This window comes from Drosophila yakuba, chromosome X (genome assembly GCF_016746365.2).
Source record: "Drosophila yakuba strain Tai18E2 chromosome X, Prin_Dyak_Tai18E2_2.1, whole genome shotgun sequence".
Taxonomy (NCBI): Eukaryota; Metazoa; Arthropoda; class Insecta; order Diptera; family Drosophilidae; genus Drosophila; species Drosophila yakuba.
Genome location: NC_052526.2, coordinates 13,058,547 through 13,130,635, shown reverse-complemented (window position 1 = coordinate 13,130,635; position 72,089 = coordinate 13,058,547). Strand labels below are relative to the sequence as shown.

Here is a 72,089-nt window from a genome sequence, read left to right as displayed (position 1 = left end):
TATGCCATTCCACATTCGGACAAATATTTTGAAAGTTCTGATCAAAATACTGATATTTATAGTCGCAAAATGACAGAAAAGCGATTTTCGCCCAAAAATCATCACCAAAAATTGGAGGAAAAGTGAAAATAATATAATTTTTTTTCTGAAAACACAGTTCGATGGGAAATTTAATTACGAGCTCAACGAGGTGTGCCATTCCATATTCGGACAAATATTTCGAAAGTTCTGATCAAAATACTGATTTTTATAGTCGCAAAATGACAGAAAAGCGATTTTCGCCAAAAAATCATCACCAAAAATTGGAAGAAAAGTGAAAATAATATAATTTTTTTCTGAAAACACAGTTCGATGGGAAATTTAATTACGAGCTCAACGAGGTATGCCATTCCATATTCGGACAAATATTTTGAAAGTTCTGATCAAAATACTGATATTTATAGTCGCAAAATGACAGAAAACCGATTTTCGCCCAAAAATTGGAAGAAAAGTGAAAATAAAATAATTTTTTTTCTGAAAACACAGTTCGATGGGAAATTTAATTACGAGCTCAACGAGGTATGCCATTCCATATTCGGACAAATATTTTGAAAGTTCTGATCAAAATACTGATATTTATAGTCGCAAAATGACAGAAAGCCGATTTTCGCCCAAAAATCATCACCAAAAATTGGAAGAAAAGTGAAAATAAAATAATTTTTTTTCTGAAAACACAGTTCGATGGGAAATTTAATTACGAGCTCAACGAGGTATGCCATTCCATATTCGGACAAATATTTTGAAAGTTCTGATCAAAATACTGATATTTATAGTCGCAAAATGACAGAAAACCGATTTTCGCCCAAAAATCATCACCAAAAATTGGAAGAAAAGTGAAAATAAAATAATTTTTTTTCTGAAAACACAGTTCGATGGGAAATTTAATTACGAGCTCAACGAGGTATGCCATTCCATATTCGGACAAATATTTCGAAAGTTCTGATCAAAATACTGATATTTATAGTCGCAAAATGACAGAAAACCGATTTTCGCCCAAAAATCATCACCAAAAATTGGAAGAAAAGTGAAAATAAAATAATTTTTTTTCTGAAAACACAGTTCGATGGGAAATTTAATTACGAGCTCAACGAGGTATGCCATTCCATATTCGGACAAATATTTCGAAAGTTCTGATCAAAATACTGATTTTTATAGTCGCAAAATGACAGAAAAGCGATTTTCGCCAAAAAATCATCACCAAAAATTGGAAGAAAAGTGAAAAAAGGAAATAATTTTTTTTGAAAACACAGTTCGATAGGAAATTTAATTACGAGCTCAACGAGGTATGCCATTCCATATTCGGACAAATATTTCGAAAGTTCTGATCAAAATACTGATATTTATAGTCGCAAAATGACAGAAAACCGATTTTCGCCCAAAAATCATCACCAAAAATTGGAAGAAAAGTGAAAATAAAATAATTTTTTTTCTGAAAACACAGTTCGATGGGAAATTTAATTACGAGCTCAACGAGGTATGCCATTCCATATTCGGACAAATATTTCGAAAGTTCTGATCAAAATACTGATTTTTATAGTCGCAAAATGACAGAAAAGCGATTTTCGCCAAAAAATCATCACCAAAAATTGGAAGAAAAGTGAAAAAAGGAAATAATTTTTTTTGAAAACACAGTTCGATAGGAAATTTAATTACGAGCTCAACGAGGTATGCCATTCCATATTCGGACAAATATTTCGAAAGTTCTGATCAAAATACTGATATTTATAGTCGCAAAATGACAGAAAACCGATTTTCGCCCAAAAATCATCACCAAAAATTGGAAGAAAAGTGAAAATAATATAATTTTTTTTCTGAAACCACAGTTCGATGGGAAATTTAATTACGAGCTCAACGAGGTATGCCATTCCATATTCGGACAAATATTTCGCAAGTTCTGATCAAAATACTGATATTTATAGTCGCAAAATGACAGAAAACCGATTTTCGCCCAAAAATCATCACCTAAAATTGGAAGAAAAGTGAAAATAATATAATTTTTTTTCTGAAAACACAGTTCGATGGGAAATTTAATTACGAGCTCAACGAGGTATGCCATTCCATATTCGGACAAATATTTCGCAAGTTCTGATCAAAATACTGATATTTATAGTCGCAAAATGACAAAAAACCGATTTTCGCCCAAAAATCATCACCAAAAATTGGAAGAAAAGTGAAAATAATATAATTTTTTTTCTGAAAACACAGTTCGATGGGAAATTTAATTACGAGCTCAACGAGGTATGCCATTCCATATTCGGGCAAATATTTCGAAAGTTCTGATCAAAATACTGATATTCATAGTCGCAGAAACACGATTTTAGGCAAACATTCAAAAATCATGGTCAAAAATTGGAAAACAAATTTTTTTTAATTAAGCTTTCATTTTGGAGCAAATTGGTGCATTATTAATTATTATTAATAATTTCTTACTATCAACGAGCAACTGAATCGTATTGGCCTATTAGCCATGCTGATGAGCACGATGTCTTCAGACACTTTAAACCACTTCGGGGAGATCATAAAAACTTTGCCATGTTTGATGGAAAATAACAAGCTCTGTCTCTGTCTCTGTCTTTTTCCCTCAACTTGTTCTGCTTTTTGTTCGCAGTCAAAAATCCACTTGAGTGAAAGTTAAACAAGTCGGCAAGGGAAGCACTTTTCCAGCGGAGAACCGAAAACTGGGAACCGGAATGGCACATTTTCTGCTATAGTATTTCCGTTTTCTCAGTTTTTAACAAAACACAGCCACAGGCGATTTTCCAAAAATGATTTCGGAATGAGTTTTTCCCTGCCTCGAACTCCAGCCATCTTAAGCCATCTTCTTCATCAACCCCGCCCAACCGCCCAACAACAACTCCTGCACTTTACAGCCCCATTTTCTCCCCTTTTTTGCTTGAGTGTGTGCAAAAGTTGCAAAAGTGATTCGGGCATAAAACAGATAGAGAGGCAAGTCGCAAAAGTTGGGGAAAAATTTCGAGTGGAAAACGCGGGCAGGGGGAAATGGGGGAAAGCAGTCAGTCAAGATGGCTGCCAACCAAGTTGTTGTTGTTTTCCCCAATGAAGTGGAAGACGGAAAAGCCGGAAAAGTGTGTACAACGACGTTTGCTACCTGGGCCAAAAGCTTAATTCTAGAGAAACCACATAGAGCGATTCTATATCCATATCCTTACCTATAAATATATCCTAAGATTTACTTATTTACTATATCTTTACTATATCTTTACTATATCAAATAGTGAATGAATGTATCAGAGGCTTTTCTAAGTCTTGAGACTCTAAACTTCGACTGGAAGTAGCACACAAAGTTACCAAAAATAGCAGATAGCAGATCCTTAAAGGCGAGTGTTCAAGCGGCTCATGTTACACGAGTGAATCCTTAATGTGTGTGCCAGTGTGTATATATCACCCGGCGGCGACAGGTAATTGTGTTTCAGTTGCTCCTCCTTATTTTTTTTCCTTGGCAACAATAAAAACGATGACAATGCCAGTTTGTGTTGTTCTCGTTGTTTGTTTGTTTGTTTGTTTGTTTACCAGGTGGGCTTTTGGGTGGCCAACAGCCACCAACCAGCAGTCAGTAGTCAGTAGTCGGTAGTCAGTAGCCTTGAGAGCCACTGCGTCCTTCAATCTCCATTGCTTGAGTGGATGCTGGCGATGGCGATGGCGATGGCGATGGTGCTGGTGTGCTGCTGCTGGAAAACTCATTCAAAGTTGAACGCAATTTTTCTTGCGTCCTCTATTCACACGCACATGTGTGCTTGTGTGTGTGTGCCTGTGTGTTGGTGTGTTGGTGTGTTGGTGATAGTGGGGGGTATTCATTTCCTCAGCTTTACCGCTTTACCTTGACGCTCCTTATGCCAAAGCGAAATGTGTATGAAAATAAAAAATGATAAAAGTTGGCAGATAAAAATTACACACGCACACACTTACGCAGCTGTGCTGTTGTGTTGCCAATTCACCTGCCTGCATACAAAATGGCGAAAGACCAACCAGCCCCGCCCCCTCCGCCCATTCGCTCCTGTAGAACGTTTATCCTTCGTCCTGGCACCAAAACTCAATTCGAACGCCGCCAGCTTTCCCCATCTTGAGGCCCCTTGTCGCCGCCCCAAGAACATCCATGTCGGGAATTGTAATTTTTCTTGCTTCATTTCCTTTGCCGTTTTCGCTTCGTTTTCCCTTTATATGTTGTTTTCCCCTCCCCCTTCCACGCTTTTCCTGTTCCGCCGCTTTTATTGAGAAAAGCCATCGAGAGCCGGGGTACAGCATAAAGTACTGTTTAAAGTATGCTATTTGTTGCAGAATAACAAGGTTGCTCAGCAATTAAATCAATCGAAGCTTTAAGAGCTTAATATTTTATTTAAACCATAAAAATATAGTAAATAATATGGGAAATAAACTAGTTGTTAATCATAAGTTGGAAATCATAGGTAGGTATTCCTAGTCAGAATCTTGTTTCCGATTTCTTGCTGCATATTAAGCTTCTTTGCTTTCGGTGCCATTTAATATTCCACAGACATTTTCCACAATCTTCCTATTTTTCCCTTTCGAGATGTCTTTGTGCTCAATTTTCTTGGAAAATGCTTCATGATTTTCTTTTTTCCTTTTCCACTCTGCAATCTTTCTTTGCCCATTTTGAATGGCTTCTTATTTTTGCACTGGCTGCTGGTTGCCATTTCTTTAACTTAGTTTCCACTAAGTTGTCTGCTTTCCACACGGCAACTTTCTATTGATCAGCGAAATAAGAAGAAAGATGCAACAATTTCGAGAAATCAAAAATATTGACTATTTTGAGGTTGTGCTTAAATGTTATCTTAACAATTTAAAAATAAAAAATAAAATACTGTTCCTTAGTTTTTGGCACATTCTCTCGAGCAATTTTCGCGCACTTTTCCTGGGTATTTTCTTGTGGAACATAAAACATAAATTATCTGTTTGCAGAACGAATGATTTAAGGTGCATGTTGTTCGAGCGAAAGGAGCAAAGGGAGCGAAAGGAGCAAAGGACGAGGCGTGGGCGACAGTCGCGAATGCAATTTAAATATTTGCATTTCGCTGTTTTTGTTTTATTCCAACGGAGTTTTCCCCTGTGACGCTGGAAAATCGAGCGAAATTCACATGGCACGGTGGAAAACGCATTGTTGTTGTGGGGCTGATCTTTGCGCAAAAAAAAAAATTGAGAAATGAAGAAATGGGAAATGGAAAAGGGAAAAGGGAAAACGGAAAATGGAAGGTGCAACAGCAGATTGAGTTGCATTGCAAGGCGAACGGTTGCGTCTTAAAGCTTTAAGGACTTGCCAGCTGCGAAATTGCATTACTGAGTAATTTTTCCCTCTCAGCTGCTGCTGCTGCTACTGCTGCTACTGCTACCATTTTCCCCGCATTTTCCCTGCACTTTCCCCCGCAATTTTTCCGACCATCTCCGCTGTCTGTTGCTGCCTTCATTTTATTTTGCGCGCAATGAAATTGAAGTGAGGCAGCAGCAAAACAGCAAAAACAGAAACGGGTCCTGGGATATACGAGCAGGGACATTTACAGTTAACTTCATAAAGAAAATTTAACGAGCAACATCCTGCGCATACAGTGGGGAAATGCGGGGGGAGGAGGGTTGGGGGGTAGCGCAGCAAGGATGACGACAACAAGATAAAATGCATGCTCGGGAAAGGAGAATGCTGAAAGGAGCAAGCGAGACACGACGAAATACATTATACGACAAGGACAACTCGGCCGAGATGCACACAGAAAAAAGAAGCCCAACAAGTTAATTGGGCCGAAGAATATGGCCAACTAACTATGGAAGAGCTACTAAGTTAAATGGACTGCACCGAGAATATGGCCAACACAACTATTGTAGAGCTTTACTCATTGCAACGATTCTTTTCGATTCTTTAAGTTGTTTAGTTTTTAGGATTTAAAGATCTAGTTGCAGCACTTCAAAATTCACATTCGGAATTTGAGAACTTTTTCAGTGTATAACGGGGATATGGACAGGCCATGAAACGGTGGCAAATAGAAGGCCGCCATCTGCCCATCAGACGCTCATCAGGTCGCGCACCCCTCACTTCTTCACCTCCTGTCCTTGCCCTCTGCCCCTAGCCACCTCCCCCTTTCTCTTCCCCTTTCTCCTCCCCTTTCTCCACCCCTTTCTCCTCCCGCTTCCTTCTTCCTCATCGCTTCTGTCCTTCAGACGAGGCAGCTGCAAATCCTGGACGGACACATAAGCGGGAGACAGAGACGGCGGGCAGTGGAATGCCAGTTAACGAGTTTTCTCCATTCTACGTTCCGTTGGCGCCCGAACAGGGTCCTCGCAACTAGGGGATGGCTTTTGAAATGCATATTATAGAGTATTCTTGAGTGCCAGCAAATACTATATTGTTACTTAGCAATTGTTGCTTTCTTTATCAGTTTTCAAAATAATCTAAAATATGCTAGAAATAGAGTTAAGCTAGTAACTGCTACTAAATGTAGTGTATGTCCTGGTGCGTCTTGTTTTCGGCTAGCAGGACGACTACCTCCTGATTTCATATTTGTTGCTGCCACAGTAGTCGCTGTGTTGTTGCTGCTTCGCCTGCTACGCTTTAAAAACACGATTCGAGGCCTTCGCAACACGATTCCAAGGGGCCCATGCCCATCAACGGCGTCATCATCAACATGACATCCTGGCAGTCAGCTTTTCCACTCCTCCCTTGCTGTTTTTTTTTCTCCTCTCCTCTCTTCTCTTCTCTTCAGTTTTGTTTCTTTTTTTTTTCTGTGTCCTTTTTTGTGCCAGACCAACCTGTGTCTATCAGTTTGTGTTGCTTTTTTGGGGTTAGCCAGTGACATTCCCGTGTCGGCTGAGTGGTTCGAGTGGGAAGTTAGAAGGTGATGGGTGGTCGTTGGACGATGGGTTTGCCAAGTTTTGGGGAGTGCGGGTGGAAAATGCGAAAATTCAGTTATGAATTCATTTCGAATTGAGGTAACATGATTACCGCTATGATGATGCTCTTCCGCTTCAACATCGTCAATATATTTCGCTTGAGCTGTGTTTATTTACGTGCCCTGCTTGCCGAGAGGGGGGGGGGGCCTTTGTGGGGGGAGGAGGGTTTCCTGCCTTTCAAGGGGAGCCAGGGGGGAGGGGAGCGTTGGTGGTGGACAGCCCGAAATGAGCTTTTGCCACGCCAAGGTGGCGCTGCTCAAATAAACGAACGCCTCGTCGAATTTGTGGCTCAGAGAGACAACGACCACAAATCGAAGCATCGCAACTTGCAACAAAACTGGTTCTTTTAGTTATTAATCAGTTATATTTATTCTACATTCTTAATATACAATTTACTATTTCCAGACAATAAGTTACCTATTAAACTTATTAACTTAAATTCAAGTAATTGACATAGAAACACAGTGATGAGAGAAAATAATTGAGTTTTCAGCGTTCGCACGCTTTTTCTGCCAGTGTAACGGCTGCAGATTGCTGAGGGAAAGTCGAGGCGTTTGGGGAGGTGCCTGCTTCCACCCGGGGGGAGTTGTTTTCTCGCTTTCCCAGCTTTTCCCTGCTGTTAAGTGGGGGCGCGCGCGCATCATCTACAAAATGGCTGTCAACAACAACATGGCGTATACGCGTTATGAATACGCATTGCTTGTTTAAGTCTCTCTGTGTTTGTGTGCGCCTGCGAGGGTGTGTGTGTGTGTGTGTGTGTGTGTGTGTGCGTAGGGGGAAGGGGGGGAAGCTGACTTCGCCCCAACGGCACTTCAAGTACTTAAAATTTCACACTTTTTTTCCCCCAACTCTCGCCCATTTTGTTTGTTTGCCTTGTTTAAAGCGAAAAAGTTGTCGCAATTTAACTTGAGCAACATTTTTCCAGGCTTTTCACTGGTTTTTCTCCTGCCATCGAAATAGGTAAAGTTTAGATTGGGCATTTCCCAGCCATATAATACCAGTGGGACACCTTTTGCCAAATAGAGAAATAGTAGCTGAAATGCTGAAAGTCTGGCAAAATATCAACATATTTGAGCTTATCATTATACTAAGTCCGTTTTACGCTTAAAATATGAACTATAATTCACAATCGATGGCTTGTCAGCTGGCATGGCAATAAAATAAATCAAAGTCTCATGAAAAACCATAATTCCTGAGTTGTTATTGAAATGTACCCATCTCACTTTTCAATTTAATTGCTAGCAATTTAAGGCTCACCTTGAATGAGCAGCGTATATATACATACATATGTATTTGTACGATTATAAATACTGAAAATGAAAATTCCTTAAGCGCTTTAAGCCGTTTGAAGTCTGTCCAAACCCACGTGCGACCACGTCTGTCTGCACTCATCCGATTTCGTAATCATTTAGCCAATGCAAATGCTGCAACTTATCACATGCAGAACAGCACAGTGGCCCAAAAATTGCGTAATGCCAAAAATAACCAAAACATAAGCCCCAACGCACACGAAAAGTAAATAAATATGCTAATAAATTTTTCAAAATAAATCTGTAATAGATAGCAGATATGCGAGGCAACCAAATAACCAACGACAACTAAATGCAATCCTCCACCTGCCACGCCCCTCGTCCACCTGTAACAGCCGCCCAAAACCCAAAACCCACAGCCCCCCCCTGCTATCTCCGTCTCGCTCGCACTATAACCAAGCAACATGGTAAAAGTTTTTAATCCACGTTTGGAAAAATTTTTCACACAAATATTTACACAACTCTTCGCTCTAACGATTTGCGCAAACACGAGACACACTCACACACACACACACACACAGATACACTCGCACACACGTGCTCAATTTTTGATGCCGTAAACGCACACATACACACACACTAACACACACAGAGAAAAACTATCCCTAATTCCGTGTTTTGAATGGAGAAGAACTTTCTTAAAAAGTTCTAAAAACTTTAAACGTTGTAACAAGCTTAAGGAGCTGAAACATTCTAAATTTTAACTACTTTTTTTTTTACAATTACTTAAATTACAATTAATTAAACACAAAAAAGTAGGAAATAAGATATCCCATATATTTTGAATATATTTTGGTTAGTTTTGGCCACTATACTTTGAGTTTTTTGTGCTGCAGAATATAGTTTAATGCCTATTATCCATAGAACATAGTACATAGTTTTTTCCAGTGCAGAGACAGTCAAACAGACACACCCGCTCACTGTTAGACAGACATTTTAATGTTTGTAAAGCTTTTAAATGCTCCACACACATAGATTTTTGCTCTTCCGTTTTCCGTTTCCCCTCCCTCCGCTCCCCCCTCCCCACCAGCCACAACTTTTCCCTGTCGATTTGTGTGTGTGTGTGGAACAAATGGCAAAACAAATAATAAAGCAAAGCAAAAATAAATAAATGAAAAATTTTTAATAAGAATTTTATTTTGTGATATTTTTAGAGACAAAAGAGGATTGAATGGTAGGCCAGCCAACGAGAAAAATGACTCGAGGGCGGTGGAAATCTCTTGTTGATTTTCATTTTTGCTGTTTGTCTGCTAAACACAAAACAAACATAAAGCTGTGTAAGTGAAGTGGTAAATGGGGGAAAATCTGGAGCATGGCAATTGGGGAAAATGCCACCCAACTTCTATCAACATGCGGCAAAAGTCAAATAATCGAGGAGTTCATGTGAAAAATTGCGAAATTTTTATTAGGGCATTACGCTCTTCGCATGGCAAATATTAACCATTAATAAAGCATTCAAATTGAAGAGCTCAATCACTTATTCTTCTTCTGGTTTCTATTCATTACTTATTTAGCTAGAAAATGTTTAAAAATCACTTCATTCACCTTAAGTGAACTAAAGCTGTTTTTATGCGGCAAATAAAATTAAAGTTGCGCGCAAACTAAACTAAATATGCCGCAAATGCGCAGGAAACATAGAAATCGATGTCTATTCGTAAATATCCGTATATAGACATTATATTTATGGTCTTGTGTGTGCGTAAATAAATGATGAAATTTTTATTGGTCGTTTGGAAATGTCTTTGGCCGGATTTTGATTGTTTTTTCTGTCGATCTAAGCGCATTTTGTGTTTGCGGTTTTCTGATTTTTGCTGAATTTCATGTGGACCCCACACACAGCAACAACACACAGCAATGCCAAAACAGCCATACAATGAATATTCATATTCGCATTCGCATTCGGGAGTATTCAGCATTGGATTGTAATAAAAGCAAAATCAACACAAAAATCGTAATAAAATCAAAGCAAACAATGCCCTGAATTGTGAATGTAAATGTGAATGTGAATGTGGGTATGGGTGTGAGTATGAGTGTTGTGCAAAATCGTATCTGGTTGTATGTACTCGCAGCCATATTCATAAATACACATGCATGTGTGTGGGTTCATGTGTGTCATCCTGTGGGCTCCATGTCCCTTTTTCGTCCTCTGTTTGCACAGCCGACGCCATATTTAATAACATATCAATGACTATTTTATTTCGACCAGAAAGGGTCGCTGCATCCATAAAAATATCGCCCCAAAACGATGGAATTGCATTCGTAAAATATTGCAATGGCCAATTTTATTTAAAATACATAGTATAAGTATTCATTTGATTTCCCACTGCTTTTCAAACGAATGCAATCATGGAGTGAATTGCTAAGCCATCAACATTCAGTTTGCCTGCATCTCGGGATAAAATCCATCAAATCGAGCGCAACGGTGCCAAACGGCACCACTTGCTGTTTTTATTTCTGTTTTGCGTACCTCGGATGACGTTAACCCGCTGTTACCCGGGCTTAACCCCTTGGCAACCACTAATTGCCATTGCCCAGGCGCCACGCTTAATTACACGATAATTTCGCATGATCTTAGTGGAGCATTCAGGCCAAAACACACGCTATATACATATATGCGATATATGCGATATATGCGATATCTGCATATATAGTTTGTATAGTTTCTATACCAAAATGGGATGTGGTGGTGTTGGTGCACTTGTTCCTGGGAAATCTTGGATTGACCGCCGAGCATAAAGCGTTTAAATGGAGCGTGCCGCTGCTGAATTTCAGCTTATTTAATGCAAATGAAGCGACCCAATCCGACTTCCAACCGAAGGCCATTTCACTGTCAAGTCTGCACAGTATCCATATGTGTATGTGTGTGTGTGTGTGTGTGTGTGTGTGTGTGTGACTGTGTGCTGTTGTGTGCGTGGCAGTGTGTGTGACAGGCATGTTGACGGCGCCTGATAGTCATTCCCATTCCCATTCCCCAAGTCCAATATTCGTGCCCCATCTACGCTCCATTCTATTCTGCTCTGATTCCTGTTCTTCGCTTGGTTTATACCCTGTAATTTGAAAAGTTAGGGTATCCAGAGCTGTGTGTTTCCGAATTTTATAATTTAGTTAATTCATTGCACTAACGAATAGCTAAAAGGTAAATAGAAAACATACTTGTTGTGGTATATCCCATTCTACTATCTAAATATTTAAATTCATTATTTTCACAGGTTTTTGTTGGCTAATTTTTGTACTTTCAAACTTTTGCATTTTTGTTTAAGCATATATTATAATGGCAGGGGGTATTTTTGGGGTCTGTAGCTCCAAAGCAGCGAATTCTTACTTGTTTCAGCTGCAATCTAGTCCAATCTATCTGCGTAGACATCTGAAAAGGTGGGGCTACGTGGGCTGATGCTATTCTGCTTTTCTGCTTTCCTGCTCTTGTGCTTTCCTGCTTTGCTGCTTTGCTTTTCTGCTTTTCTGCTCTTTTGCCCTGATGCTTTGGTGACGACGACACGTGTTCGCCTTTTTGGGAAAACAGACAGCCGACATCGGACATCGGACATCGGACATCGGACGGTGGACATGATGAAAGATATAGACAGGCGGACAGCTTTATTACACGAGCAATGAGGGATTCGCTGCCCAAGATACGCGTGTGTATCTGAATCTGAAGGATGCGTTGCACATTTACATGCATCGATATCTGCATCTGCATCTGTAGCTGTAGCTGTATCTGTATCTGCAAGTGGGTGGGCACGACTGCGGTCAGAATGCTAGCATTTCGCGGATTTCCAAGTAAATGCATCTTGTTTAAATGGGAATATCAGTTGTTTATTAGCTCGCAAGCCATTTGAAAGTAACTAAGTGGAATGAATCCATAACATTATTTTTATATCATATTTTTTTATTAACATTTGCCTTTGGCTGAACATCTTTGACCATAAAGTATATTGCATTACATATTAATGATGGTTAGCGTCCCTTATATGTATTTTCCATGCACATGAACTTGCAGTTGCAGTTGCAGTTGCAGTTGCAGTGTTGATGTGTGTGTGTGTGGTTGTGTGTGTGTGGTTGTGTGGGTGTGCGGGTGTGTGGGCTGAGATTAATGTTTGGGTCTGCTCGATTCGATCAATATTGAAATGAATGCAAATTGCGAAAACATCTTATTGAGGCCGGAGCAAAAACAGATGCCTCGCTACATCAATGCATCGATGCATCGATGCATATGCCCAGATACTGTAATGCACGCCAGTATCTAAAGCCCTTTCTAAAGCTCATTATGGAAATTACTGAAAGGTGGGCAGCGTTTGAATTTACGACCGAGATGACCACATTGCAGGACACTGCCACAAATGGCAGAGTTAAGATTCACACATTGTTGCCCAAGCAGCTTACATTCAAAAGCCTTTCGGTATTTGGCTCGCCATTGTTCTGCCTAAATAGACACTTAATGGGATTTATTTATCAATAAATTATGGAAATTTAAAGTGCTGCCTTCGACATTCTTAAATTACACTTAATTGTTACCGACTGCTTCTGCTGCTGTCGCATTGAAAATCCAAAGGCTGTGCAATTTGTCCAGCTCACTTCGGGATATTCGATATTACTATATATTGTGGCCTAATTGTCGCGATTTTGTATTTGTATCGCCAGGAATAAAAGACACATGACCATTGCATGTTACGTACTACTCTTTTTTGGTTGCCCATCGACCATGTCGAATGCAAAGTGACAGTCGAGCAAGTTGGCAGCATTTTGTTTCGGTTCTCTGTCAGTGGTGTCCCTGCCACAATCCCCTGCCACGCCTCCGTTCGCGTTTCACCGCCCCCTTTTCGGGGCGAAAGGTGTCAAAGTGACAAGGCCTTAATACTTTGCTGTAACAATTTTCCAACGATACGGTTTTGGGTGTCATTTCGTGTTGGTAAGAGGGGTTTCTCGAGGGGTTTTCGAAAGGGGTTTTTTTCGGTAAGCTTGCGTGCCGCATGCACTGACCCCCACCCTCCACCGCCACCACCACTGCCACTGCCCCAACTCCCTCCATTCGGCGGCGATCGCATTTCGGACCACATATTGAGCTTATCAAATATTAACACATTTCCAAGCGCTGACATCTGCGGCTCCCACTTCTTGAGACCCCAAAGCCCCCTTAAGAGCCACGTAAGCCCCCCTCCCCCCTTCCAAAGCGACCTACCCCCACCCCCCGCTGCCACGCATGCGCCGGCTTCCGCTGTTACGTGGCATGTCCCGAGCAGCCCCCCCTCAATGCCCCTGGCGCCCCACCTCTGACATATAGACATGCACATGGATATGGACATGGACGTGGACATGGACATGTCCCTGTTTCTGTTTCTGTTTATGTTTTTGTCCCGGGGTCCGCTAGATTTTGTATGCTCCGAAAGTGTGTATTATTTAACTATATAGAAGTATAGCTTTTAGTTTATAAACAATTATTATGGATTTATTACTATTATCTCTTGCAAAGCAAACAAGTAAATGATTAGGGTACTTCGTTGTCGGATATCGATTGCGAACGGTTCCCATTGCGTCGCGCAGTTAGCGTGAAATGACATTGCGTGCTCCAAGTCAAAGGAATGGCCAAGGAAAGAGGGTTTCCTCGCCCGGGGGAAGTGGAAAAGCTGAACTCTGACAGCCCAGAACAGTAGCATTGCATGTGTGGACGCGACTGTGCTCGTGGATCGCTACTTGGATGCGAAAGGTGAACGGAATGGGTCCGGGACATGCGCCCATACGTCACACCAGCTCTATCGTTTCGAGGTTTGCGAGGGCGGCTACAAAACATATGTAATGATGTACGATAGATACAATTGTATTTCCTATCGTTGCGGTAATCGTTGGCATTGGTAAATGTCTGTTGAAAGCCAAGTTGGAACTGAAAATCCCTGCCAAAAGATAGCATTTCTGTGAAAAGTTGGTTCCTAGATTTTTGTCTAAACAATAAGCAGTATTTTGATCAGGAAATTCGATGTACTGGTTCAATTATGGAATCCCAATCGATTTGCATTTAAATCTGGGCTAGTTATGGTTAGTATTGGTAATTCTTTTGGTAGATGAATATTAATAGAGCCAAGCACTTAACTGAACTAATAAGCTGCCTTTGTTTGGCATTTGCAGTTGCATCGTTTTAATGACAAAACAGGGGGACATCCACAACCAGTTTCCCCGTGGCCCCTGTTTTTTCGATACCCTGCCTGAAATCCTTTTCCAAAAGTAGTGGAGGGTATAGGGTATAGGAGTATAGGAGTAGACAGACCCTGGAAATTGGAGTAGGTTTGCGTGTCAGCAGCAGTGGCACTACCGCAGTAGCGAACTCACCTCGGCAGAACCCTGAAGGGACCCCCACCTGGCCATCTGGACAGACACTGGTGGATGTTCCATTCTGCCTTTGGTTCCGGCTGCTTTTGGGCCCTTTTCGCTCTTTTTTCCCCCCCCCCCATCCTTGGGTCCTGTGCTTTGGCGTCCTGTCTGCCATCAGAACTTGAACTTTTCACTTTGGCCCCAGCTGTGTGCTCGTTTTATTTCAGCACTCGCGAGTACCCTGTACAAATAGTTGTGGTAATTACAATACACTATGTGCTATATAGAGTACTTATAAAGTTATTGCGCTGTGATTGATTATCGTGGTAAACTTAAATACCATTTGCTCGACTTGCCAATCCGCTTAAATTGAATTCAATTTCAGGCTCGTTTTAATTCGCTTAACTCTAAGCCACTTATTCAACCCATTTAGGGTATTCCCCGATCGATTCCACTTTCCACCCTTTCTCAAACCCTTATTCTCTCCTTTTTTTTCTTTTTTGTTTCCAATTTCGAGCGCTTTGTTCGAGGTTGCTGAGCTGCTTTTCGACAGCTTCAAATCAAACATCGTCGCTCCGGCTGTCATTGCGTTGCACGCACATGCCGCTCGTACCGCTCGTGCCCCGCTCCCTCCCCCTCCCCGCATCGAAGTACCTCGCCACTGTGTGACTCACATGCCGATAATTGTGGGGCAGTAATTGTCTCGGATTTTGATCGAAAATTGAGTCATTAGACGGCGCTCATGGAGGCAATCAGGCAAACATCAACAAACGCCGGCAAACAACAACAAACAGCGATGTGAACCACAACTGCAACAAAAGCAACAAGAAAACAGTAGCTGCCCAGAAACATACGATGCATTTTATTATAAAACAAGATCTAGAGTAAGAACTATAAGTTCCATATGATCTTGTGCGCTTTAAGGGCTATTTTGCGGTTGTTTTTTTATTTTTGCCTTATAAGCCTTTTGAAAAATTCACCCCGATGATGATGGGCACGCGTGTCTAAGCCAAAAGTCCGAAAGCATTTATCACAACTGCAACGACAGTTACAGTCGCAGTCCGAAACTACAATTACAGTTTGTTGCTCAAATGCTGCTGGACATGCCAACATGAGTGATGATGAATGAATGCCTGATGAAGGACCTCTGGAAGTGGAAACTGCCAGGGAACTGCAAGGACAGGGGATGGGGGGGAGGGGGAATGGATGGGCCTGGCCACGCCCACACACACACCTCTGCCGCCCCTCTGGCACACCGGTCTAAATGCCATTTAATGTTAACAAATTCATTTTTGGCGACAAACGGAAACGGAAACGGAAACAACGCAAACAGCAAATTCTCACACACGGCCACGCACAGTGGGCTGAATAGGCAAAAAACTGTTTAAAACTGCAAAGTGTAATTACAATTAATTCAAAATTAATTAATTAATTAATTAATTAATTCAAAATATAACATTTTAATAATCATTTTCTTTGGTTAGTGGTTTCAGAAGCCTTTGTTATTTTTATTAGTTATTTAGCATAAAAAACATTTGTATTTTAAAACGAGTTTGAGTAATATTTGTTTAATAGTTAAATAGTATATGGAATAAATAATATTATACTATTTAACTTTGCTCACTGTGCGGATGCTGCTGGCAGCAGTTTACGTCCATCATTCACGTCCGCCCCCTGACCTCCGCCTGACCTGCGCCCACTGCTCGCCCCTGCAACGACCATGCCCCCTTTTTTGGCCGTCGGGCGGCTGCCAACTGATAAACGAACGTCACACGTCAGGACTTTGGGCGGTTGGCAGGACGAAAAGGACAGGACCAGAGGAGAAACTCGTCCTGGCTCGACGCTTTTGTGGATTGATGGCCCAGGACAGATTGAACGCCTCACCCACACCCACACTCACTCGCCCATACACACAGCTTCACACACACACTGACACACACACACACAGAGAGCAGCTACTGATGGACATTTAATATGCGTTTTAGACAAGCCACAAGCACACGAGTGCAGCAGTGTGCGTGCGGCCGCATCCGTGTGTGAAGTGCAACACATCACAGGGCAACGCTCAGCTGAACGCCATGGGTACAGTGGAGCCTGGCTAATGGGGAGATGGCATAGGTTGGATGGATAATGGGTAATAGCATTGGGTTACAAAATTTAAGAACTTTTTACTATTTATTGAACTCAATGAATATTATTTAAATTCTTAATGAAAATTATTACTTTGTGATCGCTGAAGGCGAGGCTCCACTGTTGCGTGTGTGCCAGTCCATGTCCATGTCCATGTCCATTTCCATGTCCAAGTGCGTGCCCCGTTTTGCAACGCCTGCAGATGTGGATATATGTGGCCATATATGTTTGTGGCCATCTGTGGATATATGTGGCTATATGGCGAGTACGAAATTCGTCATGGTTGTTGTTGTTGTTGTTGTTGCTGTGTTGCTGCTGTTGCTGCTGTTGCATGCCTTATCCTGCGGCAACAACAGTGTGGCATTGTTTTGCATTAAATGCTATCTACGTTGCCGTGTCCACCACCCCTCAAGTGCCCCCCTTTTGGACGCCCGCCCCCCTTCCCCTTCTCCCAGACGCCCCTTTTCATTGTTCGTGGCCGTGTTTTCGGTCGTAGGTGTGAATGCGCGCACATGTGTCGATCAAAAGGCACTGCTGACTGGCCAGCCATTCTCCCTCCACACTCACATCCCCACCCATGGCCATCATGTCCATGTCCGTGTTCCTGGGATGTGCATGTCCTGGGCATCAATACTGTGTTGTCCCGATATTAGCCACGCATATTAACTTGGCCGACGAGACGAGAGAGTGCGATTAAAGACACAGCTGAGCTTCCTGCTAATGTTCACTGACTCACAGCCTCACTTCAAAGATATATATTTACAAATTGAACAATATACATATATAGCCTTTTCCACCTTGGGGTTATAGCCAATTGAGGGATGTTATCTTAGGACTAATAAAGTTAGTCAAGTTCCCAGACTTATAAGTGTGCTATCTCCTTTCTGGACCAAATCAACTTGCAATATCCTGTAAATGGGAAAAAACCAAGAAAACACACAGTTTTGTTTAATTTTTTATTTTATATATATTTTTTTCTCATCAAATGTTTCTTTCATTTCCGTTTTTTGTTTGTTGCTCTTCATCGTCATGCTTTTTATTTAGGTTTTGTTAACAATTTGTGTTTATTTATTATTGATTTTCCCGCTTTTTGCCGCGCTCATTCCTATGCGAATTTCTCTGGCGCTTTTCCTTGCAATTTCCACACTCCTATTTAGCCTTTATTATAATTTTTTTTTTCATTTCTTTTCTTTTCCTTTGCTTCCATTTCGTTTGCACAATTTATTTTTGATCGCTTGATGAATATAAGGATTTAGTTGTCTGTTTTGTGGTTTCATTTTGTTGTTGTTGTTGTTTCGGTTCTTTAATAAACTTACTCATTATGCTAACACTAAATACTTTTTACAATAATAATAATAATTCGCATCGTCATAATAATAATCAAAATTGTTAGCTGGGGGATTTTTGTCTCGTTTTTTCGCTGCTATATTATTATAATTGGAAATTCATATATTTATGCTCATATACCTTTTATATATACGTGTAATTTTGTTTAGGTGTCATCCTTTTCTAGGTTTACATTTAGTTTTAGCATTTCTGCTGTCTCCTCCTCCTCCTCCTTCTTCTCCTCCCATTCGTCTCATTTTTTATCCATTTGTTTATAATAAATTACGTTCGCTTAACTTCTAAGACCACAAAAAAAAAAAAAAGTTTAGTTTAGTTTGCTATGTGTTTTGTTTTTTCTTTTTTTTTTGCCGTGTACGTGTGTGCTGCCGTATATAGCTCTTGTATATATAATATCTGGTTTATGTAGACTTAGGATCTAGTACATGCCTAGTTACGTTTATGTTGTTAGACAACGATTATAATATATATCCATATGTTACGTGTAATAATATAAAAAAAAAACGTTTTTCGTCAAAAAATGCAGGCAAAAATAAACAAATTTTAGAGATACGAATAAAATGTGCTAATTTACAGAAAAAAAAATCTCTTTATGCGGATCCTTTTTTTTAAAGACTACAATTTTTTCATTTTGTTTTTATACACTGATACACATAAATAGTATTTTTGTTTTAATTACAGACAAGACGTTTAGTGTTTGCGTTTAATTTAATTTTTTTAGAGCTTTTCTTTCTTTTTTTATAGTTTTCGTTTGTTAAAAAAAATTGTTTACTATGTGCAGCGCCCATTATTTGATTTTTATACATTTAAGAGAGATTTTCTTTGTCTATTTTGTGTTTTTGTGTTTTTTTTTTTGTTTTTTGTTTTATAATTTACAAATATTTTGGCGCCGAATTGAAATACAAAAAAAATAGCACAGTTTTAATAATAATAATAATAATAAAAGTATAACAAAAACAAAACGTAGCAGAGGGGGTGGGGCTTAGCCTTTGGCCAGAACGAGACGGCACTACATCTGACTCTCCTTCCCTCTCATTTACTCATTCGCTCGCGCCGCTCTCTTTCTCTCTCGCTCTCGCTCGCGCTCTCTGCCGAAGAGCAGCAGCCGCGTTGCCAACTGTTTCGTATATTACCAAACGAGCCCTTCATTTTGCATATTCTGCGGTTCGCTGAAATTCGCCGAGCTCATGAACTCCGGCGAATTGGTGCGGGGGCCATTTTGTTGCTGCTGCTGCTGCGTCTGATTCGCCGCTTGTTGCGCATTCTGTTGTTGCTGTTGTTGCTGCTGCTGCTGTTGCGCCGCCTGTTGCTGCGCCGCTGCCGCTGCGGCGGCCATCAAATGCTCGGCGCTCGGCGGCGGCGGCGGTGGCGGCGGTCCGACGGCCGACTGCAGTTGCATCGGCGGACCGCCCGCCTGCCCAAGGAACGTCGCCTCCGGCGTCAGTCCGAACTCGTTCACCATCGGAATGGGTCCGCTGTGGTCCATGGGGCCACCTAGAATTTGCAAGAGAGTCGCTGGTTAGTGGCGTTCTTTTATTCTTCATCGTTTTGGATGGAAATGGGATGCAATGTTCATTCTAAGTTCAATCTAAGTTCAATCTAAATTCATTCTAAGTTAATTCTAAGTTCATTCTAAGTTCATTCTAAGTTCATTCTAAGTACAGTTGAAGAGTTCAACTTAAGTACATTCTAAGTTCATTCTAAGCTTATTCTAGGTTCATTCTAGTTCTTAGTTCATTCTAAGTTCAATCTAAGTTCATTCTAAGTTCATTCTAAGTTCATTCTAAGTTCAATCTAAGTACATTCTAAGTTCATTCTAAGTTTATTCTAGGTTTATTCTAAGTTCTTTCTAAGTTCATTCATAGTTCTTTTTAGTTCATAGTTCATTCTAAGTTCATTCTAAGTTAATTCTAGTTCTTAGTTCATTCTAAGTTCAATCTAAGTTCATTCTAGGTTCATTCTAAGTTCATTCTCACCTGGCGCATTGAAGGGCATCGGTCCGCCGGGGTGTCCGGGAAAGTAGGGTCCGTCGTGCGGGTGGAAGGGTCCGCCGTAGCCGAACTCGAACTTGGCGTCCGCCGCAAAGTAGGGAAAGCCGGGTCCGTCGTCCAGTCCGCCGGGCGAGAGGTTCATGGGAAAGCCCCTCATTTTCCGGGCGCCACCGAAGAAGGGCGGTCGGCCCATGCTGGTGATCTGCTTCATGCGTCGCTCCTTCGACCGTTTATTCTGGAACCACACCTGCAAATGAATTGTGGCATTGCAACGTTAGTTTAAGGCTTTAAAAATTCATAAATTCAATAAAATGAAGATAGAGCATTTGTACTTGATCTAAATATGTACATATGTAAGTAAGTAAATTTAAGGGGCTAGCTATTTGGTTTCTTTGGTGCATCGCTTAATGGAGGCGCATGTCTAATTGTTGCTGCCCCGCGATTCTTCTGGCTGTGTAGATTCTGATTCTGATTCTGCTGGTGGCTGCGGCTGTGGCTCTTGCGCATTGATGCTACCGCCGCACCGGGCGGCCGTCGCAAAATTAGCCCCATTCCCCACTCCACTACACATCAGCTCGCCACTCCACAACAGGGAACAGAATCGCAAAGACTGAAGACGGAAGGCAGAAGACAGCAGACAGCAGACAGAAGACGGAAGACAGAAGACGCGTCTTCGCAGACTTCGATGCCATTTTTACGACGTTCTGGCTGTGGGTTTTCGGTTCATGGGTTCTGCAGTTTTGCAGTTCTGCGGTTCTTGGTTCTTGGTTCGAATCTTGGTTCTCTTTTTGGTTCTTGGGCTTATGTACGTTATGTACGTTCCGGGTGCTCCAGAAGCACCGTGCCCAGCATGCAAAGTTATAAAATAAAAACATATTTCAAAAGTTTTAGTGGCACCTTTCTGTTGCCGCTCTCCGCCGATCCTTTGTCCCTCGTTTGTTATTCCCATCCTTTTTATATCCTCTACTCTCCTTTTTTGTTTTTTTTTTTTTTGTGTTGTTGTGTTTCTTCGCCTGGCTCTTTTAATATTCATATCTGGGACGCGCTTTTAATGATCTGCTGCAACTTTTTTGATTTTTCCCCTGGTTTTATATATTTTTCTCAATGAAACTTTTTGATTTATGTCTTTGCGCGCCGCGCTCTTCAGTTTTTTTTTTTTGGTTATTTTATTATCCCGCGTTTTTTTTTTTCTGTTTTTTGGCAAATAGTTTCCAATGAATTGGGCTTAGAATCTGGTGTTTTTGTTCGTTTTATTTTGGTTTTCGTATTTTCGACCCAGTGCAGCTGTTGGCCAAAAGACTTAGAAGAGGCAAAGGCAATTTGAGCGTGAATTTTAATGATGAGCGCCGTTCTGCAGTTCATTTGAATTTATGAACTCGCCCGGGCTGACTAGACATGCATATAAGTCGGGGGGCCCTTCACATTTCACATTTATAAACTGACACATTCGGCGGCGCAGCGAATTTCGCTAGAAAAGCCTTTTTTTCGGGGCCTGAGAACGCCGAACTCCAAACTCCAAACTCCAAACGCCAAACGCCAAAAGGAAACCAGCATGGCAAAATGAAGAGGAGGCGAAGCTTCTTCCTTTACTTTTTTTTAAATAATTCTTTTTTGTCGGCAAACAGGATGCACACAAAAGGAAGTAACATGCTGTGCATAGTTGGGTCTCAGTCTCGCAGACTTATACCGCATATACACCACACACCACACAGCATACACCATATAGCACATAGCATACAGCATACCGAATGCCAATCCCGAACCACGTTACCATCTCGAGTTCTCGGTGGAGCGTGTGACTTTATGACAGCCAGGAAGATAATCCGCTGCGAGGAGCTGGAGTTCCACAAATAGGAACACGGCAATCTAATGGGAACTCCTCGGCAGCTGTGTGGCTTGTATTTCATTTAGCTAGTTGATTTCCCACACTGCCAGTTCTATCACATTTAGCATATTATGTTTAGTTAATAGATTTGCTTCTTCACTTAATAAATAAAACGAAAAAAAATAGATTTGCTACTTTCGTCATTTAAATTTCGATTTGTATGTGCAAGCGCGGCTATTGAAAATTGGCTGAAAGTAAAGCACTGCCCATGGCGTAATCACTTCATAAACGTGGCAAAACTCAATCCGGCAGTAAACTGAAGCCGGCGGAAAAAAAAGGAGAAAATAAAGGAAAAACACATCTAGCACATGCACACACAAAGGGAAACCAACAAAGAGTGCAGAATACGCAGAACACGCGGCTAAGCTGCCACCGCATTTCAATTACACGTAGCACTGCAGCGAAATAAATAAAAGGTGAGACCCCCTCGAGCCACCCAAAACCCACCAGAAGAATCCCCAGCACCACCAGAGCCAACAGAGCCACCAGAGCCACCAGAAGCATCAGAACCACCCGCGAACAACCCACAAAAACCACATCGAATCCACTGTAAGCGGAGTGTTTGCCATTTTTTGCACATACTATATATGCGATATATATGCGATATTTGCCTCTGTGGGCCCTGCGGTCACATAATTTTTCATTTTCATATGCACACCGAACAAAAGAAACAACAATAAAAAAAAGAAGAAAAAAAACAACAGAGTAAACTAAAATATGCATTTACAATAGTTTTGAATTTGTTTGCCTGCTGTTTTTGCTCCTTTCCATTCCTTTCAGCACAGCTTAGTTTTCCCAATTCTTTGAGTTTTTTACTCTGCGGCACATTTCGCCATTTCCATTGTTTTGTTGCGACCACAAAGAAAAACAGCAACAAATGGCAAATGGTATATGGTAAATGGCAAATGGCGAATGGAGTGCGGCAAAAAGTGCAACAAAATGAAAATAGCAGTGCACAAATAAAACGCAGAAATAAACCAAAACAAAAAAAAAACAAAGAAAAATGCGAATTGGATGTGGGCGGCACACTGCGCGAAAAGGGGGCTGGGCATGCATTATGAATCGAAATGGGAAAGCAGGCGAATAGAATGCCAATAAATAAAGTGTTTCGGTTCTTTGAAGTAAGCACATTTATTTTGCACATAATCAAAGCATACGTTTTGATTTGCAAAACTAAACAACTAAAAAATATCATTTAACTGCGGTGCACTGCAAAATGTGGCAATCAAAATTCCAGTTTACTCAGCGCAGCAATTTTGTTAGCTCACAGCAAATGGGCGTGAAAAGCGCTTTTCCGCAATAAATTTGAGAAAAATATTTTCCTCTGCCTTTGATTTTGATTTGCTTTCCATATATATATTTTTTTTTATTTTACTCTCTTGCAAAAACACACACGTACATTGTATGTATGTATATATATTTTCCTTTTTTCGCTCGCTGTGTGTGTATTTTAATTTTAGTTGAGCAACTCGATTCGCGTTTTTCGCGTTCTGCCCTCTGGCTTATTATGTGGATATCGGATATTATGATATATCAAAATCGCATCATTTGCGGTTATCAACGGAACATACACATTTTTCCACTCCAAATTGTTGGCAATTTTGAAAAATGTGCGGCTAATATTTTATTTCCGCACTTGGGCAGCCGAAATTTGTTTCCAATTTGGGAGCTTTCAACAAATTTCCGACTCGAATGGTAAAAGAGGGGAAGGGGAAGGGGGGACTTAAACTGAACTAAGTTGAACACGCGGCCAGCAACATTTGAACATTTAGTTAAATTATAGGTTAGGCTCTGACATAAAAGGGCAAACAACGTAGCATAATGGCCCATGGTAGCAATCACAAGGGGTCGGCCTCCGAGAACCGAATCCCTCACATAACAAAATGATTATTGCACTGAGTGGAGCCACACACTGCGAGAAATCGATGCTTAGATTCGCTGCAAGACTATAAGTTTCAAATCAGTGGGTATCTTTGGGTATCTTAAAGATTTCCCATGTTGTTTACTGCTCTGTTTGGATTCATTGGTAACAACTTCTATTCTTGGGCTTCGTTTTTTCTCGCAGTGTGGAACAGGGAGCTCTCGGCCTCAGAGGGTTAAGTTGGCCGAGGTGTGCTCTCCTACCTTCCGCGACGTCCATCTGCATTGTGTTGGAAATTATAGCAAATTATGTTAAACGGCAGCGCGTTTGGCCTCCCACCTGCCCCTCCCCCTTTTTTTTTTTTTCTTCGTTGCTCATTTCGCCGATTGAGCGATGAGGGGGTGGGCCAGGGGTCACATACAATACCCATACATATACATACATACATATATATATAATCCCATAGCATCTTAATGCCCCGAAAAAAAGGGGCAGCCAAATGTGTGTCACGTTTCTGGTTGCCTTTGATTGATATGATTGGTTGTGGTGTGATTTGCGATTTGCGATTTGGGATTTGAGATTTGCGATTTGCGATTTGCGATTTGAGATACGAGATGTGCGGTGCGTTTCGGCACTCGATACATCCGAGTTTGATACCGAATCTCATTCGGTATTAGCCCATTGTTTGGCGGCTACCATTTTCTAGCCGCACATTTTTTTTTTTCATTTTTCTCGTTGGCTATTTTGTTAAATTAGTTTGCTATGATGCGGCAAGATTTGTTTGTTATTTTGTTTGGATTGCCTTTTCATGTTGTTGCTGGTTGTTGTTGCTACTTGCCGCTTAATTGCCAAAAACAATGGGGCAACTTCGGTTGGCTTTTTATGCCACAATGGTAGCAAACGAAGTCGGCAATAAGCATTTTTAAAGCTAATCAACGCCGGCATTCAAGACGTGAAATGTTTTTGGGGGCTCAAGCCGAAAACCGAAAACAATCTAAGATCGCGAGGCTTTCCTGGAATTCTGCGGTGGATTGTAAACTTCAGCCAAAAAGGCTGGCAGAACTAAGGCGCTATTAGTTCCATTTCAAAATACTAGATCCATCTTATTTTAAGTATGAATATGAATATGAATCTGATTTGGAAACGATTCATTGCTCTCATGATAGATGATATATGGTTATGGGCCAGGCAAGTGCCGTGTAATGGATACACGAGATGTGGGTTCGATATGAGAAGCGCCGACAATCCTTTGCGCACAGACCTCCGATGGCGATTAGGATGATTACGATGATGACCTCAAGCACTCGTCGATGATTTGCATTTATGAAAAGTGGACAGGGGAGGGAGGGGTAGTATCTTATGTCTGTCGTCACGCCCTCGAGTCAACATATCGATGACTACCGCTCGTTTGCCCCCTTGTTTTTCAGTGTGTTTCTGCTGCCCCTTTCTACCGTTTCTACCGTTTGTATGCGTTTCTACCCATTTTACCGATTTTACCCATTTGCTGAGGCGTGAATTGGCCTCGAGTAAGAGTTAACAGATAATTAACTTCTTCTGTGTTTTTTTTTTTTTTTTTCCATCCATCTGTATCTCAGGTGGATCGTTCGCTTCGGGCCTTTGTTTCTTCCCATAGTTTAGTAGGTGTTACTGAAAGAGGAGAGCTCCTTGCATGACCCAGCAGTTTTAGTTTTGTGCGTTTCGATTTCGGTTTATATTTCTCTTTCGGTCACTATTTTTGTTGTATTTTTTTTTTTTTGGTTTTTTGGTAGCTCCGGCGCCTCAATCGAAATTAATAGCAACTTGATGAGTTGTTGAAATTATAATTTCAACTCCCCCCCAAAAAAAAAAACCCATCGAAGTGATTTGCCGAGTCATGGGCAAGAGGGCGCCTCGAGTTGAACTACCAATTCATGTTGGAATAAATGCGTTAAATTAGCTCCTTGTGAATGGTTCAATCTTCAAAACTGTTTCGTTTCTTTTTCTTTTTTTACATTTCTTTTCAAGTTCTGCGGTTGCCGAAGCCCTTGCATTTGTTGGCCCATCGAAATCAAAACAATTTCCGCTCAATTAATAAAAGCACAGCTCAGATCTTTGACTAATTAGTTGGCCATAAAGCACGAGAAGCCGAAGCCGAAACCGAAAACAAAAACGAAAATGAAAACTCTATACGGAGCCACCTAAATTTGTCAACTTCCGACGGCCCCAAAGAGATACGAGATACCAAATAAAATATATAAAAAGTATAAATCTTAAGAAAAAAAAACGGGTAAATGCAAATCACGACTGGAAATGCTCTCGAATATGTTTTCTGTTGACAAATAAACGCCTCTGCACGGCGGCGCGACATCACTTGACAAATGTCCGGCTCCTCGCATCCGCATCTGCGTATCTGAGTATCTGTGTATCTGAGTATCTGAGTATCTGAGTATCTGCGTATCTGAGTATCTGTGTATCTGAGTATCTGTGTATCTGTGTATCTGTTTATCTGAGTATCTGCGTATCTGCGTATCTGGGCATGTATCTGAGCTCCAAGTCACTGGCGCCAAGCTCAGCGCATGCCACATTAAAATTTTTGTTTAGCTGCCGCTCGCGCTCCGTCGACTGTGTGATTTTGCCCCCCCCCGGTCTCTACGTTTATTTGTTTATAATTTTTCAAAGCTTAAATGGAGCGAAAGAAACCCCGAAAAAAATAAAACCGAAATAAAGCAAAGATCCGCCGCCACTGACCCTAGAGATACCCCTTCCCAATCTCGAGTCCCCCGCAAAACAGGTTGACTTCTTTCTGTCCCGGAATATCTGTCTCAACCACTTCCCATACGACATTCGTGGCCATAACTCTTCGAAACGCATTTGGTTTTATGTGCCTGCCTTTGGTAGTTATGTTGTTTAGATATGCTGAAATATCCACCTATCTATCATTTATACAAATGCTTTATGGCCTTTCTCATGGGAATGATTTGTTTCTCAGATGCTCAACTCCAAAGTGTATATGTCCATAATGAATAGCTTAACATCAAATTGCATTTATCTGCTCAAATTGGAGATTACTGCTGCATTATTTAAATGGGGAATACGACTTTGTAATTATGCCATAGTAATAGATAGTTGGGTCTGGTCAAGTTTGTGATCTATTTCGATCTGGATACGCTTTGCTGCTGCCGCCGAGTTCAGTGCTTTTATGTCAAAGTTCAAGACATGCCAGGCATGGAGGAGGGAATGGGCGAGTGAAGTCGAGGCATACTGTTTGTATTGGCGCCCAACGTGGGGCCCAACTTCTGTCCCGTGGCGCGGCCATTGCACCGCCTTCCCCCCCCCGCCACAGCCACCCGCCGTCTGTGTGTCGGCAAAAGTTCTTAAGAAGTTTTTGTGTCATGCCCTCAGGTTGCTGCTGCTGTTGTTGTAAAATTTATTATAAAACTCACAGCGGGCGGGCGCTCGAGAGAAAGATGCTCCCCGGCCCCCTAAAGTTGTACAAATTTCCTCGTTGACATCTGGATGGCGGGATGAAGGAGGAGACTTACCCATTCCCAATTCCAATCCCATTCCCAATCCCAATACCAACCAATTCCCATGCCCTTAACCATCCCGCGGCTCTTGATGAGCTGACGAACTCCCGAAGTCAACGCTTTGATGGGGATCGAGTTACTCAAAGCTGTTTCCCCAGAAAATCAGCTGGAAGCTGCCTATATCTATGTTCATATATATCTGTATATCTGTATGCCACAGACATTTGATACGCTTGATATTGGTGAGATGAAACAAAAACAAAATATGAAAGAAAGGAGTGCAGTCTTAATGAAGATGCAAATGTATCTCCAACTGCCGCTGACAGCCCACAGATGTCCCCCCTTTTCCCCTGCTCCTCACCTCTGGCAATACTCCCGATTCTCGCGAGCAGATTAAGATTTGTTTGCTGTGCCTCCTCTTCAACTTGTTGGCATTTGTCACTTTCGTTTAGTTGTGAAGAGGGACCCCAAAGAGGTGTTGATTGTGTCACACTTGTCGCACTGTCTCAAGAGAAAGAGCGCATGCAATCCGTAGGAGCGACGAGAAACGAATGCCGCCTAAATATCCTTTAACTGTAACCAATGACACATCAAAGGCCAGCGCCCGAAACTCCGAAACTCCGCATATAGAGGCACAGTGCTCACAGTCCCAATCCCAATCCCAATCCCAAACCCAATCCAACCGAACCGAATCGAACCCGTGCCCATCTTTGAGTCCCCGTTAAGTGCTCATGGGATCGGAATTTGGGCATTTCGAGTGCCTACGATCGCGAGGAGCTCAGGTCGGGAAAACAATGGGAAACCCGCTGAGGGAGGGCACGGAAAATTTGTAGGCCCCAGTAACCTGATGAAAATGCGAGCAAGGTGCCGCGGCGAAAGGCGAGAGAAAAGTCGGCGTAATGATGTTGTTGCGGTCAGATCGTAGAGCACATATGCTGCGGATATCCTTGACAGGTTAACCGAACAGCTGCTAAACGATGGGAAAAGGATTCGAAAGGTGAGCGCACCCTAGAAATTAGAAAGCCAAACAAAAAAAAAACTAAAAACTGGGAGGAACTTCAACTTAGGGAATCTGTCAGCAAGGAATTTGAAATGCAAAGGTGATGGTATTGTTAACTATTTAAAACGTTTGTCTGAATTCAATGATGATTATACTTTCAGCGGCAGTAAACACTTACTACGAACTATGCAATAGGTTTTATATCAAATTATATACAATCATATTATATCCTATTAATTAAGATCGGTGAACTTCAAACATCAAGTGCAACGACTAAACTGCAATTAAGTTTCTGCTTTGGCAACACTTCCTCAATTAAACCAAGGTCTCTTAGATATTATTATGCTTATCCACTTGCTGCCTGCTGCCTAGATAATGTGCTCAATTTGTAAGCAATTTTTCTAATCCCATTACAACGTACATAGGCTTCTAGCCCTGATTTCCCTGTAATCGCCGTATCGCATGTTAGTTAACATTTTTAAGACCCTTCTCAGCGCTTCTCATTTCTGCAAGGAAGGGGTCGTTCTGGAATTTTTGCACATTAAACTTGTTCGTTTTTGGCAAATTGCTCTTCGCTGGCTATTTTCCTCGTTTTTTTTCCAAGCGCATTGAACTTCCGTTTTTAATGCGCCGCCACGCCCACATGGCGACTGTGTCCGCCCTCGTTCCGACATTAATTTTATTTTTATTGTATTTGGTTTGTTGTTGGTTTTACTGGCCAGGCAATGAAGCGTTGCAAGGCGGCAACGGCAACGTTGAAAAATCGCGTCCGACTATTTTTTATGATTTTCTCTTTTTGTTTTATTATTATTTTTTTTCTTTGACTTTGTGGAGCGGCGGGTGCTGCGGCGGTGACCGCGTTTGCTTTAGTTTAAACATTTGCCAGTCAAAGCGCGCTTAATTTATGCCTTTTTTATGCTGATGAAACGCAGACGGGCCGCTCCACGCCACTCGAGAAACCCAAACCCAAACCCAAACCCAAACCCAAAGACCACTTGGAGGTCGCTGGTGGAACTACTACTACCACTACCACCAGTACCAGTACCAGTACCAGTACCACGATGAACACAAAGTCGCCAGCTATCGAGCAAATGGAATCGTTAAAGTAAAGTAAAGCTCGAGTCCAAAACATCTCGGTCTCTTCCGCTTCGGGTTGCACTTGCCTTTTTCAATGGAAGGCGGCAAATCCATGGGCTCAGCAATTAAAATTCATTTCTGTCCGACTTTTATGGGCTTCTCCGATGGTATATGTGTTATATTTCCTGGCTTACTTTTAAACTTAAAAGCATACTATACTATAAACTATATCCCCATACTTTTGTACTTAAACCAAGGCACTATCTATCCCCATACTTTTGTACTTAAGACAAGGCACTATATGTATATCCCCATACTTTTTTTTGCTTAAACCAAGGCACTATCTATCCCCATACTTCTGTACTTAAAACAATCTACTATGCATCCCCATACTTTTGTACTTAAAACAATCTACTATGCATCCCCATACTTTTGTACTTAAATCCAGGCACTATATATCCCCATACTTCTATACTTAAAACAATCTACTATATATCCCCATACTTTTGTACTTAAAACAAGTTACTACATATCCCCATATGATTATGCATTGCTACACCTTTTTGGTAACCTTTCAGCTCATAGATCCTTATGCCAGACCAACTGGGGTTTCTAAGCCTTTGGTACCTAAGATCACAGCTCCTTCTATGCCATATAGCAGATGGCACTCACCTGTATGACGCGCATGGGCAGCCCGGTCTCCTTGGCCAGTTGCTCCCTGATGTGGCGTGTCGGCTTCGGCGTCTGATTGAAGGCCGTCTTGAGCACCTCCAGCTGTTTGGCCTTGATGGTGGTGCGCGGACCGCGTCGCTTCGATCCGTTGGCATCGTCGGGACTTTTGTTCTCCGCCTGGGAATCGCCGCGTCCATCCGGATCGCCGTCCAAGGAGCCCTAAATTCAAGCGGAGAGAGAAGGGAGAAGGGTATGGTTATGTGCTGTCCATATATATGTACATATAGTGGCACACACAATGCCGGGCCTCATAATCGTTTGCCAATCATTAATCAAAACGAGTGTGGAGTGTGGAGTGTCGACTGTCGACTATAGAGAGTGTGTGTGTGTGGAATGGGAGACCCCAACAATGCCACCTAACCGAACGATCATCAAAGTCCATATTGTCTGCTTTATTAGGGTGATTACACACGAATACCCTTTTGGAATTGAGTGTACATTAACTTTGCATAAGTGGTGCAGTCAAATATGATTTGAAACTTGAATATGATTTGGTACTTAATGCTACCAAATATGATTTGGAACTTGATGCTGCAGAATGTGCTGGTTGTGTGATGAACTATACAAGGATTTTCTCTGATTTCTAACTCTTGATGGGTTATCCTTTTTGGAAACCAGCAAACTCTCCAAACTTCGCAACTACAGGGTAGCCACTCCATTCATTACGCGAGTGAAAAACGTGGAAAACAAGTTAATGATGCAACTCTCGGCTCATCGGCAACGACGATCTTACCTGATCGGAATCGTCATGGGTATTTTTGCTATCGGTGCTCATGCTTTGTACTGATATATCCGATGTGCCCAGAGGTCCGCCCGCTGAGTCGGGTCCATTGGGCCCCAGTACGCCCAATCCCAATGCCGTGGCCCGCAAATGCGGCGGATCATCGTCGTCATCGTCTTCGCTCGCCGAGCCCATTAATGAATCTGTAAGAATCGGAAACGAATGTGTGAAGATATATATATAGTATATGCAGTATATATGTAGGAGTAGGAGGAGTAGGGGTAACAAATTGCTGGGCTCTACAGTACATAGAGATTGTAGGGCATTCCACTTAAAATACAATTGCAATAAATAATATTTGCGCTGGGCTAAGCCCAAAACGACGCTGGAATCGCATTTGAATTGGGTTTATTTGGCTGACTGGGTCACGTGTCGCCATTTCATGCTCTAAGTAGCTGGTCTTTCCCTTAACTGCCGCTCGTTGTTCAATGTTCGTTGTTCAATGTTCGATGTTGGGTGTTCGGGTCACGTGTCAACTGCAGTTGTTGCTCGCTGATTTCTATATAAGTTGATTAGGTCGCCGAGAGGCAGTGGGAGGGGGGGAGGAGGTCTTATCTCCGTTGAGTTCTCTGGTGCTGACTGTTAAGCTCTGGGCCATGCAAAATGCTGACACGCGTTCAACTTCCTTCGGTTTGCCCAGTGTTCTCGAGATAAGCGAGAAAACGAGCTTCGAAACGTGTCACTCAAAGGAAGAAACGCTCGCGTTTTCAATGGTTTCTCGTGGATTTGGTAAATCTGTGCGGTAACCCTCGGGGAGCACCTGACCTGACAGCGTTTCCCCGAGGGACAGTTGCCAGAAATAAATTACACTTTATTATGCATAATCTAATCCGCACCAGATGCAACCCAAGGGGGTTGGTCCTCTCCCAACGATCACAGAGCTCTTCGACTGTGATTCTGCAATTTCAGTCTGGTCTGGTCTTGCCTGGTGTAGTCTAGTCTAGTCTAGTCTGGTTTGGTTTGGTCTCATCTGGCACCTGTCACATCGACTGAATCTGAAGACGAAGAGCTTAACTCATCCCGAGATGAGTTCCAGTCGGCCTGATGGGATGAGTGGAGATGATGATGAGATTCCAGCGATTCGAATGCGGAATCATCGCCAGACGTCGCCGAATGAGTTCGCTAGTCGATGGGGGGTAGCTTTCGAATTAGATGGCCATGAAGGTAAAGAAAAAGAGCTGACAAGCTGCAGTTTTCATTGCGCATATGAACATATCACTGAGCAGCGTAGTTTTGGGTTCTACATTTTGCTGTTCTACCCAAAATCCTTTCATCTACGAACTTCCCACCATCTGGTTTAAGCTCACCAAACGACGTTAGCCCCAGAAGATCTTAATCAGTTCGAGGAGTGTTCCGAGCGTTTGGTCGAGTGTGTCGCAGGATGCCATAGAAGTCCTTCAACAATTGACCCGCAGACAGAGCCAACGGTACGGAAGTTTCAAGTGTTTACCAGCATCGTTTACTGGGTGGTTCAAATGCCTCGAATGCCACGAATGCCACGAATGCTTTGAATGCTCTGAATACTCTCTGAATGCTTCGAATATTTCGCATGGCTCAAGTGGGTGGCGGGCGTTGGTGGTGGTGGTGGTTTAAAGCCCAAAAGATCCCTGGTCTGGTCAAAGGTTTTGCCATTCGATTCCATATGGGCGCTTTAAGTTGTTGTAAACACATGTTAATAAACACGCCGAGGGTTGTCAGTACCAGTAACAACAACAACAACAACAACTGGCTCGAGCATCACTCAAATTAACTTTGAAAACCATTCAGGAACACTTCATTTGATTGCCACGGAAAACGTTGCTGGAAACCAAAAAAAAAAAAAAAAAACTGGGAAACTGGGAAGCTGGGAAACCACCCCCTGGCCCTGCGGCAGTTGTTGTTTGTAATTGTTGTTGTAGCAATAGCAATTATACCATTGAAGCAACCCTCCTCGGCAGCCATAAAAGTTCAAACACTCATTTCGCGCTTAGAAAAATATTTCCAGTAACCTCGTGGCCTTCTGAATTTTAGCCCCATCCCCCCCAACCCACCAACTCCCACTTCATTCCTCATGTTTTTCTTTGGCAAACATCCGCATCCTCATCCGCATCCGCATCCACATCCGCAGTCGAGGATGCCGAACAAGTGCCGAGATCCTTGAGAGCTGAATCATTGGGCAAACAAGCAGGACAGGCACATAAATAAACAACAGGCGCCGCCGCCTGGTGGCATGAATCCATCAATGTGCCTCACCCCCTCAACCCCTCACCCCCCCTTGATTTTCCTTTTCCACGCCGTGGCCTGTTTGCATAGTCAAGTGCAACAGTTTCCAGTTTCCAAGTCCTGAATAGACGTTGCCCATCTTTGCAGAAGATCTCGAAAAAGGTTGAGTGTGTGGGTGAATTCTGTTGTGAATGTCACCTGTTCGGTGGGTGGTGGGTGGTTCACTGCAGTGGATCGGCGCTTGAATAACTGAGCCACGTTAAAAAGGAAAGTAATTCATAGTTTTGTAAGCTTAAATACAAAATACAATGTCACATACAGCTTCAATTTAAATACACTAAATTGCGCCACAGTCTCTGAAATTCAGGTCATGTCCAGGCACCTTAAACGATTTTGTTCCCTTCAAAAAGAAAAACAGAAAAAAATGTGGAAATAACCCATATCATGTTCGGTGAAAATCGAAATTCCCCGAAAACTTTATTGCCCCACGTAAATAGTTTTGTCAGGACATCGAATATCTACCTGTCATTGCCTTGCCCCATTCGCAAAAGGGAAAATCGTGCTAAGGTCCAGTGGGTGGTGAATGTGGGTGGTAGGGGTGGTGGTGGTGGGTGTGGGGTAAGTTGGCTGGTTGGGCCAACCCCAAGGACTCGGAATCCAGTGAAGGATGGTGGAGAAAGCAGCAGCAGCAGCAGCAGCCACCACCAATCGACGTAGACAAAGCGCACACACATTAATTTCGAATTAGTTTTGCATCATGTGGTTCACGATGCAGAAAAATCGAGGGGGTTTTTCCTCACCCTCAGCCTCACCCTCACCCTCACCCTCTGCCTCAAGCTCCCCAGCATTTTCAGCTGGTTTTTCTGCCACTCTGGCCATCATCCCATGTATGTGTGTGTGTGTGTGTGTGTGTTTTCTTTCCTCTCGGTTCGTGTTTATGGGCAACTATTAAGTGCACAACGTAGTGCGGCATGAAAAATGCGGCATGGACGTGGAACAGATCGCTGGATTTTCTACATGAGCGCATTCTGAAAGTCGTTCGCCCCACCAACATGCAGACACGGCCATATATACTATATAGTCATTCTGGGTTCTCGATTCCCAGTTCTGTATTCTGTGCTCTGGGTTCTGAGTTCTGGGTTCTGGGTTCTGAGTTCTGGGTTCTGGGTTCTGAGTTCTGGGTTTCTGAGTGCATGGTCTTGGGTTCTGCCCATTCTCCATTCATCGGATGAAATCCGAGGGGAGTCTCGCGTTTGCTGGCTGTAAAATTAGGTTAATTCCTGTCAGTGAGTTGCTGATTTGAATTGTCACAGAAGAAGGAAGGGGATATATGTACATATACACTGGGATGCTCGTAATAACCATAATGTAATGAACACCTGCTAATGCGTGTGTTTCCGCTTGTGAGGCGCTTGCAATATGAAATTAAGTGCGTTGCAAAGAAGCTGGAATCATCTCATTTAACTAACGATAAACGTTGATTTCTTGTACCATCATTGGGTATTCTATTAGCGAGTGGTGTGTACAATTTGAATACTTTTGTCGCAGTGCATACACTTGGCACCTGGTTCTCGGTTTCGTACTCTTTGGCATGGGATTTACTCGCACTTTGAGTGCCATTCGCATTGACGTTCGCTGACGTCTTCTCCTCCCCCCTCTGGGCTCCACCTGGCCCCCAGTAGCCCCTCTCAGCACCCCAAATGCCCCATTCCGATCGCGGCTTAGTGACGACGACTCTAATCCCCTGACTGCCTGTCTCTCAGCCTCATTCTCATCCTCATCCTCATCCTACAAGCTACATGCTACATGCTACATGCTACATGCATGTATGTACATCCATATACTTCTGCTCTTTCGCTTTTTCTCGGGGTTTATATTTTCCTTTTCGTCTTCTACTCTTTTCCACATGACAGTTACGCAAGAAAAGTGTCAAATCGAGTGAGTTGGCAAATGTTATGCAATCCCAATCCCCAGCTGGGATCCGATAGCCGATTGCCGATTGCCGACTGCCGTTGGGCGATAAAAGCTGCCAACGGTTTGATTTCAGAAATATATGTATATACTCTGGCTTTAAAGCCCAAAGGTTCTGGTTTAACAGGAAATTTTAAAACAGCGATATCATTAGATAGGAGTAGTTTGCATTTAGCACTTAGAACTTGGAACTCTGTATAGATAGATGTTCTATTAGAAACTGTCGCTCAACTTAAAAGTGCCACAGTTGGCCTTTAAAAATCCCAAATTGGATTTACAAGGAACTGGCGCAATTTTCCCATTTTTCGCCCTTGTTTTTATATCTCGTGTCATTGACAGACTAATTTTTTTTTTATTTTCCTTCCTGCACTTTGGCTTCCTTTGGGGGGGGGAGGGGATTTTCCCTCCGTTGGAGTCGTCATCAATTTGCCGGGCGTCGTCGTCTGTTGGCATTTAGTGCCACTTGAGCGACAAACTGGCCAGCGTCATGTCAAGGTCACACAACCACACGGCTATAAATATACACACACTAAATGATATATATATATATATACGTTTGGAGCCTTGGGTCATTGGTAATGAGTGTCCAAAGTTGTGCAAGTTGTGGAAACTGTTCAAGTTGCTGCCCGGGCAGCAGTTTGCACTTAATTTCTGTTTGTGTGTTGCGTGCACAAACATTTAAAATTTATAGACAAACAGTCCACAGTCGTCTGCCCCATTCCGGAAAAGTGGGTTGTGGGTTGTGTGTTGTGGGTGGGCAGTGGGAAATTCCATGTACTCCCCCCCACGGCCCGCTTTTCCGATTTAGCCACTTGGCATGCTCAGTCAAGTGGAAAGTGTAGTGCCATCCCCTCGACGGCCAAATGAAGTTGCTGCCCCACCCACACACACACCGTGGCGAACCCCCAAACGCAAGCTATTCCATCCCCATTCCCACTTCCATTCCCACTTCCCACTTCCATGCCCACTTCCATGCCCATTCCAAGCACCTTGGTGGAAATTGCTCCTTCTGTTGACTGGTTCACGTTCTTCACGCTTTGATGCGGCATTACAAATTGTTGTGGTATTTGTTGTTGCCGTTGCACCCTCGCAAATAGTTGCACACACACGCCGCAAACACACACGCACTTGCACTGAGAGAAACGGAGATGATCCAAGGATCCAAAGATCCGTTGAGAAATGGAAGCTCTTTTCACAAGGGCATTTCACTGTTTGCATACATGTTAAGTTTGCGTGTTAAGTGTTGGCTCTTACAAGTGACTAGCATTTTCACGCAGTGCACAACATTTGTTTAATTCATTTGTCGTTGCCGTTGCCGTGGCTTTGGCTTTCAGTTCAAAGTTTTGCAGCCATATCTGTCTCGAAATTCGTGGCCGCCGCTCAAAGTGTCAGAAACAGTTTTTGAGCCTTTGTGACTTTGACTTTTGATGATGTTTTGAGCGCCCCCCTTCCCCCAACTTGATGGTGGAAAATGTTGGGAAATGCGAGGGGAGGGGGTGGGGGGATGGTGGGAAATCAGACAAGTTGGCTCAGTTCGAACTTCGTTTTGTTTGACACTTTGCTGCAAACAATAAACTTGAAGTTCTTCAGCTGCAAATGAAAAGGGGCAAAATGAAGGGTAAAACGAAAAGCAGGACAGCCAGCAAGCAAACTGTCAAGTGTTGAATCCTTACGTATCCTTTGGCACAAATTTAGCCCAAACAGCAGTGCAACATACACAAAATGAGGAAACAAAACTACAGTTTAGATATATACATATATATATTAAACCTTAACTGACTTAGGAAACTTTAAATAATCTCTTCTCTACTTGAATGTCTCATGTTGTAGGGCAACCATTTTGGCAACCGAACATCTTTGTTTTGATTGGCATTACGGGCACAATGAGTTCCATGTGCGTATTTGTGTGTTTCTTATAAATGCTTAAGGAATCCAAAACCAAAAAAAAAAAAAAAAAGGGGTTGCTGGGTGGAAAAACGGAAAGCGGAAAACGGCAGAGGGAAACGGGGAAAACGTAGAGCAACAACAGTCAGAAAAGTGAGTACGCTCTGTTACCTTTTTGGGCAACTGCCTTCGGCTTGTTGTTGTGCCAAATGTGGCCTGTCCGCTGCTGTTTGTTGCTTTTGTTATTTCAAGCATTTTGTGGCAGTGCCACAAGCGACAATCTACAACAACAACAACAACTGTAGCAACAACATGAAATAACAACAAAACAACAAAAACCGGCCGCATTTTGTGGGCATTTGTAAAGTGATCCCTTTTTTGCCATGCTGTTGGTTTTACAGCCAGACGAACAGGCACCGCAAGGACCAAAGGACCAAAGGACGAAGGACCTTTCTCCCTTTTGTTTTCAGCGCATGTTTAAATCGCTGTGGCTGCACTGCGCCAAATTCTTGTCTTTTACAACACAACTCTTGGGGTTTCAACACAATTTAAATAAATAGCATTTTCTTGAATTGCCATGATATTTTCATATATGTAATTTATTTTACAGCTTTAAAAAATGTTCTTAAAAATTACGTTTTTAAGCCGAAGTGAATTGGAATTTATTTAAAGAAGGTTTTTATTTTTGTTTCAAGTGTTTTCGCGATGCTGCTGTCAGGATGTTGCCATTCCGCCTAAAGCAACAGGATTGCGAGGCTCGCGTTTTCCCTTGGAACGCGTTGAGCTGTGCCAAAAAGGATTTGCCTTCCCCTGCCCCCTCCCATTCCCCTTCACCTTCGCTTTTCACCCCACCACCCCGTTTGCCCTTGCCCCTTTCCCTTGCCCTGTTGGCATTTAACATTTTCTATATACAGTTGTACATGCATATCTTTCGCTCTGAAATTGATACCAATGAAGTTCGGGCTCAGTATCCTTGCCAAAAAAAAAAACAAAAAAAACATGAAAAACGAAACCGTTTTGTTTATATTGTTATTGCGTACGTTGTAGTGTTATTCTTTCATTTCAACGCGCCTCTCGCTCACGAAAAGTACAAAAATAAGGCAGGAGGCAATTTAAGGAGGGAAGCAAAGGTGAACTCCTTTTTGGCGAGCGACGAACCAACTGACAGGCATAACAATAATAAAAGCAACAGCAGCAACAACACAAGGACACCAGGACAATTGCTATAAACAAAATGGCGTCACTTTGAGCCACCAAAAAATGCGAACGCCGAGCGGAAGTAATGGAAGTTGAAGTTAAGGACTCGCAGGATGTTCGACTTGCGCCCTTTTCCGTTTGCTCAATTACATGCGACTGCTTGGTTTAAGGAGATCGTAAAGGATGTGCTTCCTTTTTAAATAACATTTAATATTAAAATATTACAGCTCCCTTTTCGCAAGACGAAAGAGGTAAAACAGCTAGCTGATCCCGAGATCAACAGACCCTGTACACCCTATACACCCTATAGACCATGCCCACACAGATGACAAACATGTTGACAACGCAACACGAGCGAGGAGCCAATGGAACCAACGGAACCAAGGTACCAAAGGACCACACATGCGAGCATATCCCATTCCAGGGAATGGGAATTGCAAATGAATTGATGCGCTTTGTTGACTTTTGTCAATTGGGATTATGCCCATTCGCCCATAGCCCGGATTCTGCTTATTCTGTTTATTGTGGCCCGAAAAGGAGCACAGCCACATTGCGATTAACAATTGGCTTAAAGCCGTGCCAAACAAAGTGTCGAAAAGCGAGCCTAAGCCGCAGTTTCAGTTTCAGTTTCACATACAGCTACAGATACAAATACAGCTATAGATACAAATACAGCTATAGATACAAATACAGCTACATATGCAGATACAGCTACAGCTACAGATACAAATACAGCTACAGATACAGATACAATTTGAGGTTCAGTTTCAGTTTGAGGCTGAAACCCCAGACGATCCCCAGATCGCGTTCTGCTGTCGGATCATTGACGAATGGGACAATAACAACTTTGTCTACCTGCCCACGCGATCGAAAATATATATACCATATAGTCGGGGCTCAGGGAGAGGAGGAGGAGGAGGGAGAGGGCAGATCAGAGATCAGCGCGCCTAGATTATTATGCCAGTCAGCCATCCGTCGGGGGATTTGTAAAACAGATCTTTTTACGGATTAAAGGCGAAGCCACAGCAGCGGTGGCGGTGGATTCTGCGGTTATGACAAAAGGCAGCCACACAGTGAGAAAATGGGTGTGCGAATGCTCAAAGTGGTTGAGGAACAACATGTAACCAAAACGGAATGTATTCCATGATATGCAAGCAACTCTATTTAGAGTATATACTTTATATTAATATTTTACAAAATGTGCAGATATATTATAATGTTAGTATAGTAATTTTTTCACTGTGCACAAGTTTATGGCCTGATTATTGGGCTTAAGACACGAGCAACAAAACCAATCCACATCTGCGTCTCCAATCTTGCAGAGAACTTCCGTAAAACGATTTAGTTTTGGATGCTATTAAGAAGGGGCAAACATTATGTTTTTATTTTTTCCTTTTATTTTTTTGGTTTTATTTTTATTTTTTTTGGTTTTTGGGAGGCGGGGTCAATGGCATAAAACCGCAGAAAGTGAAAGTAAATGAGTCTCGGGTGGGCCAGCACAATATTTGCCTTAATTGGAGTAATTTTGGTGATTTTTCCTGGTAATAAGAAGTTGATGGATTGTTGGTTGGTTGAGCACGATAAATTAATGGAAAAACTAGATTGTGCTGCTTATGGCCATGTCTCAATAATAAATATTTAATGCGGCTTGTATTAAATACTTTGAAAGTAGAAATAACTTAAAGATTGATATAAGAGATTGGCATTTCATTACATGCCCGCACTTTAATCTGCATCAGCAACACAAAATTATCCAGATGTGTGAAATAAAATCGCAAATTAGTTCACATAACATTGAGAGACTAGCCGAAAAATGTGCAAATTTTCCCCCTCAACAACTTTCCCTTTTTCGCGGCGACTCTCCCAGATTTTCGTGTTGTTATAGTTGGATTTCCCTTTCTGTTTGTTTTCCCAACCGTATTTTGTTATTACTATTTCGGTTTTCGGCCCCGCTGTCAAACATATCAATTTCAAAGCGAATTTTCCTCCGGTCCGCTTATCGCCCTCTCTCTTTCTGCCGGGCACAGGCCATCTCTTTCTATGTGTCCCTGTGTTGTTTTATTTGTTTGTCCATAAATTGTCTGTCAGCATTTCTGCTTTTGTTTTCTTTGCTAGATTTCTGACATGTTTTCCCTGCCCCCTCCCCCGCCATCTCCACACATACAAATCTCGTCTTTATTTTTTTTCATGTGTGTTGTGAGGGTTTTGTTATAACTTTTGATGGATTGCATGCAGAAAATGCCGAAAAAACTGAAAAAACTGAAAAACGAAAAACGAGCAAAGTTCAAAATTATAAATCACACTCAAATTTGTTGGAAGTGGCGAGCAAGCAAATAAATTTATGCTCGCCGTAAACAAGAGTAACAACAAATCGATTAACACATATAAAACGAAAACAAGCATTAACTCCAACGATTTGTGACACTAATAAATAAGGCAGCAACAAAAGCCAGCCAGCATTATCCTTTTCCCCCTCTTATCTCCCCTTCCCTTGCAACCTTTTTTATCGCGATTTTTTAAACATTTTTAAACGCACTCCATCTTCCTCGGGGATACTTTATGGGATATGCGGAACTTTTATTTATTTATGCTTATTGCGTTTATCATTTGTGACATTTGCATAGCGCCGGCGTGGGCCAAAAAAACTGATGCTGTGGCAACAGAGAATCTTGGGGAATTTGAGGGGGGGAATCGGGGGGGATTTTCAAGGGGGATCCCGAGAAATTGTCACTGCTTCAAGCCAGTTTTATTGCTCCAACCCAGTCGCAATCTGCAGCTGTAAAAATCTGCGCAAATTTATGCGCAAATGAATTGTGCATTTGATGTCGGTTTGCAGCTTACAGAATGGCAAAAAAAAATGGGAAGTGGGCGCCCCACAAAAAAGGGGAGCTAAAGCCCAAAACAGCAGGTGATGAGATATAGCTGTGGAGTAATGCCCACTAGATTGGTGGCAAATTACGCGGCTGGCTTTGTATTTATTTTGTAAGTATTTGTATGGCAAACTCAAAGCTGATGGTTTAGTTAGCACTTTCTTATGACACTTCCATGCAATTGCAGATACTCGTATATTTTCTGGTAATTTATTAGTAAGGTCAGCGCAACATAAATCAACGCAGCAAACCCAGTTTCAACGAACTTAACAGTCATATTTCAGGTGATTCATTAGTTCCACCGTTTGCGGTTCATTCATCTTTTTAGCACCTACTCCCAGACGCAATCTACACTTGATCTCGCATTTCAGCCATTCGAAATGAAGGCAGCAATTCCCTCTAGGCGCAAAATGCATTTCATTTTCGCTGAATGCTGACCCACATTTCGTGGCCCACTGCCACGCCCTCTTCACCTTGCCCACACACATATAGTATAGTATATTTATGTATATTCCTCTTAAGCGTTTTACTACTATTTTGCAGGCCAAAACTGAGTCACTGAGATCCAATGGATCATTGCGATCGTCGCCGCCGTTTGAAAACTGACTCATTTTCATTGGCAATCGTGAGTCAGGCGTGGAAATGTGGAAGTGGAAAACTTCGGGGTCCTGAGCTGTAGCCTGCAGTTTTGTTATGTCATTTATAGCCGCCTATTTAACGTTTTTTCAAGCGAAAAACTTTATTTTCACGCGCATTACGCAAAACGCGAACAAAAGCGAAGAAAAAGAGACGCGGCGCAACAACTGTGACTCCAAAGTCAGGCTCCAAAAAGTGCTTGGGCAGTAAAAGGGCATTAAAACTAGCACCGAAGTGGCTGTAAAAAATAAAGCCAAACTAAAAATAAAATAAACATTAAGTGCTCCCCAAGTGCGGGCTTTTGAGATAGAAAACTTAAAACCTAAACCTATAACTGAAACAGAAACAGTAACAGTAACAGAAACTGAAACAGAAACTGAACTGAAACTGAAACAGAAAAGAAAACATGACTCGAATTGGGAGTACTCGTAAAAATACTCAAGATTGGAAACTGGTTCGAAGTAAAGGGTTTCGGTATGGGTATAGATATGTAGACTCGGCATGGTGACCCCGACAAGTGGGCTTGGGTTTCCGTTTCGGAATTTATCTATGCTGCAATGGTTGCGCCCCAGCGGTTACGGTTGCAGGTGCCACATATCTGGGGTACCGCAGATCGGGGCAAGTTCTGGCTTTTATCGACTCATGTCATGTGACTTAAGTACCGATGGAAAACCTATTCACCCAACTCGTATGTATTTATCACCTTGGATAGTGAGAAATTCAAACATTTGTACAGAACATGGCTTTAAGTGAAATTAAGTAAAAGAAAAGCCTCGAAAGACTCTTTGAAAACCATGTGCATAACCATTGCCACTCGGTGAGTTATCTGCCCTGAACATATGCCCACATATATCATACATATTTATACAAAAATATGAATTATGAGTGTGCAAAATGAAAGGGAAGGGAAGGTAAGGGAAGGGCGGGGGAAAAACGCAGCCAATGGCAAAGATCTGCGAAGAGAGATAGGGAAAAGCCACCCCTTCGGAAAAAGAAGTTTCACTGGGGGATACGAGGAAACTTTAAGCTTAAAGAGCCAGCCATTTTCGGTGTTTGTATGGCATTGTGTTTTATTTGCGAGTCGAGTTGGCAGTGGAGGGGAGGGGTGCGGAGGGAAGGGAAGGGGAAATAAAATAAACGAGAGAATCGAAATCGATTTCGTGTATTTCGAGTGCTTGGAGTCTTTCGCCTTTCTAAGCTTTTCCAAAGGGGCCTTAAGCCAGTAGTGTTTGTACGTAGGTATGTCGGTATGTCGGTATGTGGCAGTGGCAGTGGCAGTATGAAAAACCCAACCGCCTTTCCACATTTTCTTTCTCGCCCGCCCCCCGCCGCCCGCCGCCTGCCTCTCCGTTGGCAGACATCATTTTGCACACAAAGCTCTGCACATTTCCGTTTCCGTTTTGTATACATAACCTCAATTCACATTTTGGCATGGCCACCCTTAGATGCCAACCCCCAATGGTGTGGCCCTCTCTTTCTAGCGCCCGCAGTCTCCTTGCGGCTGTCTCTTTCGTTGGCAAATGCCACCTGCAGCAGTTTTTGTGAAGCTTTGCGTGCTTTTGGTTTCGACAGTTGGATTTGTGCTGTGCGACCTCAGAATAAAGTCCTTCTCGAACCCCCCAACCCCCCAACCCTCCCACTTTTCCACTTCACCCCCCGCCCCCCCTCTGCTCCCCTTTTGCTTGCAGCTTCCTCTCGCCTTTTGTTTCGTTTTTCTTCGCTTTTTGCGGCCGCTGTTTTCCTTAGCCAGCCGCCAACGCGAAATCCGCCAAAGCAAGCCACCCCCAAAGCGCCACCCACTAACACCACCCACTAGCACCACCCACTGCCCGCCCCACTTCACCCGCTTCACCATCTTTTGGCTTTCGCTCCAGCTATTGCCATCCCTCTTTTGGCCATTTCGTTTCGTTTGTTGCCATCTCCTTTGCTTTTTGGCCCGAGGCCCGCCTTTCTTTCTTTTTTCTCCCCCCCACCCCCCTTTTTTTTGTGTGTACTGCCAGCGACGCAGTCGACGCTTATCTCTGCCACCCAAACACCCCCCACCCCCCTTTTTAGGTTTTGAAAGGTTTTCCTTATTTTTTGCTCTGCGCTCTTTCGACTCCATTTTTTGACTGGTGAAAATGTTTGGCCAAGCTTGAAATATGACACGATTACAAGAAGTTGGGGGCTCTGCGTACACATACACATGCCTATTGTGAAGATCATGAATAAAAATTGTATGAAAATATATATATGCTTAAGTGCAAGCCACATTTTCGCCGTGTACTAACTCTTTGGCTCGTAAATCTCAGTTGTTAGGAGCTGAGAGTTTGGGAAATTAGCTCCTTAAAGTGCCGCACTTAAAGCTCTTTTATGGAGATCCACCAAAAAAAAAAATGAAAAGCCAAATTAGGAAAATCAAAAACAAAGGCCATGTGGGAAACTGGTAACTGCTGGTATCTGGTAACTGGAAACTGAAACTGAAACCGAAACTGAGATTGATACTGAGACAGAAACTCTCTCATTGTCATTATCACTGGGGACTTGATTTTGTTTGCTCATCAAAGTTGGCCCCCTAAAAAGCCAGAGACACTCAATTTTTGATTGGAGATTTATGGGACAAGTTACGAGCCCGCTTTCGGCACTAAAGTTCAGTCGAGTCAAGAAGACTTTGCTCTAGTTTTAACGCCTCTCGTAATTTGCCCCGACACATCATCAAATGGCTGCCCCTTAACCCTCTACTGGCCCCCGGGTTCGCTTTAGTTAGACATTAAAATGCTGAAAACGCTGAGCGAGAAGACCCTTTTTATTTCCTTTCCTTTACGTCTGGGCCTCGTTTTCATTTTATTTCGTAGCCTTACGAGTTTTGTCATTAAGGCGCGCAAGTCGTTCAACAAATGCCCCATAAACAATAAACAATAACAAGTGAATGGGTGTGTGTGTGTGTGTGTGTGTGGAAAGAGTTATTACCCAAAAAGGAGGGGGAGTTTGAGGAGTAACAAGTTCGGCGACAGGTTGAACATTTGAATTTGAAATCGATTAAGCTGGCTGGAAAACAGGGAGTATAAATAAAGAGATTTTCCCAAAGCCGACGGCACTTCACTTCAAAAATAACAACATTTCATAGATTAGTAAGGGAACAAAGCCTAATTGCATTATTTAAATTATATTTTACCATTTTAAATAGTAAAGCATTTCCAGGCACTTAACTGCTGTATTTATCCCTCGGCACATTTAGGCATTTTTTTTTGTATCCACAACCACCAGTAATACCGCTGAATTATTATGGCCTTGATTTATGAACTTGGCCCAAACTTTTTTCCCAACTGTTTCCTCCTAAAATGGCGACATTTCCGCCAAAAGTCAACTGGCCTCTCCACCTTTTGGGCGTTATAAATTTGGATTTTTATTTGAATTTTTCCTTTGGCCGCCACAAATCAAAGCCGCGTTTTATGGAAAATAGTTGGCAACACATACGCACTTGGCCAAATGATTTACGAAGGCGTTGAAAAGGCGTTAGAAGAGCAACGTACCAGTTTTTTTTTTTTTATTTTTCGTTCGCTGTGGGTACGGGCCTTTTATTTTTTTTTATCGCACATCGGTAAAGTATTAAATTCGTGGCCCCAAAATAGCCGCAAATTTATTATCCCAACGAGCGCATACAGTGAGAGAAAAAGCATTACAGAAAAAAAAACGAGCAAAGGCGCAGGGAAAGTGCGGTGTTGAAAAAAGGAGGGGGCTGTGGTCAGTCTCGTGTGTATATAACAAAAAGTAAAAACCCAGAGAGTCATAAAAATAAAAAATAGCCCAAGTAAATGTCAAATAAACTTTAACGGTTTTACTTTTTTCCTTCGCTTCTTTCCCTTTTTTTTTTTCTCCTCGGAAAACAGATTGGACCACAGGCAGCCGCAGCAGCCAAAGCCATAAACTTTTCGAGCTGCAAAGCCCCAAACCAAAAAAAAAAAAAAAGTTATAGTACATATAAATACTTATATAGCTGGTGTGTAAATATATGTACACTCAAAGAAACAATGTGAAATGGCCAATACCTGCGAACTATACAAGTTTTTCGAGAAACTCATTCCCAATTTATATTCCTACATTTTCCTGTTAAAACTGTAATTTATTATTTTCATTAGACTTTATTATTAGCTGACTGACTTTCTGTTGCTGTGTATGCGTACATATAGAAGTCATGTAACCGAACTGACTGAACAAAAACTGCCACCGCTGCAAAAACTGAAACTGCAAATAAAAATAAAAATAATAAAAACTCCTAGAGAAGAAGTAGCAACCGCAAGGCTGTTTTGCGAATCAAGGGCTGGGGGGGGAGCCCAAAAGGGGGCGTGGCATGGGGCCAAGGGCGTAGCTGAAGCCAGCGATTTACCAACGGGGCCCATCGAGAATAAGAGTACTATATTACGTGACCAGCCGGCAAAATGACAACCGTAAATCTGCGGTATATTTCATGTGGTCGAGCGGACTTTAAGGGAGTAGAATGGTGCAGGATGCCAAGGCTTATGCGATACCCATTGTTACAATACAGTGTGCCAGCTAGTTATAAAAATTTATATTTTTGTTCTTAATTTAACGCAAAAGATTCTGAATAAATTCCAATTCAAATGAATCGCTTTATTTGGGCGCAAAAATGTCAAATTACTAATACGCCGCGTGGCCACCCTGTAAAAAGTCAAACTTTTGGCTAAGAGGTCGTATTTTGGGGCCGACTTTAAGTTTGAGTGTTGGCTTTAAACAAAAGGGTCCAACAACAACAGCTGTTTATCGCTGGCAAGGAGATAAAGATACAGAATAACAGTTGGAGATGAGATGAACTTTAGGGACTTTTGGCCATATGCGTTTGACCCTTTTGGCCAGCGAAACAAAGCCGAAAAAAAAGTAGGCGTAAGAAAGCAACAAAAGCGGCAACAACCACAAAAGCAAACAGGACAATAAAGCAGGAGGCATAAAATGGCAAAGAAACAGAAGAACGTGTGTTTCTGTGTGTGGGTTCATAAAAATTTTGTTTTCCGCCGTCATAAAAATAACAACAGAATCCCACAAAAACAACAGGCCAAGTCTGAGTTAAGGTCGTTTAAGGGTCATTAAGTACGCAACTCACACATACGAGTACAATATACCCACGGACATCCGTATATAGGGATACGTACGTACAAGGACTCCCAAAATGCTTATGTTCGAGTGCCGTAAGTCACTTGAAGTGTTGATGATAACTCACAAAGTTTGTGGCTTAAAGAGGGGCGAAAATGCCGAAAAGTTGCCTAATTGGTTGCTTCAAAGTGTGGTTTGAATATCGATAATTTTTTCCACATTATTTAACTATTTCGTTTTTGTTAAACTTATCAACGGCAGTTTTATTTCAAAATATCTAAGGATTTTAGCCTTGAAGCTTTCAAAAACGATTATTTAACTGGTTTATGAACCAGGAACTTGAAAACACTTAGTAATTGGATTCATTTGCTATTTGCTACTTTTTTTTTCAGAACCCATTTCGTTCTTTTTATCGCAAAAGCTTAACTTCATTGCACTTGGTGTTCCCCGCTCTCTTGCGTACTTTTTTGTAATGTTTTTTATTTGTTGTTTGATTTATTACCTCAGTTACGCCGTCGCTAGCTGGCCATTCATTGTTGTTGTTTATCACACAGCAAACAGTTTAATTTATATGACAAGCAATAAATTGACGCGTCGAAGCGGAAAAAAGAGTCACACGTTTCCTTTTACAAATTGTTGTGTTTCTTTCGCCTTTTGATCTCCAAAGGAGTTTCTAACTTGATGTGTTCACACTTCCTTTTGTTGAAGAAAAAAAATAGTAGTTGCATAAAATGTGTGGGACTCGTGTGTTGTGGCTAAGTGAAAAATCCGTTGCACGTAATTAACGCAATTAAAATCAAAACATTAATGACCTGCGCTCCTTTTGGACCGACGTCGCTGCCGACTGCGACGCAGCAGAGCAGTCGGCGTCGCTGCAGCCATAAGGCAGCACACAAGCAGAGTTTTCCCCTGAATTTTTCGTTCATTTTTCTGCATTTTTTCGTGGCTTTAAGAAATTGTTGCAAAAAAAAAAAACAAAGATTTTCAACTGAAATAAATAATAATTATTGTTGAATTATTGGCTGGATAACTTCCCAGTGGCAAGCTTTCATTAATGGTTGCGAAAAGAGAGCGAGAAGGAGCGTTCGGAAAAGCGGGTGAAAATGCTTGCCTACTTTTTGGGGCTTGCGGCCATTTTGTTCTGCCTGCGTCGACGTCGACCGCACGACGTCACTTTGCCATCCTGCATCTCGCTCTAGCGCACTCGCGCAAGTGCGCAGCTGCGATGAGAAGACTCTCTCTCATTCGCCACCGCCGCTCTCTGTCTTTCTGCACCTCTCTCAACCCCCAACTCTCGCTCACTGTTGCTCTCTCTCTCCGGGGAAAGGGAGAGAAAATGGCAGCGTTGAAATATTTAACGCCGCTAAGTATGCTACGAAAATATCGTTCCCAACAAGCGAACAAATTTCCACGTATTTATTGCTTTCGTTTCTTTAGCTGAACAAAAATTATGGTAAAAGTAAAGTTCGGGCCATTAGGAGAGGAAGATAAAGAAAGAAGCTAAGAAGTCCTAAGGTTGAGCTCAAATTTCCAAAGCATTTGAGGCCGCACATTTTGTGCACAGAAAGCAGAAAGTGCTGGCATTGTAAATATTTCATGGCATTCCCTTTAAGGCTTTAATTGCCGCTTTTGGCCAGTAAAAACTTGGCGAATGTCAAATAATTATCCTGCCAACTTTAAAGCTTAACCCTTGCTGGCACTCAAACACACACACACACACATATATACACACATCCTTTAAAACTTTGCCCGTCGAGTGAAAAGGGTAAACAAAAGCGAAGAGGAAGGGGCGCAATTTTGCAGCTGCTTTTGGCTTTAATGCGTTTCTAGTTTTTCCTCGCCACTTTGCTGAATTTTCGGCCACACAAGGAATGTGAAAATGATGGCAAAAAAACCTTTAAGGAAAATGTTTTTCAGAAAAGGTATTTTTAAATTATTGGAGCATAATGTTAGAAAAGTATTTCTTGCAATTTCCACATTGACTAAATTAACAAATCAATTATACTCCGAACTCAGCCAAAGAAACATGAATATACAATTCTGAGTAATCATTTTTCCCAAATTTAATTTCCCTCTGCAACTTCCACTCCACATTCACTGGTTTACCCAAATTCCCCCATCATGTGTACTATTATCTTATGCATGCCTTTGTTTTATTTATGCGATTTGTGTCAATATTTGCCAAGCATTTAGCCCATGACTTTTGCACGGTTTTCTTGGGCATCGCAAAAATTTGCAGAAAATATACATGTACCGGGATTACCAAAGACAACAGAAAAAATATGCAAAATAAAAAAAAAAATAAAGAAAACCAACAAAAAGCTGCGCTTGAAAAATCAACAATCAGCAACAACAATAGATGGCAACAAAACAATGGCAACATTTTCTTTTATTCCCACGGTAATTTGAATGGCAAATATTTCTATGGCAAACGATAAACAATTAGTGCAAACAAATAGACAAACTGCGTCAGAAATTCAAATATTTTTGGCCAGAAACACAAATTGCGCGTGGCACAAATTGCGCCTAAATATACCCAAAAGCGTTCCACGTGTCGTATGCGTAATTTTGTATTTATTGCTGATGGAATTGCAGATACGTGAGGGGCTTTAGGTTTCATGTACAATACAAATGGCCAGACTGGCAGAGTCCATGGCCATGTGACTCTCATTAGCAAAGATGAGCCCCAATTGGGATGTCCGCAAAATTTATGGTGTCCTGATTAGCCAGGACTCTGCAGGACTCTCCACTCACTGGAGCAAACTAGTTGGCCAAAAAAATGCAAGACGCGATAGTCTGTCTACTAAGTTTAAAATTTAACCAGAAGTACATTAGTGATGTGGGCTTAAACACACATTCTATAACACACTATATTGGCAGGACTTACCGCTCAGCGAATTGTGGCCGCAGGATGGCGCCTTGCCCAGCAGATAGTCGTCCTTGCAGATGAACTTATTGTCGTCCAGCACGTAGAGCTGCTCACCTGTGCTCAGTTGCTTGCGGCAGATGCAGCAGGTGAAGCAGTTCAGGTGGAAGACCTTGTCCCTGGGCTTTCGCACCAGATCCGACGGCGCGATACCCTGGCCACACCCACTGCACTTGGTGCCGTAACGTCTGTGGGCGAAAGAGAATGGGAATGATAATTATGTAATAACTTGGCAAGGCTACAAAGGATACAAGAGTCATAAAGCTTTCATTAAGATATAAATTCGTATTTCCCATTAATGCACAACTCTAACCCCCCTGAAAATCCTATTTCTCCTGATAGTCCTGGCCCGGTCCTTGTTGAAATCGAAGTCTCATCGCTTGCTTATAGTTCACAATAGCCCTTCCCTTTTTTTTTCTTCATTTATTGTGCCTCTCGAAAGCCTTTCACACCCGATCCATTCTATTTTCCCCCATTCGAATCCATCTACCTTATGGATGGCTTTTGTCTGTCGCCGTCACTTGTTAACCTTTTCCAACTGGCGCTGATTGATAGGACTCCTAGGACACCTAGGACTCCTAGGATACCTCCTATGCTGCCCCCTTGACTTTTCACCCTTCGCAGCAAATCAAGGAACTGCAAGGGGCCACACGGGATTTGATTTCATTTTGATTTGTTCAGGTATTTTGCATGTTAATTGCTTTCGCCAGCCATTCTCGAGATTTTTTCCCCATTTCCTCAATCGCATTTTTTTCTTTTTCAATTAGCTGGCGAAGTGAAATCAAATGGAACGCCAAAGTCGCGACTGCCAACTTGACTTAATTGCTTCGGTTTTGATTTGTCCCCGTCTTTGTTTCTATTTCTATTTCTATTTCTGTTTCTGGCTTTGAGCTTTAGTCTTTTAAGCGATTCTGCTGGGAATCGTGGATTAAATTGAAAAGGGGGTTTGGTGCATTTATAGATTATTTAATATTTCTGGGAAATAATTTATGTCCTAGGCAACGCGAGTTTGTAATTTGCAACTTGAAATTTGTTATTTAATATTTGTTATGTGAACTCACCTGAAGAAATCGTTGCGACAGTAGAGCTTCGACTCGCGGCTGAAGCATTTGTCGGTGAGCGGTTGGAGGCATTCACAGCAGCGGACGCAGGAGGCGTGCCAGGCGCGTTCCAGGACATTCAGCAGGAACTTGTCCAGGATGGGTTTGTTGCATCCGGCGCAGGGATCGCCAACGCCCACGGGCGGTTCACTGCGACCTGTGATTGAAAACCAAAAAGAAAAAAAAATAAAACAAAATGTAACATTAAAATGTATTCCAGCATTTGTGTGTTAATGTGCGCAGGCAATTAGTGCCATGACCTCCGGTGACCTTTTAATTGTGGCGTGCTAAAAGTCTGGCGCGTTGGGCGGTCAGTTGAAGTGGAAAACAGGCGGATGGACAGGAGAGCGGGATGTGGATGTGTGAATGTGTGTGCGCACTCAACTGAGCGTCGGAAAATCCTTCGAGGCGCAAATTAGCACCTCGCTCTGCTTGCCTCATTAAGTTTGCACATGTGTGTGGGGGGTGCACACGCACACCCATCTACACACTACACACCACACACCACACACATATCACACACACACCACGCCCCCACAGGTAGCACACCTGCAAATGAGCAATTCCCAGGTGCGTGGCCTTGGATGGATGCAAACATTTGAGGATTTACAATTTGCACTTTGCATTTCGCACTTGGATAAATTTGGCAACTGCCCGCGGCGAAAGGCAACACCCGGTTTTTCCAACTATCTACTATCTTTCGACCACTTTCCATCAGTTTGCAGGATGTCCTTTTCAATTTTCCCCTCACTCATTAGGCCTTCTCAATTAATTTTAAATGATATATTACAATATTGTATGATCTAGATCAGAAACTGAAAACATTATTAGCAACGACTTCTGCTGTTTAAATTCTACTTATTTTCTTATTCAGGGCTCCACAGCCTCGTTAGCTCTGCCACAAAAGGGCGTTCGCGGGGGCGTGGCACACGCATATTGGTATATATATTTAGTTGTACCTATATATAATATATGATATATACAAATTTGTGTGTGAATCGAGCGAAGTGCAACCGAATAATGATAGAGGCCAGGCTAAAATGGAGCCCCGAGGCCTGAGAAACTTGAGTCGAAAAAAAGGGAGAGGGAGGGGGAGAATGAGTGGAGAGAAGAGAGAAGAGGGAAGAGGGAAGAATGGAGAGTAGGAGGAGGAGTATTGGATAAAGGAGGAGAAGCCCGTGAACAAGGAGCAGAACAAACTGCCTCCTTTCGCAGTCAATCAGTCAATGGAGTTGCAAGAGGCTAAAATATCGTTTAAAAAAAATATATATATTCCCCAAAACGCAAACGCACAAGCGTTTTGTCTTCGTTTTGTGGAACATTTATTTGCAGGTGGGGCCAATTTGGGGGCGTCACCAGGTAAAAACCATATATAAACACAAGGGGGATGAACCTTAAAACAGGAATAAAAGAATTTTAGGACGCTGCCAAAGCAGCGGAGAGTCCAAATAAAAAGCAAACTTGTGTGTGAAAATGTTGTTTTCATTCAAAAAGTTTTCGTCGGGCGAGGGGCGAGGGGCGAGGCGGGGAAGGTGAGAAAAAGAGGAAGAAAGGAGGGAAGGAGAGGAGGAGGAAAGGCAATATGAATGGCGAAAGGAAGTGGGAGGGCTGCCGAGCAGAAGAACAAAGAAGATGGGCAAACTGGACCAAAAGCAGTGCACCTCCCAGGAAAAAGTAACTTACTATAACAAATAAGAGATATTATTATTAAAGATATTTAATAATAAAGCCACAAATACATGAATATTTAAGGCAGTCGGAAGATGAAGCTGTGCGAAGGAAAGCGAAAACCAGAAGACAAATTGAGGTGGATGACGAACTGGAACTGCTGCCACTGCCAAATACATCATATTCCGCAAAGTATTCCCGAAAAGTGCCCACCTCCTCTGCATCCCCATCTCCTCCCACAATGACCCACATTAATAAAGCTTAGGGAGCTGCTATGCCAAACCATTCCTCACTCACGTTTTTTTTTGTTTTTTGTTTTTTTTTTTGTTGTTTTATACCTTCTGTTACTCATACGCCCCGTGCAACCGAGCCGACAGTAGCCACTGCCTCGAGCGAACTGATAAAAGCCGGGCCAAATGAATGAATGAACCCAGTGGATGGATGAGTTGGTAAGCAAAAAATAAAATGAAAAAAAAAAATATAAGAAAAAATAACACGGGCATGCTTGGCCATTATAAATGAGCAACTGACACACTGATTGATTGACGAATTGACTCATTTTCGCTAACAGAAAGCCCCAAACAAAAAGGGGAGCCCGAAGAACAGCAAAGAATTATAACGAACATCCCATCGAACATCCCAGCCAGCAAAAGCAAGAGCAACAGAAAAGCACGAGCACAAGCACAAGCAAAGCATAAGCAACAGCAACAGCAACAGCAGAAGCAGAAGCAGCAACATCATCGCAAGTGGCAAGTTGCAAGTTTCAAGTCCAGACCTTGCCGCATATGTCAAAATTGACGGATGTTATCAATCATTTCATGCCGCTGCAGACAATTTTTAATGAAGGTTATAGACGTTTATAGACGGAACGAAATGGGCGGGACGAGGGGCAGCTGCAGGAGGAGGCGGAGCAAGAAGAAGAGGGCGATTGTCTTCAGGTTTTAAGTTCGAGGCTCAATGAACTGAACTATAAGAAAACAAAAAAAAAAAAAAACGTAAAGCGTTGCAAGCATGGGTTAAATGTTCTTCGTGCTGCAAGTTGTTGTAGTTTGCGATCAGTGTGATTAGTGTTAGTAACTAGTGTGTGCTGAAACATTGTATTCTATGCTATAGAGTGTTAAAAAGAAATACTTTTATTGCTGTCTTCATATTGATATCGTTATTCCCATAAGAGGCAAAACTCAGGGCATTCTTAATTCGTTGTCCTTTGGCATTTAAGCCGCCTGAGCCTATCAGCAATTTGTGTTTTCCGCTGTCTTTTGCCAATTTTTCGGCGCTTTTATTCGGGCTCCTCTTCAATTTTTTAAATATATATACATATATATATATATATATTTCTTTTTGGCCGTCTGGTCTGTCAGTTGTGTCCGGCACCTTGACGGCTCTCTGGACTTTATTTTTCGTGCCTTCTGGCGCGTTTTTAAAAAGCGACAAATTGTTGTTTGCAGACGCCGACAACGTTGTTGCTTTTGCTGTTGCTGTTGCTGTTGCTGTTGGTGTTGTTTGTGGCGTTGTTGTTGCCGCTTAAGTGTCGCAATTTAAATATTGTTGAGTGCACTTTTGGCTACCGTTGGCCATTTATTTTGCGCTGAAATTTATGTAACGATGTGAAAAATTGCCCTGCTACTGGAACGAAGCGAAATGTCTCGGCTCTAGGCGCTCACTCACTCTCTTTCCACATCCCTGGATTTTCCGCTCCTCCTTTTCCCCAGTTTCCCAGGCAGAGTAAGAAAATATAGGCTATCTTAAGCAGATTTTCATGGCGAAACCACTGAGAAGATGACAGTATGCAAAAGCTTTAAATACAAATTGTGCACATTTTATGCATGCTTTTAGTTTTGTACTATAACTTCTATTGTGATACTTTATATATTTTTTGCGCTGTGTTCTCTGATCTGTGTGGCAGCCATTGACCGCAGAGCAAAAACGGAGAGAAAAGTGCAAAGTTGCTGCCGAAGCACGTACAAAGCATTTTGCACAACATTTTCCGCGCTCACACACACACACACACACACACACAGACACACACAGGCAGACAGTGTGTAGCTATAGTATATAATTGTGTTCCAGCTTCTCCGCAATCCACAGACTAACTGCATTTATAATGCAGCAGCTTCTTCATGGCTCGCTGGGCCGTTCCTGGCAACACCCAAAAGACCAGCCCCAAAAAAAGAAATAAATATAAAAAAACTAAGGAAAAGAAATATAAGGATGGGGCTGGAGAAAAATAACAAATGAACTGAACTCGGCTCCCCAGCTGCTGTTGATGTTGCAGTTCGACCACAAAATGTACAGTGAAGCCACGCACAGTTGGCTTATTGATCGGCACCACTGGGCAGTAAAGGAAACGCTGGCAAATTTTAACCTTCTATTTTATACGTTTGTATATACATCGATTGCATTAACTTATGCTTCCATTCAAGAAAGGTTTATTAAAAAGCGTTAATACTTTGAAAATCCGCACTTCTTGCAATTATTTACCCCACTGTGCACAATGGCCACAGAAGCAACCGCAACAAACTTTTGACCATTGTCGTCTGCGCCACAAACTGTGAAAAATTCGTTCGACATCAACGTAGAGCCACAAAAAAAAAAAAGTTAAATAAAATACAAAAAAAAAAAACAAGAAAAACACAGGGGCAGAGCAAAAAGAAAAAAAAAAAAGAGAGAAATAATAAAAATCAGCTCCAACTTTTTGCCAAAGCACTTGCTGCGCCATGTTGGTTACGCCCCCTGCCCCGCCTCTGGCATCCCCTCCCCCCTGACACGCCCACCGCCCACCGCCCCCCGCCCCACGGCCCAGCTAAAAAACGTGACTAAAATGTTAAAGCCACGGGAAAGAAAAGAAAATCCAAACCAGCAGCAGCAGCAGCAGCAACCGTCGCTCAATCGCAATCATTTTTTCCAGCTGCTGTTTCTACTTGCAGCTTTTTTCCAGTTTTCCTGCTCGTTTTTGGATGCTGGCAAATCTTATGCAAAAATCCAAATGGAAATGCAGCAGCCAAAGAAGGAAAAAGCCAAACAAATGGCTAAAGTGGAATGGAAATGGGAAAATGCTGAGACAAAGACGAGAGAGGGGAGTGGAATAAAAAAAAAGCATCGACTGATGTCATATTAGTGGGAAAATCGTGTCTTTTAACCAATACCACACATATAGTTTTCGGTTCTCACAAAGATTGCTAAGAATACTAAACTTTACTTTTTAGTTAACTTTTCGCTTAAGTTCCTTTCTACCCAACCCATATTATGTGCCATAAAATCTCATTAATATTCGGTTTTTTTTTTGGTGTTGTTGTCGTGTCTTATTTATTTGAATTTTTTGCTGTTTTCTTGCGCACAGTTTTTGTTGCTTGCTTCATTTTGCTAATATCGCAACTAATTATGTAATTAAAATGTTAACAAGTTCAACGCGAGCAATTTGTGTGAGCGGATCGATGACAACAACAAAACCCACACAAATAGGTGTTAAGCTTTATATTAATATTTCAAGCATATCGAAAGAAGAAACAAAAAAAAAAGTAGAAAATATACAAAAATATAGAGACAGCCACAACGAAGCGGTTGAACTTTAGCCTCGTAGCAAACGCAACATTTAATATTCTTTATGGATTTTGATATTTTCGAATAATCTACATATACTTAAGGCAGCGAGGGGCGCAAAAGCGAGGGCAAACATGGGTTAAGGCAGCTGGCGAAGGGAGCGAGTGGAAAATGCAATCAAAATTGTCAAATCAGGCGCAACGAATTGCATTAAAAATAGCTAAATGGGTCTGTGGAAGGTGGAAAACATACATATATATATATATATATACATATAGGGAAAGGAAACTCCAAAATAGAAACCATAACATTTAGTAAGGCAGAAACTTTGTAGATTTCCCACTGGCTCTGCAGTAAACATTGATTATCCTGTAAGAACCTAGGCTCAATCAAGCAGGGATTAACCTTTTAAGCTCACTGCACTCCTTAGCAGACAAAAAGGATGTGGCATTTAAATAGTTGTCGACATTTTCCCCATTTCCCCATGCGTTTTCCGCTCAGCCACTGAATTTTAATACCAAGAAAAGCAGAAACAAACTCGATGGACACGAACAGATATGAAAGAGGCCAGCATATGCAGCAGTACCGAAAACAAAGAAAATAAATAAATTCGAAAAAAGTTGAAGAGTAAAAGAGGAAAAGGCACACAAAATGAAGTTAAGGGCTAGTACCTTCGATATTGGCCAGGATTCGATGAATGAGGAGCAAGGGGGGCTATTTATTCTCTCAGCCGCCTCTGGTTTTTGTTTTCTCTGCCGCCCCCTTTTATTTTTCCGGTTTTTCGGGGAGGATTGGGGGGGTTGGATGGAATATAATGGCAAAGTAAACAATTTCATGATGCGAGACGATGGCTTCTGGGCTGCCGCCTATCTACATCCAAAAGCCTCACCTCAGACCCCAAAAGAATCCACCTCCCCCCTCTCTCCATCCACCTCGCAAGCACATCGATTCGCTCGCTTCACGTCTGTGTATCTAGCAGATACTTTATATGCATGAGTTACAGAAAAGGAGGCGTATTCCTCTCGCAAGCCCTCGCCCCTTCACTCCCCTCTTCACTCGGCTGTCTGCTGTTGCAAAAATATAAATACGAAAGAAAACATGAGCTCGCAAATTTACATGACAAAAATGACCGAGAAGAGATGCCAAATGAAGGCTGTTCTGCTGCTTAAATAAGTTGGCCAACCAACTTGTAAACCAAAACTGAAGCGATAGTAATAATAGTAATAATAGTGAAGGGATAAACAAGTTTCATGCCATATATAAAACTACTAGCATTTAAGCTCCAGTGAAACTAACTTCTTTTGCACATCAATGATGCATTTTTTGTTGATATATCGCTGAGGAGAGTTCATTGATATATCAAGCTGCGACATTAACTCCTCCCAATTAGTCAATCTTTATGGGCCGGTCTTTAAGGGGAACTCTTAACTTAACTTCCTGCACTGCCACTCAAGATACCCAATCTCAATTTCAATCTCATCAACCATTTTCATAGTCATCGCCATCTCCATCTCCATCTTCATCTTCATCTCCATTTTCATAGTCGTCATCATCAACATTGTCGTCAGTTGCAGAGATTTTTATAGGCCCCCCCAAAGGGAGATTCTTCAGCCGTTTCTCCTTCTCCTATATATGTATGTGTGTATATATATTTTCTGCTTTTTTTTTTTTTTTCCTTTTTTTGCCTCCTTTTGTCGCCCCATAAAAATCACACTTCTTGGCCAAAAGGACCGAGTGAGATGGGGCGCTCGATGGGGAGCGAGATGGCAACAGATTGGGGTGGCTCGTAAGTTCAGGTTCTTCTGGCTTCCTCTTTGCACCACCCCCAACCATCTGGAAAGCAACCCCCCTGGGAGGTTTGTTGCTGTTGCTGTTGCTGCTCTTGTTTGTTGTCAGCAGACAGATAGCCAATGATAAGCCTTAGCGTATGAGTGATGTGCCATGGACACAAACACGAGCCAACGGGACAACAACCTCCCCCCAAACACCCGCAGACACCCCCAGACACCCCCATTTCCATTCCCCCCCACCGCCCTGCGTCTCCCAATTTTTTATTCCATATTTTGCCGAGGTTTTCCTATTTGATATGCTATGCTGGCTGCACTGCACACACAACAACCCCCAGGAGTGGTTTCTAAGTCAGGCCCAGCGAATGCCGATGGCATTTCAGTCAAACGGAAAAAAAATGTTGGAAAATATATCTATCGAAAGGGGGGGAAGGGGGGGGACTAAAGCCCACAGTGAAGCCACATATATATATGTATATGTATATGTGTGTACTGCTAGTAAAGTTCAGGAATTGTGTGTGAAGATAGAAAATGCATAGATATTTGCAGTATTTTTGAAACAAAAGTTTATAGTTTGCCAAAAATAAATTATTTAAAAATTATGTTCACTTATTATGCAATGTTTATTAAATGTTTCCTATGCTATTGGTATTTTTATTCAATAAAAGTGCTGCATTTATTTGCTAACTATGTATGTCCTGTAATCTACTTTGTATAATTTTAATATAATATAGATTTTAGCGAGCTTTGCTAATTGCTCATAAATAATTGAATATTAAATGCTGATATAATTCAATACACTATGTGCTTGCAGCCGCCTTTGTTTCGCCACTTTTGCCCGACCGACCGAAATGAGTTTTTGTTTAAAGACCAGGCCCTGTAACCGCCCCACCTGACATCCAGTCATCCAGTCATCCAGCCAGGACTGCAGGACAGCCATCCATCCGCTCGTCGTCCTGCAGTTCTGCAATCCTGCAGTCCTGGCCGCAAGGACATAAGGACATGGAGTGCATCACATTGCGGTCGGCTGCTGGGGGATTTTGGTTCAGTTTCAGGTTTCAGGTTTCTGTTCGGGGCTTTGCTCTCTGTTTATTTTGTTAATATTGCGACACTCGGCTCCGCTCGACGGCTAAGTTCAGCGGTTACCTGGCGCCGGGCTCATTTGATGTGGCATTTTCCATCGCCTACTGCCCGGAAAAACCAAGCCACCCCCCCACTCCCAAAAAAAATAACACCCAGCCGCAAGGCCTTTGTTTTTTGCGCTGCTGGCCGCTGATTGATTTTAAATGCTTTTGGTGTTGGCGATTCATTGAAAATTGATGTATTTGTAAATTTGCATTTTTCAATATTTAATGCAGGCGGGCGGGCCTGCATTGTGGGCGTGGCTCATAAATGTGCGAATGTGTCTTTGTTGAATGCACTCGCTATCTGTATTTTCATTTTTTTTGTTTTTTTTTTTTGGCGAAATGTGTGGGGAAAGCGCTTTCCTTTCGCCCCGACTGACTTTAGTCGGTTCGCTTAATGCGATTAAAGGTTTAAAGTTTTGTGCCAAATAAAGCGTATGCAATTTTCCGAAACCCCCCCCCGCCTCCCCCGAAACACCCGCCCAATGCTTGGCTGGAAAATTTGTGCTTTGATTGGCAAAATTTAGCTCGAAGCCTGGCCAAAGTTGGCAACTTTTTAGCCAGGCCCCATTTTGTGGGCTAAGACAAGCATAATATTATGCATATTATAATGATCAGCAGCAAGGACATTCGGCCATAGCTGCTTGCCATTTGCCACTTGCCACTTGCCACATGCCACATGCCACAAATTGTCCTTTAATTGGTTTTGCGCATTAATTTTGCAGAATTTATTGCGCTTTGTGCTTTGCGTTTTGCATTGCGAGTTCGGTTGTGGTGCATTTTCATTTGCATTCGCATTTGCCAGCCCAAAATGCAATTAATAATAAACAATCTTGGCACCGACTCCGGTAGCAATAACAGTTTGAACTTCGAACCAGCCCACATTAAGGCCGTGCAAAGTCGTATCAATACATCGATGAGATATTGTTTTTGGTTTAGGGTTTTTGGCCTAGGACTTTTCGCAAATTTAAGGCAGCCGAAAATTAAATTACGCCGCTTCCAGTTGCCCAAATGGCAAATGGCAAATGGCATTCGATAAGCGGCTTCAATGTTAGAGATCCCAAATATTGATTTTATATTAAACAGCAATTAACTGGGATGCAACTTAATACAATTATCAAGCGATTGAGTTAGCAAAATAATAATTAAAACTGCACTAGTTTAGGCATTAATTAATCAGCATATTTAGGGATAAATATTAGCAAGCAAATGATCTTTAAAAGAGTTTCTATTGCTCGATGATAACTGCAAGTAGCCATCGCTTTAATCGATTATACGAAAGTATCAGGTATCGATCTTATATATCGATATCAAATGCAACTTAAACGATCGCTTTGTGAATGCGGTATGATTGCATAGTAGTCGCCGACTTAAATATCAAATGTCACTCTCATTGATTGGACCATCGATAATTTCACTGATTTAGCGCACTTGGGGTGGTCAGGATTTTGTGGTAAGCAATTCGGGGGCGAGTTATCTGAGGCTGCCCGGCGATAAGCTTAAAATTTATGCCCTTTCCCCTCCCCTCCCCCCCGGCTCTTTGCGCCGGCAAACATAAACATGAAATTCTTTTATCGTTTTATCGCAATCTTTTCTCAGTTTAACCTTGAATGCGAGTGCACGTAGTTGCGCCATTATCAACCCCCTTTGGGTGGCAAGTCAACTTTTGACAAGGCTTATCAGTGGACCAGCATCGGGAGCAGCTGAGGACACGCACCCAAAAAGGGGCGGAGATGGGTTGGCTGGATTGCTACTCCTGCAACAACTGGGGGTGAAGGAAGAAGCACGCAGGACGAAGGACGTAGGACGAAGGACCGGCGACAGGGGTGAACGTGCCAGCGAAAAACGGAAAGAAATCCCTTTTTTGGGGTGAGGGGTGGTGGGGTGTTGCCTCTGTTCCCGCGATAAGGAAAACCGGAGGATGGGGTGGGGCATTTTTCAGTTTTTCCCTCTGGCTTCTGCCTGGTTTCGATTTTCCAGCAAGTGCCGCTTGCCATTAAGCTTAAAAACCACTGGGACAACATTTAATGACCGGGTTACATTCAGCGTGTTAAAGCGTTTCGTAAAGAAGCTCATCCAACAGATTTCGCTTGAATTCAAATGCAATTAGATGCCATTAAGTGTTTGGCAAACGCAATCGGTTTGAAATAATACCAGCATTTAGGGGATTAAGTAATACATATATGTATTAAATGAGTTTCCAGAAGTAGTAGCTATACTAAGAAATCAGCTAATCTGAAAATATTCACTGACCCTCCGCCAATACTTAACCGCTTCGACTCGTAACCGTTTCGATTGGTTCCGGTTTGGGGTTTGGGGATTGGGGTTTGGGGATTGGGGCTTGGGGTTTGGGGCCCCATTGATAAGACTTAGCCGCTCCTGCTGCGTTTTGATGTTGCCGCAAGTGATTTGCCAAACACCGGCCATAACACAAGTCAAGTAAAAATCGAGAAAACGATCTGAAAAAAATAAGAGAAAATAATGGGGGGCACAGAAAAAAAAAGGGGGGGGGGGGGGAAGAAGGAGACCAACAAAGGCCATAAAGAAGAGACTTGCCAAGTGTGTGCGGAGCGTCGGATTTTGATTAATTAATTTGCATACGAGCAATAAAAAGTAAGAGCTGCGTTAATTTCTTGGCGCCCGCGACGTCGACGTCTACGTCGACTGAGGCAGCAGCAGCGACAGCGGCAGCGACTGAGGGAAAAGCAGCGACGGCAGCAGAGCGTTTTATAATGCAGCCGTATAATCAAATTAATAAACGGACAATAAAAATGCATAACAAATTGATGCGAGGCGATGGCTATGGCTATGGCTATGGCGATGATGATCATAGTGATTATAATGACGATGATGAGTGAAGAAGTTGGAGACACACGGCGCAGAAAGAGATGGGAGATGGGCGAAAGAGATGGCTAGCTTGGGAAGTCGAAGAAGCAGCAGCATTACACGGATCATTAAGCCGATCTTTCCCTACATTTTTACCCACGATTACAGATACAGATGATATGGGGACACAGCTCGTACACACCCACGCACGAAATTAAAAGCAACCAACAAAAAAGAGGCAAACACTACAATATACATATGTACAATATATAAATTATTATTAGATTATGCTTTCAAAGTTTTTATACAACTGTTATTCAATACAATCCCTCAATTGATTTTGATCTTTATGCCATACTACACTTTCGATGACTTAATCCAATCCAACACATAATTTTTAAAGTCCGGAAAACGATTTTGAAAACCTTGTGTGCTGTACGTAAATGCTGCTGTAACCTCTGCCGCTTTGGCGCTGGAGCTGCTCTCTGCTGCTGAAGCTGGAGCTGGAGTTGGAGCTGGAGCTGGAGTTGGAGATGGAGTTGGAGCTGGAGTTGGAGTTGGAGTTGGAGCTGGAGCACTTGGAACGAATCGGCGTTCGATGCGGTCATCTGGTGCGCGATCGTTTTCCTTTGGTTCCAGCCGAAGCCGAACGAACTCGACCTGCGACGGTCTCTCGTTCCCGCGCGGGTTCAGCGGGTTAAAGGTCAGCCTGGGCACTACTCCTCCCTTCACCCGCCACCCTCCACCTCTGGCTGCCTCTACGCCTTCTTCGGCGACCACGCCCCCTTTACCGCCTCTGCTCCGGCCCCCAAGAACTTGCTGCGTGAGAGCATCAAGTGGCTCAATTGCTAACTTCGCCAAAGTCGCCTCAACTTATGATGCACTGAGCGAAAACGGATGCATAGCGATCTGAATAGCATGCATGGTGTTTATTGTTACTTCCAAATTTGGGAGTATATTTTCTAGAAATGTTTGCAGTTATGATGTAAAAATATATATCTCCTGAACTGTTGTGCATATTTTGAGGCCTCGCTGGTTGCCAGTTTTATTTGCCGTGTAGCCGCTGGTCAATTTTATTTTTCCACGGCTGCTGCTTCGCATCATCTTGGCTGCTCCATCATCTTCTCCTCCATTTGCGCTGGGCTTTTCGCAATCTCTCGGTTATAAATCAATCCCCGAGGCTTTGGCTACCGTTTTCTTCTTGTATTTTTTTTACTTGGCCATTGGGGAAGAATAGAGTTCGGGCAAAGAATTTCGGTGTAATAGTAATAGTAAATTATAATTAGAAAGAGAAAGAGCCTTTTAGGGTTAGGCGGCTTAACCTGTTGAGTGCCGGGCTGTAAATCAAAGCCCCAAGAAGGCGATAAGCCACCGAAACAACACGGCACCAAAATGCTAGAAAAAAATAAAAAAAGTTAAGAAAGCAAAAAAGCAACACACACAAAAAGAAAAAAAAGGAGAGAAGTAGGAGGAAAAGGGTAAGAAAAAAGGGTGGGCGGGGGCGAAGGAAGTGGGGGCCGCAGAAGTTTGCCAAATGAAATTTATGGCATATAAATTATCTCACACGTTGCCGGACTATTGACAGCTCTAAAATAATCGTAAAATGGCCCAAGAAATCCATAAAAAACGGCAGAAACAAAACGCGAAAATACAGTGAAGCGAGTCCATGGCAGAACGGGCCCGAAAGCCCAGAAAGCCCAGAAAGCCCAGAAAACCATGGCCCAGACACCAGAGTCCATGAATGTGAATTACTATTTCAGTTTTCGACCCAAAAGCGCTGAATGGAGCGGGGGGGTATTGCAGGGGTGGCGCTGCAAGGGAGGGGGGCAGAGTTGCAAAAAAAGAGGGGACAGGCGACGACGTTGCTTTTTTGCCATACCCTCCTTGGCCAAGTTTCAGTTTCAGTTTCGGTTTGTGGCTCGGTTTGGGCCAAGCCCCGGATTGCAGAAATTGAAAAGTTCCCAACAGTTGGGGGGCCCCTCATAACTCTCATAACTCTCATAGCACGGGACAGAAGACAGGGACAGAAGACAGGAACAGAGACAGAGACAGCGACAGCCGTCAGATAGAGATAGAGAGTGGGAGCAAGAGAGAGAGAGGGGGCGATCAAATGGCCTATGGCAAAGCCTTTCGTGTTGGCCATATTCAAATAAAGGCTTTTCAATTTCTCAACAAAGATTAGTTGCTGCCACTTTAAGCATAAACCAGCTAAATAAACTAAAAAAAAGAGAGATAATTTGGGTTTTTAATAATGGTGTTTATTTTTGTATGAAACCTTAAAGATGTCGAATTTAGTTTGCTTTTGTACAAAGTTCTAAAATCGCCTTGATTTCGCTTTAAAACACTGCTCGGCTCTTTGGCTGACTTCCGCCAATCTGCGGCTTGGATCGAGCGACTTTATTGTAATGACTTTTAATTTGAAAGTGGCGTTGATCGAGAAACGGGTTTCCAGATCCCAATCCCATTTCGTCAGCGTTTCTTTGTGCCAGCGATAGTTTGGCCATCGAACAACCGACCACCGGAGAAGGCAGTGAAAATCGCACAATATATATTGACAAGAAGAGAGGGTCTCAACGCCTCATTATGCATGGCAATTTATGGGCCGTGCCACGCCCTGGAACTAGACCTTAACCCCTCACTGCCGACAACTGCAGTTGCAGTTGCAGTTGGAGCTGGAGTTGAAGTTGCTAAATGCGGCAGCTGCATAAACGCGGCTGCCGTGTCTACGCTACTTGCTGCTTGCTGCTTGCCTCTTTGCTTCTTGCCCCATAAATCAACGAAAGGATCCATAGAGCCGTTGATGGACAAGTTGAAGCTGCAGTTGAGGTTCACGTTGCTGTCGTCGTAAATGTCCAACAGCACAGAGCGGCTAGAAAAATCACATTTCCTTGGACAAAAGCTTCCACGGAAATATTGTTGCACAGGAACAGAGGAGCCACAGAACCCACGATCCTGCAACCATTCTTATGTATGTATGTATAAGTGGGCATGTGTATGTGCCTACTACAAACCATAATCGTAATCTTCGGGATCGTAATGATCTTCCTTTGTGGCCAGTCATAAATGTTGATGAACAGCAGCGCAAACTTTTGTCGAAGGCGTTGCCGGTCTGAGCTTTTGTTGCTGCTGCTGCTGTTGCTGTTGCACGTTGCTGCTGTTGCACGTTGCTGATGTTGCTGCCGTGTTCGCTAGCAGCCACATAAAAATTGAAAAGATGCTGCCACCAAGATATATGCGGAGAAAAATGAGCAGTCTACCAGAGAAATGGCCGAGGATATCGCGAATGGAACGACGAGTGGTTACCCTCGAAGAAATAGAATACTTTTGAAGGAAAATGAAGGTATATGCATTTATTTTCTATTTGAAGTTCTTAGAAAATTAATAATTTCTTATGAAGAAACAAGAACTAACTAATGTGCAAATAGATCTCATTTCAAAAACATTAAAATGCTGCATTATCTTTCTCGATTTCCATTTACTCTTTGAACTTTCAAATAGATACATACAGCTACCGTTCGGAAAGGTAAACTCCATTAAGCCGTGTAGTACATCTCAGTGCTACTTTACTTTGTAGTGTTCCCCGACTAAATGCCAGTTAGGTTCATAACTGCCAACACTCAGTCATTAGCTAATGGGTATGGCCAATGAGTCAAATGCGAAAAAAAACCCAAGCGAGAAACGCAACAGTAGAAGCAGGAAGAAGAAAGCTTGGCAGCTTTACGACTCCACTTGGCATCAGTCTGCCGTCGCAGGGAGGCCCACTGTGCGGGTCTACGGCTTCCTGAACATCCATTTTCCAGTCAAATGTCGACAGCTTTTGACTTGAACCGCCCCCGAGCTGCTGGCCCCAAGTCCCAAGCCCCAAGCCCCCAGACCCAAAGCCCCAAGAGTTCTCTAGCCAATTTATGGGGGAGGTAGGTGTCTGCCGCTGTATGTCCAATGTCAACAAGTTAACTGGAGAATTTGCAGTTGCAATTTCCGTAGAACTTTGCCAGCTCGAAAGAGAAGCTATGCAGTTCTTTTGGGATATATTTGAAAAATACCCTGAGATACTTTTAAAAAACTATCTTCTTTTTTCTAATACTATATACCACATTTCTTTTTATACTTAAGATACTTTGATACTTAAAACTCGTTTATTGGGTTTAAGTTTTTTGAAAACATTTTATCTGACGAACGTATCATTTTAAAAGAAGTGTAGATCCTTACTTTTGTAGTCTAGCTATGTTTTTTATTTTAATACAAATTAACTGTTCCTTTTAAGCAACTCGAAATATAAAACTAGAAGAGCCTTCATTTCTCAACTTTTTGCATTTTATTTCGTAGTTGTTTTTTTATTGTGTTCCTGACATTAAACAGTCAGCAAAAGTAAAAATTTGACAGAGAGCAAATGAAATAAAACAAAAGCCGAAAAAACGAGATGGCGAAGAGGAAGAGGAAGAACGGCAGAAGAAGAAGAAGAAGGAGAAGCTGAAAAACTTTGACAACTGCGCAAAAGTTTTTCAGTCCAAAAACGAACGGGAAAACAAGAGGAGGAAAAACAAACCGAAACAAAAACAGATGAACAAGAACTTCAAAAGCATACAAAATGGGAATGCGGAAAAGAGACGGCAGATGGACGATGGGCCCAGGAAGAGGGAAAGGGTTACGAAGTGCGGAGGGCATTAGATATCCCTCTCCCCGCCGGCGGTCCCCTAAAGAGGAGGGAAACAAGTTCAAAAGTGCAAAAACTTTTCTGCTGCCCAGCCGTCGCCATTTAAAACCTCTTTGGCCATCTTAACCCATTGTGGGCAAGCGGTATTGTATTAACCATTAACCCACCATCTAGGGATCGCATTTCCCGATCCTTCAAGGGGTTGGCTGCCATTCAAGGACTTCAAGCACCGCAGTCAGCCTAACTTTTCTTATGTTTTCCTACCGCCCGTTGAAAATCCAAGCCAACATCCCGTCGGCATAGCGATCAAGCTACTTTAAATCGATTTAAAATTTTCCTGAATAAATTTATTTAAAAAACGCACTTCAATCCTATTTTCGATTTTCTAGAAGCACGCTATTGATCACTGAAAATGAATCTCTATCTAGATTTTATATACCACTAAACAGGTGTTTTCATTCAACTGTTCTATTCTTAAGAAATTTATTTCGATGGTGGATATGGTAAATATTACTTCATCAGATCAAGACTAGATCTAAGCAAGTTATTTTCTGGATATCTGAAATATTTCTTCGTCGACTTTCCTATGATATTACAAAAAACTGCGAGTACAAATCCAAGATCTAAAACTAATCCACAGGATCTAAAAGAAGAGCTGAATCTTGGATGATAGATTTAGATTTAGATACAGACTTTCAGAACTTTTCGTGATGGTATAGCCATGTTTGGGATTGACTGTTAACCCAGATACTCTGTGTTTCGTGGACCCTTAACCCCCTAGAGCCCAAGTGGCCCGAAACGATCACTTACCGATATTGTGCTGGCTGGTGTGGAGTACCGCCCCGAACGCCATCAGATGGTCCTTGGGCGGGGGGGCGCGGCTACCGAGGGCGGCGAACCCGTCGCCCAGATATGACGCCAGTGCGACGGCCCTCAGGGGCGCTTTTGAGGCCTCGGTGAGAATTTTGTTGTCGAATATCTTGATGCCGGGGGGATGGAGTTTTTCCTTTTTTTTCCGGGGGGGTTAAGAGCGGCTGCTTTTTGGGGGGGGGGGCCGTCAGTGGGTTAAGTCCCGCGTGTGTATGCGTGTGTGTGTACGAGGCGCGCGTGGGTGTCGATGTATGCGTGTGTGGGTGCGGAAGCGAGAGAGAGACAGAGGGAGAGAAAGAGAGGAGCGGGCCCCAACTGCACACTTAACGGTTAACGCACATAAAGACTGGGTGGCAAGGTGCGAGCGAGAGGGGTATAGCACGTGTGTGCCGGCGGCAAATTTGGCAAAACAAAAACAAAGCGCGAAATTCCGCTTCTCTTTGAATTGAAGAAATTCCTTCCGCTTCTATTCTGCCTTATATTCCAGTATTTAGTTGTTGTACATATGTATATCAAATTGATTCTTTTCTTTTTGAGCACTTTGCACTATCGGCTTTTCGGCGATTCCTTGGTTTTGTTGTAATTTATATGTTGTATTCTTCTTGTTGTTCAAGATTCTCACTTGCAAAAAAATTTGAACAACGGCAAAAATTCTCGATTTTCGATTTCGCGGCGGAACGGTAAACAGCTGACTAACGGTAAACGGCTGCGTTGCCTCCTTTTCGAGCGTTGCCTCGTGCGCTTTGCGTTTTGCGGGCGCTTCACGCGAACGTCAAACAAAAACTGAAAACGGAAAACGGCAAACGCGACGGCAAAGCGGACGGCCCGATTACCGATAGCTGCCAGCCGAGCGCACACGCACACACACGAACAGCGAGCCGAAGCGGCGACGAATGGCGCGCCTAGGTGCGAGCGAGATACCCGCAGGCGCATCACTCGCACGCGTACAGCCGAATGGGACAAGCAGTGCTCGCATACTTCGCCTGCGCCAGAGCGAGATGCAGCGAATGTTGAGCTGGTGCTGCTGCGACGTCGACTGCGCTGCTGGCGGCGCTGCAATGGAGTCGCAGGCTCTCTCGCTCTTGCTTCCGTGGCCTCTCCTGACGCTCTCGTGTTGGGCATGAAGAAATCATTTTATTTTTAAACAAAAAAAAATATTTTATTTTTAAACGTTTGATAAAAAAGTAATACAATTTCGTATACAAAAATTCGAAAATTTTTAATTAATCTTTTATTGCAGATGAATGGTTTTATATGTTGCATATAAAATATTCTATAACAATTAGAATTAAAAAACTAAATAATTCTGAAAATAGCAACTGATCTTTGTTTATTTAAATATTTATGGTTTTTTCAGATTATGTTTAACTTAGGTCGAAAAATATCCAAAATATTTTAAATTTCTTGAAAGATGTTTATCATGATAACTAAATGTTTAGGCAGCGATTTTATACTTTCGTTAGATTATAGGAATCCTAACGCATTTTTAATTTTTAAAAATGGTTCCATGCTATTTTTGTTGATCTCCTGCCTTTGATCCTCTCTCCAAGATTGTTACTGCCTTTGCTCTTGTAAGGATATTTGCGGTTTTTGTTGCTGTTGTTGCTCTTCCATTTTGCCCATTGTTGTTGCAGCACTGGCTCTCCCGCTCTCCAGCTCTCTTTTTTGCGGTTAGAGGGGGCGTTGCTAAGCAACTGGTTTTTTTATTGTTGCTTCATTGAGAGATGCGCAAAATGGCGCTCTCTCGCTCTCACGCTCTCCGGCCGTCGCGCCTTCTCGCTCACACTCGCTGGCCGAGCCAATGGCATTTTTCAAAGTGACATTTGCCCGCGTTTTGTCCCTTTCGCACTTGGCGGTGCTTGTGTGCGTGCCAAGGTAAAATGTCAAATGCTTTTCGACTGTCAACTGTTGGTCGCAAAAACTTTTTCTTTCCTTCTTTTTATTTTTAGTTGTTGTTTTTGTTCGGCTGCCTCTTCTGCAACTTGTGTTTGTCACTTGTCGTTAGCAGTGCGAAAGGGAGAGCACTAGTGGCGGGGGGTGGTGCGGGCGTTGGCTGGAGAGGGACGCCCCTTTGGCGTTTTAACGCACTGGAGACAGCAAGAAAAAAAGCAAGGAGGCAAGAAAAAAAAGAAGGCAAAAGTGTTAGAAAAATTGCAAGTAACAAAAAATATATGAAAGGGAAACATTTCAAATTGTTCAAAATAGTATATCAGTTTTTTGTCTTTATCAAATCTTAAGGAAATATTAAATGTTAACCAAATGTTCACCTTTTGATCTAGATGAATTTATAGCATTTATAGATAATTTTTTAAACTTATACAAAAAACCCACAAATAACATAAAGAATAATATAAGCTTAAGAATTGAAACTGAAAATAAGCCAAAGATCAAGCACCATAAAAACAAACAAAAAAAATATGACAAAAATAGATAAAATGGAAAATCTGTGAGAGAGAAAGAGAGCGCAACACAAGGGTCGGGGAGGAGACACCCGCTCTTACTCACTCCTCCTCGATTGCCCTCTCACTCACACCTCGATAGGAAGAAGAAGATGTTCGACGGCAAATAAGGGGGCCGCGGTGGGTTAAAGAGCACCGTTTGCTGTGTGCGTGAAAGCGGGGTAGTCAAAAATATTGCACATTAGGGTGTTAAGCTGTGAAGTGCTTGCCTTTTGTTTGTGTGTGTGCGTGTCACTTTTCACTTGTTCGGCGCTATCGAAAAGTTATCGAAATCGGCTGATCTTTGACGGCCTTGAAAACTGCCCCAAATTCAGTAAGAGCAAAAGGGGGGAGGGGAGGGGGTAATGGAATAGAAAAGGAATAAGAGGGATATTGATGTTAAATACTCAAAGAGCGTTCAAGAATAAGATAAATATAATGCACTCGGGCAAGCAACAAGTTATTTACATTAAAGGCCCCAAAAGAGCACAAAGAAAAGAGGATGAAAGGTAATATGATGCGAATATGGAGTTGGGGATAAGCGACAAGCTGGGGATCCACCCACAGCACATTGTGATCCCTAATCTGTCATCTCATTTAGCCGCGCTCCTTACCTTTGGCTTTGGCTTTCGCTTTGCCTTTACTTTACCTTTACCTTTGGCTTCTGTAACTGCTCAGGTTGCTCTTCTTCCTTTTTGCATCCCCTCTAGCTCCACTGGGCTCCCTGTTCTTCCCTGTCCCTCCCTCGACTTAACCCACCTCCTTCCACGTTTTCCAACAAATGTCAGTTATCAAAAAATCGCAGTAGCAACGAAAAACAAGCAGAAGCGCTACTCTTTTAAAACAAGCTTTGTGAATACTCTATCAGAAATGGGAAAACTAGAGCTTTTGAATTATTTAGGCTAAAATAATACACATTGAAATCCAAGCTAAAGTTGCTATTATTAGATAGATATCAGCTGATTTTGTAATAAAAATAAATATATTTGAAATACCAACTATAAAAATGTAAGGACTCTGGTTAGGGAATTGCAAAAAAACGACAGCTCGACCGAAAACAAACAAGTAGCGGTAAGAAAATGTTGGCCAAGCCGTGATAAGCCGCAGCTAACTGCCACGCCCACACGGCAGAAACAGCACCGCCCACCTAAATGGGGCGGCAGTGGGGGTGGCAGGTCGATGGCCACAACAAAATCAGCAATAAAAGCAAGAAAATAATGAAAGGCAAGAAAAGCGCGACGAACTTAGCGACGCGCCATAAACTTTTGGCAGGCGATATTTTTGTGGATGGGGGCGTGTACAGCTGTGGTCAAGAGAATAGTGGCTAAAACAAAAAAAATTTCAAAAATTGTTTAAATTTTTGATAATACTGCAAAAACTTTGTTTGGGTAGTTTGATATCTGTGCATTATATGCTTTACCTTTTTGAATCCTGTTACTATTTCATTTATTTGTTGCGAATAGTGAGTTGGATAGTGACAGCCACGAAGCACGCGGCACCCGATTTTTGGGAGTCAAGTGGTTGCCCCGCCACGCCCACTAGCCCCTCCCATTCCGCCCCCTAAATGCGACCAGTCACGAACTGAACAAACAGCAAACGGACGTCGCCATGTCACGAAAAGAAAGAGGATTTACAAGGAGGGGAACGACATGGAAGGAAAACTAGCGGCGAATGAACAAATAAGAATAAGCACAGTGATGCTCTATGGAAATTATGGGAAAAGGCTAAAAACAATCAATAATTTGCGATAGTATGCTGTGAGATTAAATATGTTTGTTAAAACCTAAAACATTATCAGCAAATCAGAAAATCGCAGTGCACACAAGTGGATATGGAATGTAGTAAACCTAAAATCAAACGCAAAGGCGAACGCTATGCTAAAAGTAAATCGCCGTTCCATGTGGGCGGTCGTTGGCTGCCACGCCCCCATGCATAGCATATAATGCTAAGTGTGTGCTTGCAACACTGACAAAAAAAACCTGTCAAAATCTGCTGTTCGGTGTCACTTTTGCTTGTTTGTTGCGGAAAACAAACTTTTCTCAGCCGTTTAAAAAAATAGTGCAGAGCAGTGGGTTATGTGAACTTCTCCATAAAATTCTTATATGTCTTATATAAATTTTAATGTTACATGTAATATATTTTCGTTAAAAGCGAAAATGAAAGTTGATCTAAAAGCCTAGTTCATAGATAATTATTTCCCAAGATGTAATATTCATACCACACTTTTTTAATGGAAATAAAAATCACAAGCTTTATCCCCTTACCTGCAGTTATGAAGAAAACGAGTTTCCCCATGCACTTTCGAAGAAAGTTTCGGATTTTCTTTCTTATTTGTTTTTCGAAAGGGGGTTCCTGGGGGGGGGGGCGGTAACACACCACCCCCCGTGTGTGGGTGTCTCGTCTTCTGTCTCGTTTGCACCTCTTGAAAGATGGCGACTGGTTT

General features: G+C 42.4%; 1 protein-coding gene across 2 annotated transcripts; it reads right to left on the bottom strand.

Annotated features, from left to right (window-relative positions):
• Positions 1-18,868: 18,868 nt before the first annotated feature.
• LOC6525270 (LIM/homeobox protein Lhx1) lies at positions 18,869-67,987 on the bottom strand. Of its 2 annotated transcripts, XM_002101070.4 has the most exons (7): positions 67,149-67,987; positions 50,701-50,896; positions 49,601-49,827; positions 30,818-31,008; positions 30,025-30,243; positions 20,009-20,270; positions 18,869-19,526 (listed from the first exon to the last, which is right to left on the bottom strand). In XM_002101070.4, the coding sequence occupies exons 1-7, from the start codon at positions 67,189-67,191 to the stop codon at positions 19,162-19,164; spliced, it is 1,503 nt and encodes a 500-aa protein (XP_002101106.1). In that variant the 5' UTR covers positions 67,192-67,987; the 3' UTR covers positions 18,869-19,161. The 2 variants fall into 2 exon arrangements, with proteins under 2 accessions (XP_002101106.1, XP_015046203.1); XM_015190717.3 differs by lacking the exons at positions 49,601-49,827; positions 50,701-50,896; positions 67,149-67,987 and adding an exon at positions 47,216-47,510 and having other exon boundaries at positions 18,870-19,526.
• Between the last annotated feature and the right edge of the window lie 4,102 nt (positions 67,988-72,089).

What these genes read in the sequence shown, in the direction of transcription:
- LOC6525270 (XM_002101070.4), bottom strand. Translation starts at nt 67,191, where the DNA reads ATGGCGTTCGGGGCGGTACTCCACACCAGCCAGCACAATATCG. An exon ending in CACCAGCCAGCACAATATCG is followed by an intron (nt 50,897 to 67,148) that starts GTAAGTGATCGT and finishes TTTCAATCACAG; the next exon opens with GTCGCAGTGAACCGCCCGTG. An exon ending in GATGCCCTTCAATGCGCCAG is followed by an intron (nt 19,527 to 20,008) that starts GTGAGAATGAAC and finishes TGCAAATTCTAG; the next exon opens with GTGGCCCCATGGACCACAGC.